Source organism: Ursus arctos, unplaced genomic scaffold (genome assembly GCF_023065955.2).
Source record: "Ursus arctos isolate Adak ecotype North America unplaced genomic scaffold, UrsArc2.0 scaffold_9, whole genome shotgun sequence".
Lineage (NCBI taxonomy): Eukaryota > Metazoa > Chordata > Mammalia > Carnivora > Ursidae > Ursus > Ursus arctos.
Genome location: NW_026623111.1, coordinates 19,269,228 through 19,340,786, shown reverse-complemented (window position 1 = coordinate 19,340,786; position 71,559 = coordinate 19,269,228). Strand labels below are relative to the sequence as shown.

General features: G+C 47.4%; 1 protein-coding gene across 1 annotated transcript; it reads left to right on the top strand.

The window, feature by feature from the left end:
• Positions 1-29,425: 29,425 nt before the first annotated feature.
• LGI2 (leucine rich repeat LGI family member 2) lies at positions 29,426-60,643 on the top strand. Its single transcript, XM_026514531.4, has 8 exons — positions 29,426-29,622; positions 31,513-31,584; positions 33,362-33,433; positions 35,443-35,514; positions 40,871-40,942; positions 41,667-41,836; positions 47,981-48,145; positions 55,240-60,643. Exons 1-8 carry the CDS (start codon positions 29,426-29,428, stop codon positions 56,055-56,057), a joined length of 1,638 nt encoding a protein of 545 aa, XP_026370316.2. The 3' UTR covers positions 56,058-60,643.
• The last annotated feature ends 10,916 nt before the right edge of the window (positions 60,644-71,559 follow it).

Below are 71,559 nucleotides of genomic sequence, written 5' to 3'. Positions count from 1 at the left end.
ATATTGGGGAAGTAATGGACGCAAACAATAGAAATTCCAGAAGAATACCTTCACATCTGGTGTCCGCCTTATCCAACGAAAACAAAACCTCTCGTCCTCCCTGGAAGGCTTCTGGGCAGCTCAGTCCACTCCCGAGACCCTGAGTTTGGGGTACCGACCTCATTCTAGACTTTTCCCTTTCAGTTTCCGCCATAGTGACAGTGGGAAAAAATGAAAGTTCATGAAATACCACCTTTGAATCTGCTACAGATTGAGAGAGTGCAGTTGGTGGTCAAACTCAAAATATAGATTTCCTGTGAACATGTACAATAGTCCCTCCCTGAATTTGGACACCGGAAATTGGTTGTGCGAGGCACACATGCGCGCCACTCTACCCTAAGCACCCTGCATCCATTTTTGCCTTCCTTTAATGAGCGGCCATTTGCAAAGCTGATCTGAATGTCCATGAAAACAGTTCCCTATATTACTGTGACATTCTTTATATAATCAGAAGAAAGGAGAGGGTTGGGGGTTGGCTTGTAGGGCGGCAAGCTGTGTCTGGTAATAAGGCCCTCGGTTTATAGGTTAATTTTTCCATCAGCTGAAGAGGCTGCCTTCTCGGGCATGTCGGAGAGGAGAATTTATTACCCAAGGCACTGCTGTCATTGGGAATGCAGGTAAATAACCGCATTGCAAATGTGGTGTGAAGGGGACACACTTCTGCTCAAAGTTGGCAGGCAGAGGGGTGTCAAGGAGAGCTCAAGGCCTAGGAGACAGAGTGGGGGGAAAGACCACTCAGCCTGTGTATTTGGACTCTTGCCATTGGGGGACCCTGTCATGGTCCCCTGGGGAGTCCATATACGCAGCCCTGGTTAAGCCCAGAAAAGAGAGCTGATTGCACATTTTGGAGCCTGTGTCCAAACAGCACTGTCATTATTACCGAGGGCTTTAAATAAGCGGTAGCCTGGTGACAAAGGGATTTAAAATGCCAAGAGTGTGATTGTTTAGTAAAAGCTGGCAATTAACCTCCATGACCCCTATTATCCACTGGTTTTCTCAGAATTAGGTGCCAAGCCCAGATGAAGTTTCGACCCTACATTATAGGCTCACGGTCTATAGTGACAATTCACATTCTAGGCCCAAGTCCCCCGGGGGGCAAAGCTTGAAAAGTGTCTTTTTCTAACTTGTGCTCCACTGTCCTCCCCTAAATACCCATGTTTGGGGGACCTCTCACTACAGCTTCATCTTGTGGGCTCCCCATAATTGTTTAGGGTAAAGCCAAACTCTTGCAACGATACAGAGCCTCACAAATTTACTTCTGTCTCACGTAACACTTCAGTTGAGGAAGACGGTCCAGGTTGGGTGGACAGCTATGGTCTGTTGAGACCTGGTCTTTGGGACCTAGTCATCTCTTTAAGATCAGGAGTCAGGAAATATTTTCTGTAAAGGGCCAGACAATAAATATTTCCAGCTTGTTGTCCACATGGCCTGTGTTGTGACTTGTCAGCTCTGCCATCGTCGCACTGAAGCAGCTAGAGACTATATTCAAACAAACGGACCTGGTTGAGTGCCAATAAAACTGTTTACAAAAACAGGTGGTGGGTGGGATTGGGCCTGTGGGCCATACACGGTTTTGCTCACTCTGAGCTCGACCAGTGGTGTCCAATGGAAAAACAAAGGGAGCCACATGTGTAATTTTTAATTTAGTAGCGACATTTTAAAAAGTACAATGAAACAGGTGAAATTAATTTTAATATTACATTGAATTTAACTCATGCTCGGAAGTTTATCAACATGTGACCAAAATAAATAAGTATTAATGAGATATTTTACATTCGCTTTTTGGCATGAAGTCTTTGGTATCCAGCGTATCTTACGAACTTACAGAGATCTCAGTTTGGAGGAGCCACATTTCAAGAGCTTGGCAGCCCATGTGGCTAGTGGTTCTCATATCAGTGAAGCCCTAGAGGGTTGTTCTTGTCTGCCTGGTTGAAGCTGGCTCACTGGCACCATTTTTGCATTCCAGCTCGTGGGAAGATGCAAGGGGAACCCACGCCTGGTTGTAGAGTCAAAACTCCAAATTGCATGTCACTTTCTTTGACCTAATATTGGTAAGAATCCAGTCATGTGGACACATCGTGCTGGAAAGAAGTGTGGGAAATGTAGTCTGTCGCTGGGTGGCCATGTAGCCAGCTAACTCTTGACAGGGGCAGTTCTATCACTAAGACGAAGAAGGGGAGACAAGGTATTGGTAGACAGCAAGGTTTGCCGTACCATCTAAGTTGTATTTAATTGTTCAACAGTCTTCTCTCTCATTCTGAAATCATACTCTGCTCTAGGTTGGTCCTGAAAGTCAATCTGTTGGGATGGGAGGGAGAGGGGGTTCCTGTTTGAGATCCCCACCCATCCCTCTGTCTTTCTTCTGAGCCCTTCTCCATCTCCTACACCAACACTCCCCCCGTATTTCTCCACCGGCTTCCTTAACAAACTACCACAAACATGGTGGCTTAAACAACACAAGGTTGTTCTCTCACAGCTTTTGAAGCCAGAAATCTAAAAGCAAGATGCTGGCAGGGCCACCCTCCCTCCAAAGTCCTGGGTGGGGGAGAATCCTTCTTGCCTATTCTAGCTTCTGGCCGACCTCCTGGCCTTCCTTGGCTTGTAGACCCATCTCTCCACTCTCTGCCTCTGTCTTGACACCACCCTCCCCTCTGTATCTCTCCGTTTCTCTCCTTTTCTTATAAAGACACCATTCATTGGTTTTAGGTCCCACCCCAAATCCAGGACACTTTTTAAATGATGCCTGCAAAGACCCCATTAACAAATAAAGTCATATTCTGACATTCCAGGTGGACGCAATTTTGAGGAGACTTTTCAAGCCACTACCCCACTTTGCTAGAACTCTGAATCATGCCAGAGCTTTCCAAGTACCTTCCTCCACCATGGCCCTGAATTTCTGCTGCTCAAAGCCCCTTGCATGGACAAAGGTCAGTGCTGGAGAAGAGCCCAGGGAGCTTTTTGAGGACCTTGCAAATGGCAGGAGGATCCAGCAAAGACTGAAGAAGGATGTGCAGAGTAGAAGGCCCCTTGGCCCTGGAGGCAGCAGGAGGAAGTGGGGAAGGGAAGGCAGAAGAAAAACTGCCTCTCTGCGCGCCTCGCTAGGAACACGTAAGTGTACCCGTCATGCCCCAGGGGTGGAGAAAGCATAAAACCCTGTATCCTGAGATAAAATAACAACAACAAAACAAAACAAAAGAACGGGATCATGCTGCCTAGTTCTAGTACCTAAAATAAATGAATCCTTGAGCATTTCCTGGCCGTTGTTGATTACCCAGAAAATGTCTTTCTCCCGGACTTGTGCAATGCTGATTTCCACAGATGCGAAGATGGTAGCCCTGTCTGAAAACCGCTCTAATTCCACCACGAATGGATGAGTGCAAAGTTGGCAACCTTGGTAGTTTTGCAGGTTTTTTCTTTTAAATACCTGTTGTGTTTTTTGTTTTCTGGTTTTTTTCAAAAAATTCTTTCTTGTTCTTGCCTTGAGTCTTGCATCCTGAGGTTCTGAGCTGTCGAGTGGTGAACGTGGTGATGCTGCCCAGGATGAGCCCTTCCTCTTGCTCAGCACATCCTGTTGACTTTGCCTCTCGTGTCTTCATTTTGTCTACTTCTCTCCACCTCCACTCTACCGTCCTTGCTCAAGTATCACCTGGACTGTTGCAACAATGCTAAGTGGCCAACCTGAAGCTTCTCGCCTCCCTATAATCACATATATATGATCATATATTTGTATAATCATATATATATCACTGAACATACACCAAACACTGTTCTGAAAAGTTTTATATACACCAATATTAATTAATGTAATCCTCTTGTTAATATCCTCATATTTCACATGAGCAAACAGAGAGATTAAGTAACACAGCTAATAATTGGTAAAGTAAGGACTTGAACACAAGGAGTTGGGCTCCAGAGGCCACGCTCTTACCTACTGCTCTGGACAATGGCCTAGTGGCATTTGAAATCCTCCACAATGTGCCTACCACCTCACCAGCCTCCTCACGCCTTGTACTCCAGTGGTACTGGCCAGCTTCCACTTCCTGTACCCCTTCTGCTGTCACCACAGGGCCTTTGCACACACTCTGAGCATGCTCTTCCTTCCCCTTTAAGCGGAGGTAACTCCTCACTTCCTGGACCTCGGTTGAGGAATGCCATGCATGATCTCCTCCAGTAGATCAAATCCCCTCAGAGAGGCTTCCAGAGCACTGAGAGCCTCCCCTGCACAGCACATACCCCACTTGTGCCTCTCACCGGTTTGGGTGATTACTTGCTAATGCCCCTGCCAACATCTTCCCACTTCTCCAACCCACATGGAAGCTCCATTGGACAGAGTTCTGCTCTCCATTGTCCCTCCAGGGCCCGGCATGGGCTCTGGCTCACAATATTAGAAAAAAACTAACAAGAGACACAGAGGACTGAAAATGTGGTTTTGTTGTACAGCGTGGTGCTGGTTATGGCTCTTGGTCATTGGCCCTGATGCATACAGCAGAGAGCCATCAGGTGGTCGTGGAGGGAGCCTGGGTCTTGGGTCCAGAGAGGCCGTGATTCGAAGCCCTTCCTCGGGGCTGATATTCTGCCACATTTCTGTGGATTTCAAATGCTCTTTTTTTCCTTCTAATTTTAATGTTTTTGAAAGCACAATTGATCTTACAACTGAGCTGTACACTTAATGAAGTGTATTTTTTGTTGGTCCCCGTGAAGCAGTTATGAAATCAATGGTGAGTCCCACAGTCAATGGCATTTTAGAATTGAGGTAATTCCATTTGTGGCCTTGGGTGAAGTCTTTGCTTTTCTGAGACCTAATTTCCTTATCTATAAAAGGGCAGAGTTGTCGTAAATATTGGAGATGTATATAATGGCCTCTGCACAGTGACTTGTGGCTTTAATTCATCAATAGAAAGTCTATTATGAGTTTCATAAAATACATGTCAGATGAGTGTTTTGCGAGAATAATCCATATCCTTGTATGGTCAGTGACACATTTGGCTACTCTCAATTTTAAAAAGGAAAGAGAAGATTTTAGGGGCGCTTTCTTCTTTACATTTTAATTAATGCTGCACAAAACCTTTTTCTAGTGTCTTTATATTGTGAGACAAGCCTTCACCAGTACTGCCACGGGGAGAGAGGCGCTGTCGAACCGGTCACTAGGGTGCACTCTTAAAGCTGCTTGCTTCTTTGCTTTCTGAAGACTCTACAAGTAGTCTGCATAGGACTTCACTTCACCCTTACATTAAAAATCATATGGAATTGGACTCATCTACAAAGCACATTGCTCTCTCTCTCTCTTGCTCTCTCTCTCTCTTTTTTTTAAACTCAGGGCAATTACTTGTTCTATTTCTACATCTAATGCTCTTTTCCAGTTTATTCTTGGTGGGCATTAGTCAGTGCCGCTATATTTTTGGAAAGGATTCTATTTGCTCTGAACCGGAAACTGGAGTATAATCTCAGTTAGTCATCTAAAGTCTTCATCTACGTCACTGTTTGTTGTTCATCGACATGAACCAGGACGCGGACGATGCCATAAAGGAAGCCTTCAGATGATCCCATGAAAAATTATGCCTTTAGGAAGGACCTCCCTGTACCCTAAAAAATAATCACCAGACCAATAGCTGTCTTCACCATATTTAACTTGGCCGATGAATGAGGACTAAGAATAAATGAGGAAACGTATATTGGAATTAAAAACAGAAAAAGCAACTGCTGATTGAGGGCAGAGAAGGCGTATAAAGTGGACTAAGCACATTTTTCAAGAAAAGAGACTCAAATCTGTTTGCTGCTGATTGGCGGGGTCAACCATAGAGGAAGACAGACTTCAATGCATGCCTTCTCCATTGACCAGCTTTTGGGATGTCGGCAAATCATTTTTTGTCTCTATGCTGCTATGATAAGGTTTTCCATTATTTGTCATTCCATTATTCCTCAACTCTTTTAAGAGTTGATTTAATGTTTGGAAACAGCAAAAAACATTGAGAGCTAAGTTGGGTGAATAAAGTTGGTGATAAAGTAGAGTAATGAGTGTGTGTGAGTGTGTGTGCACGTACGTGTGTATGTGTGTGTACGAGATCTTCCAAACTGACCATAAAGCAATGAAACTGGTCGTTAGTGTGTTAAACAGTGCCCCCTCCCCCACAGAAAAAGTCCATGTCTGTGTCCTATTCTGAGGAATCTGTAGGTGTGAGTTTATTTAGGAAAACGGTCTTTGTAGAGGAAATTGAGGACCTTGAGATGAGATCATCTTTTATTATTTGGGTGGGCTTTGAATCTAATGCCAGGTGTCCTCTAAGAAAGAGACAGGGGAGACAAGAGACAGCCAAGAGAATGGTACGGGAAGACAGAGGCAGAGATGGGAGTGAAGCAGCCATGAGTCCAGGAACATGGAGCCAGCAGGAACTGGGGCAGACAACAAAGGTTTCTCTGGGAGCCTTCAGAGAGAGTACAGCCGTGCCGACACCTTGACTGCAGGTTTCTGCTCTATAGAACTAAGAGAATAAACTTATTTTGTTTTAAGCTGCCATGTTTGTGGTAATTTGTTATGGCTGCTCCAGAAAGTTAATACACTGGTTTATTTTTTTGGCTTGAAAATGTGGCTTTGAGACAATTCTCAAAGAGAAAGGAATTTCAGAACTAATCTGAGAAGTGATATTATCATTAGAATAAGTATCTATTTTCCTCTAAAGTCTACTTAAAATAATTTCTCCCCATCTCTATCAGTCAGGGTCCAAATAGAAACCACGGTGGGTATTTATAGAGAGTGAATTTCATGCAGGAATTTGTTATTCCACTGATGAGAGAAGCCGTAAGGAGACAGAGAGGTAACCGAGATTCGCAGCAGTGGGAAGCCATGACTGCCCCTAGGGAGGAGGTGCTGGTCGGAGGTCAGGGTCACCCACAAGAAGCGGGAACCATGGTGGGCTTATGGAGTGGGAGATGCTACCTGAGGTGGGGGGGGGGATGCCTCAGCTTCTCCCTTCCCGTCCCCTACCATTCTCCTCAGTCCCTCCCATCAGCTGAGCTCAGCCAGCAGCTCCCTCACAGGCAAACCTAAGAAACCACCTCCAGGGGACGGAGAGGGGAAGCACAAGGAATGGATGGAGAACTTGGCTGCCCAGGACCTGGAGCCTGTCATGGGGACACATTATAGGCAAAATGCTCTAGAAGGTCAGATGGCATTCTACTTTTTCTTAGAAGATTGAGAATCATTCCCCTGTGTGTGTGTGTATATGTATTTTTATTTATATATAAAATATTTATTTATTTATATATTTTATTTATATATAAATATATGTAAAATATATATTTTATTTATACATAAATATATATAAGAATCTAATTTATATATAAATATATATAAAATACATACATTATATTTATATGTAAGTGTATATAATGTACTTTTTATTTACATATAAATATATATGATATTTTTATTTATATATAAATATATATAATATACTTTTATTTATATATATAATATGCTTTTTATAAAGTATATATAAACATATATATGCTTTTTATAAAGTATATATATATATGCTTTTTATAAAGTATATATATATGCTTTTTATAAAGTATATATATATATGCTTTTTATAAAGTATATATATATGCTTTTTATAAAGTATATATATATGCTTTTTATAAAGTATATATATATGCTTTTTATAAAGTATATATATATGCTTTTTATAAAGTATATATATATGCTTTTTATAAAGTATATATAAACATATATTTTATTCTTCCCTCTGTGACAGACAGGATAACGGTCGCCCAGAGATGTCCACATGCTAATTTCTGGAAACTGTGAATATATTACCTTATTTGACAAATGTGACTTTCTAGACATGGTTAAGTTATCCTGGATTATTCAGCGTAATCATAGGGGGCCTTCTAAGCGGGAGGGAGGAGGGTCAGAGATCGGAAGGAGATGTGATGGGGAAGGCAGAGGCTGGAGCTGTGGCTTTGCAGATGGAGGAAGTGGCCATGAGCCACGGAATGCTGGCAGCTTCTAGAAGCTGGAAAAGGGAGGGGAAGGATCCTCCCCAAAAGCTTCCAGCAGGGAATGGGGCCCTGCCAGCACCTCGACCTTGACTGATTGTAACATACTCCAACATTGTAACATACTCAGTTTATGTTGTTGGAAGCCACTAAGTTTGTGGTTATTTCTTACCGAAGCAATAAAAAACTTATTAGTTTTTTACCTTCTACTGCAAATCGCAAAATAAAACATCCAACATGATTATATCTCCAACTGACACAATGTGCAAACAGCACAAATGGGAAACTGTGCTCTTTCCTTCCCACTCATTTCTCAGTACACCTCTTTGCCATGGAAGCTCCGGGAAAGTCGGAGGCCAAGCAAATAATGGCGGTGACTTCGTGCGATCCTAAGCATTACAAGCCACACTGTTTGCAGTGGATGATGTAACAGCTATCTCATGTTAGAGTTTGGTTTGCATCTACAAATAGTATGCAGTCGAATGCCGCTAGTCAACAGGCAATCCCATTGCACGCTGACAGATGCCCCTTGTCGACCCTTTGGCATAATCGCTTTACTTTGGTGGGTAGTTAACATTACTTTTTTGGTGGTATTTATTAAAGCTATAAAAATGTTTTATGCTATTACTGGAGTGTCTTCATTAAATGAAACAGGCTTGATTCAGATAGATTAAGTGGGAAAGCATATTTAATAAAATAATAGCTCATGTGTTTGCAAGGGCTTTTAAATCTAATTAATGGCAGGGCTCGTGGCATCGACATTCCTTTCTTCTTTCTCTATGCAAGGCGGGGGAAAGAAGAGAAAAACAAAGGCCAAAAATAAAGAGACAGATTCTTTTGAAAGTAAGGGATAGCACTACGACCCAGCAATTGCCCTACTAGGTATTTACCCAAACGAAGTGATCTGAAGGGACACCTGCACCCCAATGTTTACAGCAGCAATGTCCACGATAGCCAAACTATGGAAAGAGCCCAGATGTCCATCGACAGATGAATGGATAAAGAAGATGTGGTTCATATATATAATGGAATATTACTCAGCCATCAAAAAATGAAATCCTACCATTTGCAGACATGGATGGAACTAGAGGGTATTATGCTAAGTGAAATAAGTAAATCAAAGAAGCCAATTTATCATATAATTTCACTCATGTGGAACTTACGACACAAAACAGGAACATAGGGGAAGGAAGAGACAAATAAAATAAGATGAAATCAGAGAGGGAGATAAACCATAAGAGACTCTTAACTCTAGGAAACAAACTGAGGGTTGCTGGAGAGGAGGGGCGGGGAATGGGGTAACTGGGTGATGGACACTAAGGAGGGCACGTGATGTAATGAGCACTGGGTGTTGTACACAACTGATGAATCACTGACCTCTACCTCTGAAACTAATAATACACCTTACGTTAATTAACTGAATTTAAATAAAATTTAATTTAATTTAAAAAAGAAAATGAGGGATAGCAGACTACTAATAACCGTAGCAATAGGAATAATGCTATACGACTTAACTCTCTAGAATCTATGCTACGAGGAGGACTGTACATACCCTTTTCTTTTGGTTCTCATGACCTCATGAAAGAAGTATGATTAACCACATTTTGCAGCTGAAACAGCTGAGTCTCGGTAGATCAAGTTCATCCAGGTGGTTAGCATCTGAACTGGAACTCTGGATCAAATTTTTTCAGTGCTATATTCGGATTTTGGGGGAGTTTTTTTCCTTTTTTTTTTTTGCTGCTTTTCAGCTTGGCTTCCTGTCATTTGGAAAAGGGAGAACACCTTCACTCAACAAAAATTTATACATGGCATGCATTTGTTAAGTATTTATCACATTCATGTATGAATAAATGAATGAAAATTTCCACCCAGCTACTGCACACCTCCAGCAAGTTACCCGCTAATTCTACGCCTGAGCGATGTGATGCAAAGAGGCAGAACCGCTTCTGGTTTGGAAAAGAGTGAATGACTTGAGTTCATTCATTTGTTCATTCACTCATTTCCTCATTGCACAGACATCGCTGAGGATTTACCATGAGCCAGGTACTGCTGGCCCACGGGAGTTTAGGGTAAGAAAGACACAGTTCCAGGGCACCTGGGTGGCTCAGTCGGTTGAACGTCCGACTCTTGATGTGGGTTCAGGTCATGATCTCAGAGTCGTGACAGGGAGCCCCATGTCGGTCTCCGCGCTCCGATGAGAGCATGTTTGAGAGTGTCTCCCCCTTCTCTGCCCCTCCCCCTGCTCACATGCACACACTCTCTCCATAGAGCCAGGAACTTCAACCCACCCTGATGACTGGGACAACCCATAGACTCACAAAGCCTAGACCTGAACAGGACCCCGGAGAGCATCACCCAGTGAAAGAGCATTCAGCTGACCAGCTGGGCTGTAGTTAAGGGTCAGATGGGCTTGGGTTTGATCCTGGGTCTGCTGCTTACTAGCTAGACCTCACTTGCTGCCCTTGCTTACTTGGGGAGATTAGTATATACCCAAGAGCGTTGACATGAAGTTCAGAAATGACATAAGATGCTTGGACATAAGATGACATAGGGTGCTTGGCTGAGGATCTGTCCATAGGAAGCCCTCGGTCAAGGTTGAAATGTATGTCACTCTCTCTACCAAGCTTTGGACTCACTTGGACTGCCTCCTGCCATTCGTGAATGTTTCTGTTTGTGTGTCATTTCTACTCGTCTATATTGCACGTGCTTTCAAGATTGGTGAGACAAGCTGTGAATGTAAAATGTTAGGACTGCATATTTTTCATAACTCTTCAAAGGACAGGTTCAAATAAATAAATAAATAAATAAATAAATAAATAAATAAATAAAAGTACAGCTTCCAGATCGCAAAACTCCTGGTACCATGACTTGTCGGAGTCCCCGTCACATCTTCCAGAGACCCTTCTCCAGGCTGCTCCCCTTCTTGCTTGCTGTGTACAGTCTATTCTTTACATGCCAGATCTTGTCATCCCCCTGCCTTCCAGAGCCTTCCCATTGCACTTAAAATGAACCTGAGCTTCCTACCATAACTCGGGAGGCCTCCGCTGGCTTTCCTGCCCTCGAACCTGCCCCTTTCCACATTGATCTGCCCGTGCTAGCCTCTTCAACCTTCTTCCTGCTCCTTGAACACAGGAAGGCCTTTTGCCTTCTCTCCCTTCCACATACATAGTAGGACCTTCCCAGCTTCCCTCAACCCGCCCTGCCTTATTAGATGCCACCTCCTTGAAGGCAGTACTCTGTCCCTACTGTCCAAGCCTTTGCCCGCTTGCATTCCCTTCATGATACCGACCACCGGGCGTTTACTTCTTTATCATCTGTCTCCCACACTTAGAGAAGTTCTAAGAACATGGACTGCTTCACTCACTTCTGCATTCCCACGGCCTAGGACAGAGCCTGCCCCATATCAGGTGTTCCATATCCTTCACGACAGTGTGGGCATTTTTTTCGATTCAAGGAAACCCACTTCTATACTTCAATAACAAATTATGAATATCTCATTTTTTATTGTGCATGCTTGAATGATAACTGTTTAACAACGACACCAAAAAACCATTAGATACTTACTATTCTCCCATCCCATAGACCTGTGGACTGCACTGGACAGCGTAGCCAGAAGACAGGTGTTTATGTCCTACACCCCCAAAACACCAGTGAGGAAAACCTCCTTAAGCCCCGTGATTGCCTGTGAAAAGCCCAGACAGACCAAAGGAGGAAGAACGCCAGTGCCAAGGAAATTAAATCTGCAGCCAGAAAGTGTAGGCTCTGTAACTCTGCAAAGAGGTGCGGTACGTGTGACGTACAACTCACACAAGGATGTGGTTAGAGGTCTTCAATCTGCCCCCGTGTTCTCCGGCACTTAAAGAAAGAGATTTGAAAGTAGAGTAGCCTGGGCGGCAAGTCTTAACACTGATGGGTTGTTTTGGAAACAGATGCATTGGAACTTTGATCCAGTGGCTGATACAGAAGGATGGCATGAGGCAGTGCAGATCTCAGTGTGCAAACTGTTCTTGGGTGACGGAAACATCTTATTTTTATGTATAAAGCACAGATATGCAGACAGATTTCACAGGGAGGGGAGGCAGGAAGAAAAATAAACGTTATCTACATGCAATTCACCAAACCACCACTGTGAGGTTGGGACTCTGACCACTTAATAGGCAAGGAAAGGGATTCTCACATGGAGTGAGGGGAGCACTCAAGCTCACCCAACTGTAAGTGGGGAGCAGGGACTGGAAGTTCCAAAGTGCCATGTTGTTCCAGAAACACATATTTCTCATGAACCCCTAGAAGGTGCTTAGGTTCACTCAGTGCTGCTGGAACTCTCTGTTAACAGAGCAGTAAATAAAATTGGGAGCTGGATGTCCTTCCAAGTTGCTGCCAGGAAGCTTGCTGACGTCTCAAGGGTTCCAGAGCTCCTGCATTGGACACATGTTTGTCAACACATCTGAGACCTCCCAAATATGTCGTTAGTGTCCCGTGTCTCCTTATGACAACACACGGTGGTGGGGCCTGGAGGAATTACACAGACATTAACAAAGCACTAGGGGAGAGCTAAAGGAAAACAAGAAAGAAATGCAAAATGAAAAACCGTCAGGCTCTCTAAATGTAGATCTTTGGGCCCATAAAGGACAGTGCAGCAAACCTCTGTTCCCTATGGGCTGCATGACCTGGACAAGTTGCTTAACCTTTCTGAGCCTTGGTTTCCCCATCCGGGAGAAGGGTGTGAGGGTTAATGAGACATCCTATGACAATGGATCTCTCAGGCTCTGCGAGGGAAGGGGCTCGTGTCTCCGTGCCTGGCCTGCTATACTCTAAGATGAATGGGTTCCTTTCCCTGCGCGTCCTTCCACTTCCTCCCAATGTTCGGTATGTCCTAAACGATTCATCAAGCGGGCAGAACGAAGCTCGCTGAGGCCCAGTGTAGGTTTTCAAATGGATCCATTTTCTGTGTAATCCTAAGGAGCCATCAGCAACCACAAAACTACAAGCTGGGCAAAGAGCAAATCCAGGCAGAATGGTAAAATCATGTAAAACCTCAAATTATTTTCAATACTCCTGAATGCTTTAAAAGCCTCTATTTATACGCAATTGACATAATAATTCCTAATTACTTTTCCCCACTCATTAAAGCACATCTCTTAAGAGCCTTTACTCAGCCTCCCTATTTTAAGGCTAGTTCTTTTCATTCCATGTACATGAATGTAGTTAATTTCCGTTTTTCTGATGCACAGGAAGTAAACCTCCCCTCCCCTCCGCCCCACGTTACACTTTGCGCTTTGATGTCCTCATTCTGCAGCCAGATTTGCCATTTTGTTCCTTTCCTCCTTTGTCTGGTGGGTATGTGTCTGCACTTAGGAGACAGTGGGGACTGTTAGAAATGCCACCCCCGTTGGAGAAAAGAAAGGGGTGAATCCTAGCGCTGCGTCTTCCTGGCTGGGTGAACTTGGGAATGTTGCTCGAGTTCTCTAAGCCTGTCTCCTTATCTGTGGAATAAACTGGTGACCCCTGAGTGTGAATTCATGAGATCTAGTTGGCTGTGAGAGTTAGCATTCTTCAGAGCAGGTGGCAGAAAACTCAACTCAAATTGGCAAAAACAAAATTATATAATTTATTGGCTCATAGAACAATGAGAAAAAAAAATCCAGAAGTAATGAATGTCAGAGATTCAGCCGGCAATGTCAGTAAGGACATCCCCCACGTCCGCAGGGCGATAGAAAGGAGGCCATGACCACTGATCACACCTGCCTTCAGGACTGAAGACCCACTGTGTGCCTGTACTCTGCAAATACCAAAGGAAAATGATGCTTTTGGTACTTAATTCAGTTATTGCAAAGCTTGTAAGTGTGCTTTATAAAATATGGATACGTGCATCTACTTTCCACTGGAAACCTTACGAATTCTAAATACAGATAAAATATTTCTGATGAAAATTTAGTGCTATAAGGATAAACTATTTGAAGTATAAAATACACACACACACACACACACACACACACACATATATGTAAAGTTCATCATTGAATTCCAAAGTCTGAGAATGAAGAAAAATGAAAATATCTCAATAATTTTTATTTTGATTACATGATGCAATGATAATATGTTAATATGTTAACATATCTTGATGTTATGAATTGAACTGTGTCCCCCAAAATTCATACATCAAAGTCCTAGTCCTCAGTCCTCAGAATGTGACTTTATTCGGAAATCAAGTCACTGCAAATGTAATTAGTTACAATGAGGTCATAGCGAAGTAGGGTGACCTTGTTGGGTGTCCTTATATAAGGAACAGCATGTGAAGAGAAAGAGACATACGAAGGGAAGACGATGTGAAGACCTAAGAAGAATGTCAAGAAGTGCCAAAGACTGACAGCAAACCACCAGAAGCAAGGAGAGTAGCATGGACCAGACCCTTCCTTCCTAGACCCCAGAAGGAACCAAACCCTGTGGATACCAAGCGTTCAGACTTCTCCCCTCCACAACTATGAGACAAAACATTTCTGCTGTCTAAGAACCCAGTTTGTGGGGCTTGGTATTGGCAGCCCTGAGGACCTAATACACTCGAATTGAATAAAATATATTATTAGGGTTCATTTCACCAGTTTTATTCTTACTTTTAAAATATATAGTTTGGGGCGCCTGGGTGGCACAGCGGTTAAGCGTCTGCCTTCGGTTCAGGGCGTGATCCCGGCGTTCTGGGATCGAGCCCCACATCAGGCTCCTCCGCTATGAGCCTGCTTCTTCCTCTCCCACTCCCCCTGCTTGTGTTCCCTCTTTCGCTGGCTGTCTCTCTCTCTGTCAAATAAATAAATAAAATCTTTAAAAAAAAAAACACAAAGACAGACCTCTTGGCCTACTTAAGGGAGCTCAGGAAAAGCTTCCCTGAAGAAATGGTGTTTAGACTGAGGTCTGGACCATCTTTGGGGCTTCATTAAGTGAGGGAATGGTGTGTGGGATGTGGAAGGGCAGAGCGCTCCAAGTACAAGGAATGGTTTGTGCAAACACTCAGGCAGAAAAAAGCACGGCTCTCGCCTGAGCCCTCCCCAGTAACGACATGCCCCCAGTTGCCAAAACACTGCTTTGGTGCATTCGGCTCCCGTGGGGGTAAATTCCTCCCTGTAATCCCACCCTGGGCTGCTGAGAGGCACCGTAGGGCAACACCATGGACGTGGAATAGTAAAGAAGAACGAAAAGAGAGTCAACAGTTGATGGGGAACATTGTGTGGAAGTGAAAGTATGAGTAAATAATTCCAATAAACAGAGACGAAAATAAACAATTCAGGCACATGTGAAAGATGAGATGAGCCTGTTACTAAGTTTAATGGTTTCACGTTACTAAAACATTCCCCCATCATCACTCAAACGCAACAACTCCAGTGTACCCCCGTGAGCCAGTGGCGGCTGTGACTTCTAGGTGTCTTTTTCATGACAGCCAATGGGACGTGTTTTTATTGGGTAATTGGAGATAACAATCCCAACCACCCCACAAGGATTTTATTGACAGGGATTTTCTAGCTAAGCAAGACCCACCCGATCTAATCTCTGTGCCCAGAAGAGGAACCCATCCTCCATCCAGAGGATGTGAACCCCACACTCTGAGCTGACAATATGGATGAGCTAGGAACTTTACTCAAGAAAGTAACAGAATGAAAGGATGAGGAGAGAGAAGAAGAGCATATATTGACTTCCAAGCTCAGTCTTGTGCCTTTAAATATATCTGATTTCTTGTGAAAGCATTTCCTCTATATTTTGAAAAATGAAAGTGCAGATGGGTAGTACCAGGAGAACATCTTTGAGTCAATCAAATCCTCCTCTACGTTCATGCTCTGTTGAAAGGGTGAACTACTGAAAGTTCCTACAGCATCATTCATTCATTCATTCATTCATTTATTCATTCATTCATTCAAACAACCATTTATGGAGCCCAGAGAGGTTCAGGGATTAAGGTCACAGAGCCAGTTGGTGACAGAGTCTCTCCTTTCTGGCTGCAGCATCACTCCCCATGATGATAGCACAGCAGCTTTCACACTGTGTGACAGGGGCCTCCTCGTCCTAGACCAGAGATCCAAGCGACTCCAGGAGTCTAGAGAGTTTTTGGTCCTCTCTGACTTCTCTTTGAGGTTTTTCCTCTTCATTAGGGCCCATCCCAACTGCTTCAATCCCAACGTTGTCCAGGACACTTCCTCAGTCACATGACGGGGATGCAGGCATGGATGTCGGTCCTTCCTTCCTTCTTTCATGTATTCATTCAAGAAATATGTGAGAGTCTATGATGTGTCAGAGAATGTGTGAGGCACTAGGACCAGAACAGTAAACCAAACATGATGGTCTCTGCCCTTGGGCCCCAGAAACCTACTGTCTCAATGCCGTCCACTCATCTGCTCAATCTTCAGTATTTACTGACTAATCAGTGTTAGGAGCTTTTACAGGCCTTCGGGAGACAGCAGAGAACAAGACAGGCAAGGTCTCCGCCTGTGTGGAGGGGACATTCTAATGAGAAAAACAATATTAAACAAACAAACCAGCCAATGAATATCTACTACGGTGAGTAGTGGGACGTGCTTATGAAGGAGAAACTGCGTGAACCGCTGGGAGGTCATGGAGATTCCATTTTAGATGAGTGGAGGTGGGGAAGGCTTGGCGAAGACAGGACATGGGAGAAAAGATGAGAATGAAGTGTGGGGTAAGCCTCTGTTGAATGAAGGTGAGTGATGGGCTATTACTCCTCCCAAGGGCAGTCGTGACAGAGAAGGAGTCCTGTGTTGTCTTGGTCCCTGGGGTGCCTGAGCGGGGAAGGGCTTCTCAGAGAGGAGGGGGGTCTTCCCAACGTCCCTCCCTCTGCCCCCCCCACCCCCAGCTGATGAAGTTGGGTGTGAAGTTGCCCAGTGTCCTCCTTGGCTGGAGACAGGGCAGCCCAGGGACTGCGGAGAGCCAGCTGGAAGAGTCAAAGTCAGAGTAACAGAAGGGAGACTGACCGCCCCTCGAGCTCACCTTCCTCCTGCCTCCCGGAAGCCCTTCATCCGTTTAGCAGAGGGGAGCATCATTTCCCAGAGCTGCTGGACCAGAACCTAATTATCCCTGGAGCCACGAGTTTGAGCAGCGGGGTTCCTGTCACCTGGCATGGGGAAATGGATCAGCAGCCAGGACAGAATGTGCCGCCCTGCCATGTGGGCAGCCTCACCAGGCACGCACAGTGGGGCCCCAACCCCGGTACACAGACACTCTCCCAACTGGACACACCTTGTTAAAAAGGCAATCGTGGACGCTTGATCACCTAGGCTAGAGAACGGCCATCTGGACCTACTACTTCTCTCCCAGGAGGCGTCACCCTCCACCACACCCAGGGGGCAGCTCTTAGCCTGTGACCTTCTCCGTCTCAGCCCTGGACGCTGCCTCCTCTAACTCCCTTTGTCTGGCCAGCACATGCAGCTCTTTGCACGGCTCCTATCTTCCTGTTGGATCTTCCCGAAAGCCCATGGAGTCATAAAGTGAACAGCAGCTCTGGGGGCCGGGGGGCTGGGGGGCTGGGGCTTCCATTTGGAGACATAAGACCCAGAGGCGTTCTGCTGATTTCCGATGCCCAGCAGTTGGTTTAAGGCAGAGCTAGGCCACAGGCTCTTCCCTCTGCTCAAGGTCCCCTCCCTCCTCTCTCTAGTTTGCCCTTTGCTGTCTCCTTCACTGGACTTAGTTTCTGTTACGTCTCCTTAAGGGTGACTACAGCTCCACCCTCAGCCAGCTGTTGGTCAGCCAGGGCGTCCCCGTTCCACGGAGCATTGGGTACATTTGACTTGGATCTCCAGCCTGGGAAAGGCCAGGGCTTTTATGTTTTGCCCATAACTGCTGCAAGTTACCAGGGCTTGGGTTGTCAAGGTCCCACCGTGGAACCCTCCTCTGAGCACAGAGTCTCTGTGTCACCTGGTGTGGGTGACAGGAAGTCTTCTGTTGGCTCTCACCAAAAACCAAAAACAAAAAACAAAAAAACCACTCATCCTGAAGCTTGTGTGTTTTGGGTAGTTATTCCAAAGATCAGGGAGTCATGAGGAAGGGGTCCTAGATAGCAGGACCATCCTCATCTCTCTGTCTCCATCCTTCCTTTTCTCCCCTGATTTCTCTAGTCCGCTTTAACCCCCAACAAAACATATTCAGCTCCTCTCCTCCCACAAGGTGTTTAACCAATCTTTGGAGTCTCACACTCATTCTATTCTTCCAAGCAGACCCATCGTTCTCCATGGCAAACTCCCAGGTGTCCCCCTCTTATCACAGCAGCGATCCCTTCCACACCTCTCCCAAACCCCTCCCTGACCCGACTGTCTTCTCTGCACTTCAGATGCAAATTTCCACCTGGCCCCTGGGCACGGCCACGCAGATCTTCCAGTGCTAGACCCTCTGTTCTTCTCCCCCAGACCCTTCTCCTTCTTCCTCCTCACTCTGTAGGTGCCTTCCATGGCCAGCAGTGTCTCACATTCAGCCACGCCAGGGACAGCATGGAATTGGGGATGGGCTTTCAAGCCAGATGACCCAACTCTGAGTCCTGAATTTGCCACTGCCTCTGCAACGTTAGGCAAATTACTCAAGCTCTCTGAGCCTCCGACTCTCCCCCTGCATGTTGGGGATCCTAACACCTCCTTAGTGGAGATGTTTCGAGTCTTAAGTAAGACGGACTTATATAAAGTGCCTGGTGCAAACAGGCATCAGCAAAGCGCTAACTGTTATTCTTGCTGTTGTTCTTTACATGGCTTTGCTCATTCTAGTCCCTCCAGGCAGGACATCTCTCTCTTTGTATCTGTCTGTTCAGATCCTACCCATTCGTCATGTCAGGCGCAGCTCTAGCGATCGCGTTCCCGGGAAGCCGGTCCTGGGAAGCCTTGCAAGCTAGAAGAAAGCTAAAAAATGCACTCCCTCTTTTGTGCATTTATGGCTTTCTGTGTTATGAACTCCTGTTAAGCGGTGAATGTATAAGAAGAAATCACCGCTAATAATCTCTTGGGTCCAGAAAGACCTGAAGATCTTCTATAGCAATTTTTATGGAATTCCTTTCAGTTTTTGTTAACTGATCAAGCCCAAATGTCATTCCTTTCAATAGCAATTGTCATGATTTCTTCCATTCCTCCCATTATTTATCGGTTGCTTAAGTGCCAGCTCTTTTTTTTTTTAAGACTTTATTTATTTATTTATTTATTTGAGAGAGAGAGCTGAGGGGAGGAGCAGAGGGGGAGGGAGAGAGACAAGCAGATTCAGTGCTGAGCGCAGAGCCCAACACGGGGCTCGATCTCATGACCCCCAAGATCATGACCTGAGCAGAAATCAAAGGCTGCCGCTGAACTGATTGACCCACCCAGGTGCCCCTAAATGCCAGCTCTGTGAGGGCAGGGCTTAGGTGGCAGCAAACTTTATAGCCTTAGTCCTTCACCCAGACTTTGCCATATTCAAGCAGCTCAAGAGATATATATTGAAAGTGCCCCATAGATGTTTATTGAATCAACCGATGACGTATGAAAGAACGGAATCTAATCACCAACAGATATCAGCTCCTGCTAGGCAGTAAATTTCTAGGAAGCAATCACTGCTAATATTCTCTTGGGTCCAGAAAGGCCTAGAGATCGTCTGTAACAGCTCTGTACAACATTCCCCTTAGTTCATGTCTGCCCCAATGTCTGTTTTACTATTTTTCGCACATCCTGAGAATGCCAGCTCAGGTCTCTCCTTGTGAAAGGCCAGGAGTGTGCTTAGCTGACATTCTCCAGCTGTTAGGTCCTTTGGCAACCTCCTTGGCTTGCAAGCCAGGTCACTCTTCTCTCTGGAAACTTCTGGATTGGACTGAGCAGGGCGGTGGTACAAGGGCTGGCCGTTTGTGCCTCTGGGAGACTCCTGGAACAGGCTGGCTCTGTTTCAGAGCCCCCTGCCAGGGCTGGCCGAAATCTGTGGGGTCTGAATCATGACTCTCCTGCCCCAGCCTGTTCCCCATCTTTTCTTTTATAGGCATGACCCCCCTCCCCCCGCAACAAAAGCCTTTACACTTTCTTTCTATTCTAGCTCAGCTTCAGCTTTGCAAAGATTCCAACTAGCACGCCACTGCAGACCAGTGTCCCAAGAGAGCTTAGAAGGAGCCAGAAGGGAGACTGACCTCATTTTCCAGGAGCCATGAGCATCTGCAGCACGTGAGGAAACACAGAATCCTGAGCTGAGCCGACAACACCAATTTCAGCCTTTGGAAGCCTTGCCCCGTGGCCCACGCATACACCAGCAGGGACAGTAGCAGCACTTTGGTTTTGATGGGGGAGATCCAGCTGTAATTACATTGTCCAGAATATTATAGTAAAATCGATCGGAAAGCATGCTATTCTTGTGGAAAATCTTCTGATTTCCCAAATGAGCCCAAAAACAAGACATTATTGATGAATCCTATTATTCCTCTCAGAGGAGATATAGATAAAAATAAATAGTGCTGTCTTGAAGTGTCCACCCCAGGGAGCTGCGGGATGGGGAAGGGTGCGGAGGCTGGCTGAGTTTTTCCAGCTGGCCGTGTTGTGGTCTGGAGGCTCCATGATTCGCCCTGCTCTCCAAGGGTGACTATGTCTGTTCCTCCCTCTGCCCTGTTGCCCTTCAGCAACTCTCTCGTGGCTCCTGGGGATTCTTGGCATAAGCCAGTCCTCCTTGGCAGCAAGGGGACTTTTGTAGGGGGCCCTCATTCTGCCCGCCGCTCTTTTGCACTCAGCTAGTGCTTCCGGGGATATTTGCAGAGGTTCAACTTATAGGTCACGTGTATCATCTAGAAACCATCTAGACCCGCCTCTTGAAGGCTTGAAGAATGGTCCTATTCAACATGGCTTTTGGACAATAGTCCAACATGAGAGAGAAACTTTCATCGACGGACACTGCGGTGGTTTCCATATCTTGGCCATGGTGACTAATATGACAATGAACATGGGTGTGCGGATATCTCTTTGAGGTTCTGATTTCTCTTCCTTTGGCTATGCACCACTAGTGGGACGGCTGGATCGTATGGTACTTCTATTTTTAAGTGTTTGAGGAACCTCCGTACTGTTTTCCATAATAGCTGTACCAATTTATATTCCCAGTAACAGTGGAAAAGGGGGAAAAAAAAAGACATCTTCAAATAACTTGGGCAAGATAGAGGAAGGAATACCACGGCTTCTGCTTTCTAGACTCTTGCGGAAAGCATTGATACATTTATTTCCAACTCATTCCTAACCCTGGCCCCAACTCCCCACCACCCCCCCCCCGCCCAAACAGGATAGTGATGGAGTAGGACAATTCTGTCCAATGCAGTCTTTGACACATGGACACTGGCTGCCTGATCTTGGGTAGGCCATTGAACCTGTCCAGGCCTCAGTTTCTCCCTCTGAAAACATCTTCTGTTGCAGGGTTATCAGGAGGCTGCAGCTGAGATCATGGGCCTGAAAAGGCCTTGTTAACCGTGAAACCACCGGGTGAACGCCAGACCTCATCATAGCACCCTTCAGAGCTGCTTCAGTTCTCTTGCCAGGGAAAGAAAATGTCCCAACAGGGATGCGTGAGATAGAAACCCTCCCTGGACTTGGTTTTGGGGCAAGCCTCTGTCTGACATGAACCAAGACGGCCTGCTGAAGAGAAACAGGATTGACCACTGCCCTCCTCCTGAAATAACCGCTCTTGAGTGTCAGCGTTCGGGCCAGTGGACACACCCCCTTTCCCTTCCTTAAATGATGGCTCACCCGCTCTTCTACTGAATTAGCAGTCCTTAGGAGCCACGTAAATTCTAAGCTGTTCTGATCAAGAACAAGGGGGCCTGAGGTTTGTGTAAGGGAAGGATGTTTGTCCCAGGGCAGGGCTGGATCTCGTTTTGCCCTGGTGTAAGGGGAGTACGATGGGAGGGGACAGCGCTGGAGTTGTCACCTCTCACCCCCTGGCGAGCCTCCCGAGATTCTGCCCAATTACCTGGGTGCTGCTAGTCCAAGGGCACAGGGCATCTACCCGGATTTGCTGTGTGCGCAGGGCAGGCCCGTGGGAGCAGGAATCCACAGCCAGACCACACTTTCCGTGTCCATCATTGTATTCCCAGAGTCTAGCACAGTGCCTGGCCCATGGGGGCCACAGAGGAGATATGCCCTGAACAATTAACCCGATCTTTCCAGCTTTCAGATAAATGCCTGGCTTCTGTTTCTATGGAAAGAAAGTGTTGGGGAAGAACCGAGACACTTCTGAGGTATTAGTAGGCTTTTTTGACACAGAAACATCTTGGTCCTTTGGGTACATTTTAAGCTTCTTAAGGAGAATCTACCTATTTGCATAACCCTATCTGTAGTTACGGTGATTTGTGGTCCTCGGTGAACAGGGAGAGACTGATTAGCTAAGTGCTTAATTCCCTGACTTGTGCTACTTAGAAGAATTTTCACATTCGTCAACCGATTTCGTGATTCAAGCAACCCGGGGTGTTGTGCCTTGTCCTCTCCCTTTTGCAGACAGGAAGTCAAGGCTCCTCGAAGATGACCTGACAAGGTCTCTTTGGTAATAAAATAGTGAATCTGGGATTCAGATCAGGCCCTCCAACAACACATTCCATGATGCCTGCCACTACCTCAGAGCTCCGGCATGGGGAGGGCTCGGAAGGCAAGTTCCACACACCTTTCTTCAGAACGACTCTTCCTGGAAGACATGCGTGCGGTGAAGAGGAGGCCCATAGCTAGGCTGGTAGGTAGCAGGGGAAGCCTTAGTTCGTTTTCTGATTTCAGGGACTCTGTCTGAAATTTCCCCCTGGGTGTTTAGCCTATGCCTGAGATCTATGCTCAAACACGAAGGTCCCTGGGATTGACAGTCCGATGAATAAACAGCCATTGGGATTAAGTGGGGGTACATTTCAGATACTTCCTTGGAACACATTTTGACGGGGGCTGGGGTCAGGTGAGCAGAGAAGCATGAGACCACAGAATTACTCAGACGCTAGAGGATGGAAAAATTATAAGCCTCAAATATCTTTAATTTAGTCTTGATTAAAATTAAGTTGAGATCAGAGGCCACCGACTTCAGTAGCAAGACTCTGGAAAGGAGATATATCCTCTGAGAGTACAAAGCATCGAATTAACCATTGTTTACGGATAACAGAAGAGCTTAGAGGATATTTAGAGACCCATTATTAAACATTTTAGTTAAATCTGTACTCATTTGGTAACTCGTCCTCTTCAAGTAGAATTTCTAAGTCTGTTTGTTAAGAAGAGAAAAGAGATTTCCCATAAAATTATTATACTGACTTACAAATTTGAGACTGTGGAAGTTTGTTACACAGAAAACTGTCCTTGTCTTAGGGGATAGACTTCATTTACAGACCCACCGTCTGTGACTCCCAGATGTACTTCTAATCAACTCAACCCAACTCAAAGATGGGCACACGCTCCTGGAACCAGAAACAGAGCTTAAGGCAGTCTGTCTTGTAAATATAAATAAAGTGGCGCATTAGTCAGCATTCTCCAGAGAAACAGAACCAATAAGCTATGTATGAGAAGATGTATTATAGAAATCGGCTGACACTGTTCTGGAGGCTGAGAAGTCCCCTGATCTGCGGTCTGTAAGCCGGAGACCCAGGAAAACTGTAATTCAGCTTTGGCTGAAGGCCCAAGAATTGGGGATCGGGGATGGGGAGAAGGAGAGGGACACGGGCACACTGGTGTAAGTCCCAGTTTGAGTCCACAAGCCTGAGAATTCACCCTTCCCGAATTCGCCCTTCCTCCACCTTTTTGTTTTATTCAGGCCTCACTGGATTGGAGGAAGCCCACCTGCGCTGGTGAAGGTGATCTTTACTCATTCAACCAATTCACATGCTCAGCTCTTCCTGAAACACCTTCGGGTAGGCATACCCAGCAATAATATTGTACCCCTTATCTGGACATCTCATGGCCCAGTCAAGTGAGCACATAAAGTTAGCCTTACGCGTGACTCTTATAAAACAGAGTGACTTGTAAAATAAGGTTACTCTAACTGATTAACTTTTTTATTTTTTAAAAAAGCGCAACATTTCAGAAGTAGCAGAAGAAAACAAGTGATGAAGATGAGAGCATATAGTAATGAGGAAGGAAACAAAGACGGAGCAGAGAGAATGCACACAGGCGTACCTTGATTCCTGGAGAAAACTAGTAAAATAGACAAAACCCTGGCAGTATTGATCAAGAAGAAAAATGACCCCCCAAAATGCAAAAATTAAAAATTTTCCTTGAAAAGGGAAAGAAAAAGGACATCACGAAGTTGGGGAATGAGGACAAAGATCACTGAGGGGCAGAGCTGGGGACATGGAGTTTTACCTGCTTTGTAGTTTCATCTTAGAGGGGCTGCATGTTGCCTGACGTCTGAACGGACTGTTAAGATTCATTAGGTTGCAACAGAGTGAAACCCATACTTTGACTAATGAAGCAACTAAGGGAATTTATGGTCCTACATCACTGCAGAGTTGAAGGGGATGGTTTGATCGGAGGTCCAAACAATGCCATCGAGATCTCCCCCTCAAGTGGATGCCTTTCTCAATATATGCAGGTTCTCAGGCTCATGCGACCACCACTCGTAGGCCAGTGGGAAAGCGAGACTGCTTCTTGATATTTCAAGCAAAAGCCCTAACAAGGGATTTTGTTAGTCCTGATTGCTCCAGCTGGGGAATGTGTTCTTCGCCAAGCCAGTCACTGAAGCTGGAAGAATGGAATGTTCTGGAAAGCTCTAGTCTTGACATGTGCAACAGGAGATGGAAGTATTCAACAAATAAGTCACATGGATTGAATGTCGAGAAGGAGTCATTCCCTCCAAAGCAAAATTGTAACCTACTGTCATGAGAGGGAGCAGCTGATGTTGGGTGAGAAATATCCCACACGGGTGTTGGAAAGGAGGTGGCAGGGGTCACCAGAGACCACGGGCAGGGTCCTGAGGGCCTTTCTGCTGATTTAGGAAACTGCATGTGATATCCATAGGCAGCCCTTCGAGAACATGACTGAACTCAAGAGGCCAGTCCGGGGCAAATTTGGAATGAATTCCAGAGTTGTAACACTCACTGAGTTTATGAAGGGAGGAAATGGCGGAAAGCAGAAATGGCATCCACATTTGACCAGCAGCCAACCACAAGAGTGGCATATTGGGGTGATGTGGTCAAAGAGGGATTGGCACATGCTTTGATAAAAAAAAAAAAATGGTGGATGAGACTTTTTAAAATTTTTACTCCAGGGAGTCCGATTTGTAGCCATTCAAACCAAGTGCTTTTGAGGTTTGGATGAATAATTTTTCTTCCGTTGTTACAGCAAGCCTCAGAGCCAGAAGGGTTCGACATTAGGGAAGCCTTTCCAAAGCTTACAGTTCTAGGGAGAAAACCAGCTAGGGATGGGGGTGGAGTTTGGTTGGAAATAGGGGAGGGGGATTAGAAGCATGATGAGGTCTCTGAGATTCTTACAAGATTTACAGTTTGGCTTAGGATTTGAAGATTATTTTTGGTCTAAAAATAGATCCCCAAACTGCGATATTCTTAGATTCACACTCTTCTGTAAGATTTCTAGTGCTCCTTGCTGATTGCACCTGAGAGATAATTTTCTCTTTAATGTCTGTATGTCCAAAATGTCATTCATTCACTCATTCATTCATTCAATTAACCAACATTACTTTGAGGACTTATTAAGGTGGAATCAATGTTTCATCCAGGGGATGAAGATTTCCCATCCACCCCTCTATCATTTCCTTGCTATCCCCACGGATCCTTCAGCTGCCAACTGAGCCACACGTGGGTGTCTCGTGGACGTTTCAGAGTCAACATCTCCAATACTAAACTGCTGATATCACCCTCCCAGCCAAAACCTCTCTTCTCGGCTTGCTCAACTCAAGAAATGGGGCCCCATCTATCACTGGCTCAAGCTAAAACCTGGGAGGCATTCTTGACATTTCTTCAACTTGATGCCTAAATCCAACCCCGCACCTAGGGGGCTCTTGATCAATATTGACCAAAGGAACGGACAGGTGGTTGAATGAGAAGGGGAGTGAGTGAACAATGCTTTGAGCTGCCTACACCTGCCATTCCAGCCCCTGCAGGAGTGCCTGCTCGTGTCACGGAGACACAGCTGGAGTAAGTGTACATCTGAACAACGAGTTTTACATTTAAAACTCTTGCTATTTCCTGGAAACAGATTGTGTCTCTCTGTCTATTAAGTTTTTTTTTTTTTTTTAACTGCTGAAGATCTTGGAACCAAACCAAAGTAATCTGCATTTCCATTTTTATATCTTAATTTATAAACTGCACCTTATAATTTACGAGCTTTCACTTGGTGTCTCTAACAGAGCCGAAACAAATTTCAACCCTGCCAGCTCGGCTACCCTACCCGAGTCTTCTCTCTGCACTCTGCCTATCAGGAACTTTCTAGTTTTCCAGGTCAGGGAGAGTAAGGACAATAATAATAATAATGATATGTCACATTCACTTAGGAAAGAGAGAGGAAGGTCTGATTACCGCCCCCCCATTTTGCAGATGAAAAGATAGAGGTTGGAGATGGGACCGATATGACCAAAGGCTTGTTTACGAATAGTGAAGTCAGGCCTAGAATCTGAATTTCTGGAATTCCTCATGCCAAGGGTCTTTCCAGGACATTAGGCGAGGGTCTCTCCACCTGGGTACCAGGAACATTTTGGTCTGGATCATTCTTTGCTGTGCATTGCAAGATGTTTAATAGTATCTCTGGCCTCTAAGCATTAGCTGCCGGTAACACCCACCCCACTGTGACAACCCAAAATGTCTGCAGACATTGCCAAGTGCCACCGCTGATTGAGAACCACGGTGCTAGACTGTGTCCTTGTCCTTAATTAAAATGGAGGCACAAAATCAGGAAAATTCATTTCCTTTTAGAGCCCCTCTTGGCCTCCATCTCTGCCCTCCAGTCCCAGGGTTTTGCTGAGAATTGTCCTGCCCGCAAGATCTCATAGACCCCTGGAGAAATACCAGTATCTCCTGTGTGGTATTGGGTGCTGTACATTCTTGGTCACCATTAACTCCCAAAGGTGGGTACAACCAGCTCCCATTTTACAGGTGAGGAAATCGAGGCTTAGAGAGGTTATCACTTGCCCACAGTTACAGCTGGTGAGTGGCAGGCTGGGATACTAATCCAAACCTGTCTAGCTCTAGGGACGGAGGGTTTACCTTCTCTACCCTTCCTCCTCACTCCCTCCACAGGGCTGAGAACCAAAGTTTCTTCTCCTGGGGCCACAGGAAGACAACGAACTGGAAAAGCCCTACCCTTCCTCTCCATAAAGCTAAGTAGCCCAGCCCTCTGAAGGTTGGTGTCTTTCAGATGTGCAGGACACACATCTGTGGTTGTGATCGTGGCTCCATGTGCCTGTTGCCCTCCCAAGAGTCTCTGTCCTCAGCCCCTAACACTGGGCCCTGCTGAGTAAAGCCTCTGTGGAAGGCCTGCCACCACAGCAGTGAGGGCCTGGCCCAGCAGCCAGCTCTGGAGTGGGATCCTCCTGGCTGTGTCCTGTGTGACCTTGGGCAAGAGAAGAACGTCTCTGAGCTCAATTTTCCCATCTATAAAATGGAAGACCCCCCCCCCTTCTGGGAGTAGATGTGGCAATTAAATAGTGATGAATGTAAACTGATGGATATGGATACTGGTGCTGGAAAAACTGTGCCCTGCAATGAATGTCCAACTCCCTCTGTGAAGTTGCCTATAACAAACCTGCTCTCAGCCCCCCAGCTTCTTTTGGTCAGCCTGGAACCCCCATGCACCATGTGGAGTGACTTCTTTAGAGCTCTCTGGCCAGCTAGACTTCAAGCTCCCCGAAGATCCCTATGGCCTGTCCCCTTGTCCCCTCCCACAGTGGCCAGCCCAGTTTGTGCTCAGAATGTTTGTGAGGGAGCGATAGTTGACGATTCCAGTAGTAATAACCTTTTCCATCAGGTACTGCCTTTTCTGGGTATCTCTCTCTCTCTCTAAGATTTTATTTATCTATTTTATTTTAGAGAGTGGGGAGGAGTACAGGGCGAGGGAGAGAGAGAGAACCTTAAGCAGGCTCCGTGCCCAGCACTGAGCTGGACGCAGGGCTCAATCTCACCACCTGAGTCAAAACCAAGTGTCCCACGCTCAACCCACTGAGCCACCCAGGCGCCCCTCCCGTTATATCTTAACATACAAGATGATTTTCCTTGGTTAGTAGCCCGGATGGTGCCCTTGATTCTCTACCCTGAGCAGTTTGGGCTCTTCGCCATTATTTTGGTTCTGCTTTGGCCGTTTGCTTTGCTTTGCCCAGTTCACACCACCTTGTGGTAAGATTCAAGCTCAGTGTATCAAACGTGCCGAGTGGAAGAGGGGCTCCGTAGGGCCTGGGTCCCAGTCCCCATCCCGCTCTGATCCCCATCTCTGCCCAGCCACTTACTCCTCCACCTCCAGCCGGCGACTGTGCCTCGGTTTCCTCACCAGTGAACTGGGAGGTGAACGGGACCTGCCTCAGAAAGTTAGCAGGAGGTGACACGCACCGCGCCTTGGAGATACCGGGCCCTGCATCTCTGCTGATGTCTGTCCCTTCCCTGGGGGGTGGGGCACTGCCCCTGAGCCCGCTGAGCGAGGGAAAACTTCTGGAGGCCGGCCCCAGAGCAGCAGGCAGGGGCGGGAACGGCTGTAGCCGCTTTTCCGTCCTGCGCTCCTTCCCCCGGGAAAGGCTGCGGGAACGGGCGCCAGACCCCGCCGAACTCAATGGCAAAATTCACTTCATTTCCTCTCTTGAAAATTAAGAGAGGCTGCTCAAAATTCTGTACTCTTCAAAGCACCCAGCAATCAAGGCAGTTCCCCCGGTTCCTACTTTTTTTGGGGGGGGGCTCACACTTTGTCCCAGCAGAAGGGAGCCCGGTGCCTCCCCCAAATCCCTTGGAGCCCTAGGAGGGACTGCGGGGATCTGAGCCCCCCGCCGCTCAGCCGGGCCCCCGGGGAGACGGGGCGGGGAGGGTGTCTCGGTCCAGGGCGGCCCCTCCCCCAAGGTCACCCAACTTTTCACCAGGCCCGCGGCTTGCGGGAGGGTCGGGAAGGTCCGGGCGGGGCGCGGCGGGGGCGGGCACCCGCCCCGCATTATTCATTGGCCAGAGCGGGCTGCGGGCGCGAGTGCTGATGTCAGGCGGGCGCGAGTGCGGCGGGCGCAGCGGCGGCGGCCGCCCAGCAGCCCCGGGCTCGGGTGGGGGGGCGCGAGTGGGGGTGGCGGCCAGCATGCTGCTCGGCTGCGGCTCGGCCTCCCACACCCGCGGCGCCCTCGTCCTCGCCAGCAGCGGCGGCGGCGGCGGAGCAGCGAGCGGCGCTCGGGTCTGCAGCGGCGCCGGGTCCGAGCGCGCGGCGCGGCGGCGGCGACGGCGGCGGCGGTGGGCGCCCGGGCGGGGAGAGGGCGGCGGGGACCCGGCATGGCGCTGCGGCGGGGCGGCGGCGGGGCGCTGGGGCGGCTGCTGCTGCTGCTCGGCGCCGCGTGCCTGATCCCGCCGGGCGCGCAGGTGAGGCGGCATGCGCGCTGCCCCGCCACTTGCAGCTGCACCAAGGAGTCCATCATCTGCGTGGGCTCCTCCTGGGTGCCCAGGATCGTGCCGGGCGACATCAGCTCCCTGTGAGTGAGTGGGACCCCTCCAGTCCCCGCCCCACCCTGCGCCCGCCGCTGCCGGGGAGTTGCCTCTGGCGCTGGGACCGCGCGACCCTGACCCCACTTCCCAGCCTCTTTTTGGCGTTTGGGTGGGGGCGCGCTAGGGGACGTAGGTGGAGTCTCGGGCCCTGGGGAGGGTGGAGGGAACCCGAGCCCCAGAGCCTGGGAAGCCAGACAAATCCCCGTGGCAGTGTTTCTTAAAGTGTGGCCCGCGGGCCACCTGCACCAGACTCACCTGGAGGAGCTTGTGCCAATGCAGATTCCCGGGCCCGCGCTGAATGAAGCGGGGTCTCAGGAGTGGAGCCTTGAAGTCTGCATTTGGCGTCCCAGGTGATTCTGGGGGCGCATTAAAGTTTGAGAGGGGTGTGTGGGGAGGGGTGGTTGGGTAGGGGCATGAATGTGCAGCCCAGCGTGACTGGAGTGAGAGTAAACAGGGGAGGGATGAGGCCTCACCGTCCCATCTCCTGTCTGGGGCGGTGGTTTACACCGTGGCCTTCTCCCGACCCGTCCACACTGCAGGTTGGGAAGAACCCGAGCGAAGGCATGCAGCCTCTGGAAGTGGGGGGCCAGCTCCTGAGGCCTGGAAGAGGGGAGCACAGGGCTTGGCAGAGCTTTGGGACATGTGGGGCACCCAGGCCAGTGGCCAAGAGCTGGAAGGCCGCCTGCCTTCTCGCCCGGAGCTCACAAGCTTCTTGCCCCTCTCCCCAGCACACGTTATGCTAGCTGCTTTTTCAGCGCTGGAGGAATTGACAGGAAGGGTTCCCCCTTATTTCTTCACCTGCTAAGAGATGCTTTCAACCTGGCCTCACACAGCCACTCTCCCCCACAACCGTGTCTCCTAATGGCGGTGGAAGGGGCTACAGGGCCGTATCTTTGCTGGGCAATGTTTCCCACTGAAAAAACTTCCTCCTTCCAGGCCAGGGTGCTGGGGTGATGCCCACTCAGTCACAGAGGCAGGGAATCCCAGGGGCGGAAGTTGCTCAGGTCCCTGGTACTACACTCCCCTGCTTCCCACCCGAGGCAAGGTCCAGGGCTGAAGGGGTTCCCATTTGCATTATAGAAACTCAGGATGACCTGGCTGGCAGCAACAGAGGGACTTTTTGATTCCTAATGTTGCTAAGTCGTGTGACATGGAGGATTCCAGAAATTGGAATTCCCCTTGTTAAATCCTTTAGAACAGTAGCTGCTTAATTGATCTGCATGTTAACTGAAATAATTTTGAACTAAAGTGTGGAGGTCCTGCTGTGGCCAGAAAGGATAGGGGACCTGGTCGCAGAAATAGACAAGCTGCTTGCCCCGGCATTGACCATTATATCTGGCAGATGGCATTGCCTCCCACCGCACATTCAAGTTCAGGTGTCTCTTGAGTTTTTCCCCAAGGCTTTCACAGTGCATTTAATCAGAAACGCTCCGAGTGTCTTTCAGAGATGCGCTCCCAAGGGGAATGCTTAATCCTACCCCAGAGTTTCCCCTGCCGACATTAATGCTGTGTCTACACAAACAGAACCATGGGCAAAGGTGAAGCAATTATCCATTTTCAGCCAGGGCCTCCTGTAGTTAAGAAAAGGAAGTGAGGAGATTGATTTAAACTTGCTGAGATAATGTCTGTGGAAGGAGCTAGACTGATGGTAAAGGTTTCTATTATTCAGACTAGTTTTCATATTGATCCAGTTCATTGGAAAATGGCTTAACTCCTCTTGTTTCTACCCCCGAGAAGCCTCTGGTTGACGATTTTAAGCCTCACTCCTGAGTGGAGGAGTTTGAAATACAGATGGAAGATAAGACTGGTTGCCCAGCCTGCAATCACTTCTAAAAAAAAAAACCCTGGGCCTTGTTTTGCTTCCCTTTTGCCTATAGGAGCCTGGTAAATGGAACGTTTTCGGAAATCAAGGACCGAATGTTTTCCCATCTGCCTTCCCTGCAGCTGCTGTGAGTATGGGAAGTTCTCTCTGAAAATGGGGGTCCCAAAGGTGCAGTCCTAGGAGGGGCCGTCTCTACCTTTTAGGAGCCAGTCCTTCCTTAAATACCCCAATAAACTCTTGGTGTTAACTTGCCCTGTGGTGTCCCCACCCAGCTGAGTCTCAGGCTCTTTGCTCAGTGTCGCCTCCTTCTTCTGACACATGTTTTCTTCAAGGACTTTATCATAGATCCCAACACCTGTATTTGGCAACTGGGGGGCATGATTATACTGAATCATGACCTGAATTTCACCTAAATGAAGTGTTTCCCAGACGCCTCACTTTGAAAGAAAACCTACATTTTAAACTTTTTATGTGTCTCTGGAAATAGAAGCATTTTTTAGCTGACCGAGTATGTAAACGATTGGGCAGCATACTGTATGTTTATATGGAAAATTTTATTTAATCATCCCTACAAGGAGAGTTTATTTCCCCCTTTGACAGATAAGAAAATTAAGGCTCAGAGGAGTTAAGGAACTTGTCCAAACTCCCAGGCAGGATTCTTTCTTTCTTTATTTTTTTTAAGATGTATTTATCTTTTTGAGAGAGAGAGAGTGCCCACACATGAGTTGGGGGAGGGGTAGAGGGAGAGGGAAAGAGAATCTCAAGAAGACTCCCCACTTGGCGCGGAGCCCCTCCCAGGGCTCCATGTCAGGACCCTGAGATCATGACCTGAGCCAAACATCAAGGAAATCAAGAGTCAGACGCTCAACCGCTCAACCAGCTGAGCCACCCAGCACCCCTCCCCCCCAGCCAGAATTCTAACCCACACTCATAACTGCTCTGCGTGCAGCCACTCTTGGCGAGTACTCCTGTCATGCCCCGTATCCCAGTTCAGTTATTGTTTGCTGATGAAAAGAAATGTCCAAAAAGCAGTTTTCAAAAGCAAGTCAGTGAGAGGCAAAGTCATGAGTACATAAGTCATTCTGTTTGTTCTGTTTCTTAAATCTGAGATGACATTGAAAATAAGCGTGTAGTACGGAAAACTAGGAGGAAATAGCCTTTAGGAGGTCACGTCTCATCCTAAATCAACTTAATGTTGGTATTTTTTGTTCTTGAAATGTTACGGACCTACTTACGACATTGTACTTGACGTTTTAAAATCTGTGATTTCTTGGAAATTGTAGTTCTATTAAAATACGCTTTCCATAGGCTAGAAATACAATTTTAGGTATTTCACCAAATAGACTGAAGTGGTGACTAACAGAAACCTATGTGCTGATAAAGTGGCTTCTGAAGATTTCTAGAACTCTTTTATTATTTCTCATGGGAATGTATAATATGGAAGAAAGGATTTTTTTATTTTTATTTTTTTCGGTCACTGCTGTGTGACTTTGGTCAAGTCACTTAACTTCTCTGGACACAAATTTCCCCCCAAATAGACTCAGATTAGGTCCTTTTAGATTTCTGATTCCATGACTGCTTGTGCATGAGAAAGCATTCACTGGCTGTTTAGTTGTGCTGAGTGGTAGAATGTTTTGAGATAACAGCTATCAGGTCTTATTTCCAGAGACCCACAGGGGAGAAAGGGTGGAGCCGTGAGGATGACCAGTAAATCCAGCCAAAAGGAATCCACTTGCCACTGTCCATCAGCATCGTGAGTCAGGTTGTGCACCTAACGTGCCAGTCTTAGGCTGAGAAGAGCCCATGTTTGCCATGGATCAGAACTTAGCGAAAGAAACAAAGAGGGTTTTGCTGTGTTACTGAAGGTGCCCACCTCTGCCCTGAAATCTGTCCTCTACTTTCAGATTGCTGAATTCTAACTCATTTACCGTCATCCGGGATGATGCTTTTGCTGGACTTTTCCATCTTGAATACCTGTAAGTTCTGAGCTTGGTCTCTGCTGAGCATTTGGTATGTCTGTAGAATCGCTGTATTGCTTTCCAAGCAGAACAGCATCTCTCCGAGAGCTTAGGGGTGGAGAAAATGGAGAAAACCCCATTCTCTTTTCAGCGCTGACCTTTTATAGTGTACTTGTGTATAAACATGCTGGGACAGGAGGAGGTTGGAGACAAAGCGGGTGAAAGCAAACAAAGAAGGAAAGATACTCATTCATTCTCTGCTGACATTTAATTTGGCATGTAGTAAGCACAATTGGAAATTGCACTGGATATTTTTACCTCTCATAGCTAGGCATGGATTTGCTGATCAGCCAGAAATAAAGCTGAAGGGTTCTGAGAATTCCTTATTTTGACGTAAAGTCTCCCCGTATGGGGTTACACTTTCATGTTTTTAATTTGGCCCTCCTATATCCTGTTTGCAGTATCTCCTGTGAGCTGCTTCTGAGAGTCTAATTTGATTTTTTCTTTTTTAAAACAAGAGGGTTTTTTTTTTTTTTCCTTTTCAGGTGTGCAGTTTTCTTCCCCTAAATGAGCTCTGCCCGTGTTCTGATTTCATTTCCTGATTTCTTTTCTGATTTGCTCCTCCCCACCCCCTTCATGTCCGTTTCCCCCTTAAATGCTTTCATCCTTGTCTTTTGTAACTTTGTAATAATATTAATCTCGCTATCAGATGGGATTTCCTTACTTAGCATTCAGAGGGATTTTTAAAGCCTCATCTCTGCTTTCTTATCTGAGGTTAACAGGTAGATATTTGAATTCTAAACACATCCTGGGTCTGAGAAAGCTCTGCTGATTTTATGTCCTTAGGAAAGAGGTCTCTGAAGGAATTCTTCCCCCAGAGTACGCATAATATGTGTATTTTCATAACAGCCCGATAGTATATGTAATATGGAAAGCGGGGTATGACCGAAGTTCTAAGCCTCACCAGGTTCTCCCAAAGCACACAAACAGCTCATGGCCGTAGCAAATGTAAAGCTATCCGTTTCCTTCCGTGAGCAGTTCATCTTACTGCCAAGGTTATTGAGGGGAAGTTCACTTATCATTCTCTACTGAATTCTATTACCGAATAGACCCCTGATTAAAAAAAGAAACCCACGGACACCAAAAAGATGTCAGTACAAGAATCAAGAACTATTTCACTAACAAAAGGCGTTGTGTTGCAAAGCCTCTCCCTTGGACTATCTCATCAAAGACCCTCTTACATTGGATGTCATGGGATGCCGTAAACGAAAATTTACTTCCCTGCAGTCCTGGGGAGTAGTTGGCGTGCATTCTCTTTGTGTCTTTCCCATAAAGACTTTAAAGCATGGTCCGAGTTATTACTGCAAGGTCCTGTGTGCAAGCCCTAAGCCATTTTAGCACAGAGCGAGAAGTTTGGCCCATGCTCAACTTCATTATATTTCCTATTTTCTAGTGGCTTAGAGATCTTGAGAGAATCCCTGCCTTTTTACCCATTTGTTCAGAGATTAGACTGCGTAGGACACGCTGAAGTCAAGTTTGCCAGAAGCTGAGCTTAATGGAATTCTCCCTCTGCAAAAACTTGAAGACAGAGATGTAAAACAATGGGCTCCCCTCAAGAGACAATGATATTAATGAAAGTATTAATAGCCAGGCACCGTGAAATGTAAGAAGGTTGGAGTGGGGAAGATGTCTGGAAGCATTCCAGTCTTGCAGGGATTTAAGAATTTCTTACCTTTGTATAGGGCTTTCTTTTTTTTCCCTTTTCCCCCAAGATGTTTTTACCCATGTTGCCAGGTCTGAATGTGAAGCCTTCCGTGCTGCTTCTGAAAGGAGCGCAGAACGTACGCTTGCGTGCACGCGTGCTTGCACACTAACCCACCTCCCACTTGGCAGCCGGGGCAGCTGACCTAACCCTCAGAGACGAATGTTTTAAATTCATGCATGCTTTTCGATTTTGTTTTGAATATCATTTTTTAGAGATACTAAGTCGAGAAACTTCAGTTGAACGCTACTGCTCTTCTCTTTAGGTTCATTGAAGGGAACAAAATAGACACCATTTCAAGAAATGCCTTTCGTGGCCTCCGTGACCTGACTCACCTGTAAGTCCTGTGAAAACTGTTGTGGGGGCTTTAATGGGTGGAATAAGATCCACTTTCTGGTGCCTTGTGCTCTCTTGACTCCACCGTCCATAGTGTTGACATGCTGTCAAGGAAACGAATTTCCTGGTTGTCCCAAAGTTTTCTGTGCTGTTGATCGGACAGCAGCCCAGTGTCTTTACTCATGCACTTGGCTTTATGATCTTTTCCATCATCCTGATTGGCTATTGTGGACCATGTGACTTCATGTGACCTACAGAGCCCTCTGAACCGTGAGGGGCCTGCGGCCAGTTATGGAGGAGGGGGGGAGGAAACCGCACACTTAGACCTGCTGTGTGCGGGGCACATGCTTGCATGCTTCGGGAGACTTCTTTTCTTTATCTTTCATGATACTCAGTGACTCTCCATTTTACAGATTTGGGAACTGAGGCTTCCATGACTCATTGAAGAATGTTGAATGTGGGATCAAAATTAGGATGAAGTAGAATAGAGACGTTTTTGTGGTTGCTGTAATTTGAATGCAAATAGCTTTTTCTTTTATGTTGGATTAATCCGCAGCTTAAGCTAAGCTCTCTGGCTTCTTTAATAGCTTTCTGGAGGAAAAAAAAATTAAACAAATTGATTTGAATTGGCATATCGGAATGAAGCAAGTACACACACTTGGCAAACTTAGGAAACCAGAAAAAATTGTGGTTGTGTTTATGAAAATGTAAAAATAGTCATTGGCTTGGTAGGAGCAATTTATTACTGGGAGCCAGGGCCCATGTGCATGATAGATATTTTGTGATCGAGTAAGATATCATGTCTCATCTTGGTGATAAAAAGAAAATTGGGAGAATAGGGGGTTGCTGAGTGGGGGGTTTGGGCAGGGGTGGACCTTCAGCGGGTGCAGCCTTGACTGATACACATCTAAAGAGATAATCGTTCACATCAAGTCCCGATACAGGCAAAGGTGTCTGTCAACAGGCTCAGGGAGCACTTGACTCTGGAATCCTACCAAGCAGAAGCCCTGTCTGAGTTAAATAAAGCTCATAGAGTAAGGAGATGAGGGAGGAGCGTGGGAGGTCCAACCATTGATGCCGGAGAGTGTCGGCCTCTTATCGTCATTATTGCTCCAGGTTTTCTTTCTTCTGTAGAAAAGTCTTGTTTTGTTGTTGTTGCTTTGTTTTGTTTTGTTTCAGACTGAACCCAGATACCAAATCCCCATATTCCTGTAAAGGTTAAGATAATGGATTTGGAGTCATGTAGACTGAGGTTCAAATCTCAAGGCTGTCATTTATTAACATTGCTTAGCTTTTCTGAGCCCGTTTCCTTATCCTGAAGATGGGGGTGAATATAGCGACCCCACAGGATTGTTGCACGGGGTGGGTTAATGCTTGCTTGCAAAGCATCCAGCCCATTACCCTTGGTAAACGCTCAAGGGCTCCAGGTATGGTTGGCGTTGTTACCACCATCATCAACAGAACATCGTGGCCTCCCCCACTTGTTGAGAAGTCTCCGTTTTCTCCAAGGACTGCTGAGGACCCCTGGCAGTGTGAGCGGCCAGACAGGGTCTGCTAAGAAGACAGCTGTGGGTGTCTGGAGAGGAACAGCTGTGGCCAGAGAGATCTGGTTCCCAGAAGTCAGGAATGAGGGGCTTTGTTTTTGAGCAAAAGCTCTGGCAGATCATGAACCCCAGCAAAGCCCACGTGACTGGCTGAGTTAGCCCAGATATCAGTTTTCATTTAACCAATTGGCTGTGGGTCCTTGGTCTAAACACAGGTGTGACCACGCAGGTGTTGTGCATGCACAGCTGCAGATCCTCGCACGTGTTTGCTCAGGGATGCATGGGCTGGTATACATGGGTAGATACGTGTATATACTGGGTGTGCGCACAACTGCGCGCATGTGTGTTATTTGTGCACACAACCATGTGTGTATATAATGCGTGCATATGTGTTAAGAGGCACCTCCTATTCTGAGTGACATGTAGAAAGCAAGAGTCCTTTGGGTACTTTTTTTTTTTTTTTTTAGTAAGAGAGAGCAATAGAGAACGTGTGGTGGGGGGAGGGGTGGAATGGGGGAGAGGTAGAGAGGAGTCAAGCAGGCTCCATGCCCAGCGCAGAGCTCGACACTGGGCTCGATCTCACGACCCTGAGATCATGACCTGAGCTGAAATCAAGAGTCAGAGGCTTAACCGACTGAGCCACCCAGGCGCCCCAGGTCCAGAGTACTCCCGATGCAATGCTACACCCGTCCCAGTGTGCATTGCCATCCTACAGTCAAGCCTACGGAACCCGCCTCTCCCCACCTCTCCAGCCGCATTTCCTGAGATGTCTGCAGAACACTGATCTCTCAGTGGACCCCTGTGCACACCCAAATCATCCTGTTACTGGGCTTTTCCTCACATCCTTCCTTTGCCCTGGATGTTGTTTCTTCTACCTTCCATCTACTGTAACCTGCTTTTCCTTTGAAATCCAGATTAAGGGGCGCCTGGGTGGCTCAGTCGTTAAGGGTCTGCCTTCGGCTCAGGGCATGATCCTGGCGTTCTGGGATTGAGCCCCGCATCAGGCTCCTCCTCTGGGAGGCTGCTTCTTCCTCTCCCACTCCCCCTGCCTGTGTTCCTCTCTCACTGGCTGTCTCTCTCTCTGTCAAATAAATAAATAAAATCTTAAAAAAAAAAAAAAAAAAAGAAATCCAGATTAAGTTCTGTCTCCCTCCTGGAGCCATTCTTGATCTCCTCTCTGCCCTTCCCATAGTCCTTGCTCTGACTCAGCACCCGCAACACTTGACCGTGGCATACTGGATGGTACTGTTTCATGATGTCAGTTTTATCTCCCCTCCCCCACCCTGCATTGAAGGCTCCCTGAGGGCAGGACCCAGGCGGATGGTTCATTAGCTCTGCCCCCCCACCTCCCACCCCAGCGTCTAGCTCAGGGCTGAAAGCCAGCGCTGCACTCTACTTCTAGGCAAGTCAAGTGACTTTTAAAATTGACTCCTTAGGTTGGAGATGCAGGTGGTAATGAAAGCTTTTAATACATTGTTTAAAGAAAGAACCAGTCTTCCCCACTTCGTCCCAGTTTTTGTAAACTCCTAAGCAAAGAGAGCAAGGATTTGCTTGTTTAAGTCTCTGGTTTTTATCTTTTATGACTTTTTCCAACACCTACAGGCTCACATTCTTGTTCTCAAGAAATATAGATCAGGTTTCAAAGCATTGAAGAAGCAGTCCCGATCGGTAACTAAAATCTAGGACATTTGTTTTCCAGCAGGTCCTATAAAGCCCAAGGGACAGGTTGCCGTTAGGTAGTTTTAGAAATAAGTAAGTGCCATAAATGTGTAGACAAAATGAAGTGGAAAGTGCAATGTTATGCACTTAGCGTGAGTGGGTGGAAGTCCATTGAAACAATTTGGCTTTCTGAAATCTAAATTGAACACTTGGAAAGGTTGCTAAACATACTGCTTCTTTTGGCTTTGACCATTCCATCTCTTCTTGTCACTTCAGTACAGTACGTTTCAATTAACTAAAAATGTTTAGCTAAATAATTAACCTTTAATTAGCTACAAAAAAGTTGTTTGGACTTTCCAGAAACGGTGACCACCAACCACTAAAAAAGTAAAACAAACATTTTTTTTTTTTAAGTTCAGAAAGCTTCCTCTAAGGCATGTTCAGTCTGATTCCATATTCAGCCTATTTTCCAACATCTTTAAAAACAAGTAATAAATCATTTAGGAAAAAAAGGTGAAATAATAGATGAAATTGCATTTTAAGCCATTTGTGGTTACCTAGGCAGGAAGGCACATAATTCTGGAATGATTAGGTCTCCGCATAGTCTCTTGGTATCTTGCAGAAGCATGTTTGGGTTAAAATGGGCTCAAAGCTTTCTCTGCGAGCTGATGCTAAGGAGGGAGGAATGCCCATTTCTTTAATTCCTTTCTGCAGTGGATCCCAATGAGGCTAAGAAAGGCTAATTTCATACATATATTTTAAAGAGGTTGGTGCTGACTTGCCTGCGTGTTTATGATTTATGTGTCTTGCTGTTTGTACTCACCCGTATAAAAGAAAACAAGAGTAGGCATCAGTTTCCTGGCTGACTCCCGTTAGAGCATGAGGCCCAGGGGGGAAGCACAGACCTGATGGGCCTCTTTCAACACCCAGCATCTTTCTACGTCAAGAGCCCAGCACCGCGGACATTCATCTTCGGCAGGATGATGACAGGGCACTGCGTGATCCTGAATCATCAGAAAAAGGGTTGAGGATATTCGTTCTTCCTGGAGAGGGAGAGCAGACTAGGACGTGTTGGAAAGCTCTGCAACACTAAGAGCAAAAAAGGCAAAATGGTTTCTGGTCAACCTTCGTTCGTGAGAAGATGAAATGGATCATAATCCGTTGTTCTCTAAACATAGTCGTTCATTGCGATTTTATATTATCGTGGGGTCAGAGCTGAGCATCTTAATGTGAAAGAGTATTTACTGAATCCTTTCTTTGAGTCCCAAGTCAGAGACCTCACTTAGATGGACCGCTGAGGGAACTTCTTGGACAAGACTGTACACCTTCTCTCTTATCTTCCTCACTTAAGTGCTTCCTTCATTCACTCAGCAAAGACCTAATGAGCTCCTGCCGTGTGCCAGGCACTGTGCGGATGCTGGGGATACAGATGCGGACAAACCCCCAAATCTCTGTCCCCGTGTTGCTTATGTATAGGGAGAGTACCCAGCCAATAAACGAATAGGTAATTAAAATGGGTAGTATGCCAAGGGACAGTCGTGCAGTGAAGATCAACAGAACAGGGAAGGGAGACGGTAGAGGTCAGGGAAGAGGTGATCGTTGAAGAGAGACCTAAAGGAGAGTGAGCTGTGTGTTGGAGTGAGCTGTGTGGGTAGCTGGAGGAAGAACATTCAGGCAGATGAATCAGAAGTTCGGGGGCCTTGGGGTGGGAGCGTGCCTTGCCCGTTTGAGCAGTAGCAAGGGGGCCAGTGTGGGCGTTCTGAGTAGACAGAGATCCAGTCCATCGGTAAGTGGGGATGGGGGTAACTTGACAACGGAGATTTTGTACGCCATCAAAGGGATTTGACTTTTATTCTGAGAGACGTAAGACGCCATCCAAAGTTTAAGAAATGTGTATAAATAAAGAGCTTAATAAATGCTTCTTTAAAACACAAAGCAAAAAACTTACATTGTCCTCCCACATCTATAACGCTGTCTTTGTACAACAAAACTCATTTCTTTATCTCAGTATCGATGCGCAAAGCCAGAAATTGAACCACGTTGTACTGAAGAGGGTTAGAACTCTGTTTTAAATCATTAGCTTTGTTTCAGGGACTTTGGAGTGACAGGGCCTGAGGATAAAAACCACATTAAAATATGACTTTCTTGTTCTAGTTCTTTGGCCAATAACCACATAAAAGCCCTCCCAAGGGACGTCTTCAGTGATTTAGACTCTCTGATTGAACTGTAAGTAAGGAAAATTAAGTTTATGTGTGCTTGTCATTGTGCCCCAGTTAATCATGTCTTTAAGCCCCCCTCTCCCCATTACTGCATTTCTTTTATGCTGTAGTTAGAAATCGGTGGCAAAGAGTGCATGGTGGGAAAGAGCATACAGTTTATATAGTGTTAGTTAGGTCTTGCCATGTTGGAATACACTTAGTAGCGTTAGGCCAATGGTAAGGTAGGCTTGCTGGTGTGAGGGTTCCTTTCTCAAGATAGTGGGTTCCTCTGATTTATCTTCTAGCATTTGTCGCTTCTCACTGGACAGTGTGTAATAAGATCTTAAAGTTTCGGTCGTGTCCGTGAAGGCTATATCCCCAGAATGTCCTGATTTTGTTTGTGAGGACCTGCATCTTGAGGGGTGGTGTTCTTCTGTCAACCCTGTCCCCCTCCACCATCTCCAGTATGGCGTGGTGACAGTTTCAGGACAGTTTGGAGACATGGTGGTAGGTTAGCTCTAAGAGCTCTCTGCAGGCTCTGGTTAAAATCATGAGCACCAAAGACCATTAAATCAAGTCAGATAAGTACAAGAAATAGGATGCATTAAATACACATTTTTTTAAGTTTCATTTTTGGGGGGTATTCAGTATATGAGGATGTTAAATCATGCCGGAGTTTCATACGACTGCTGAAACATTTCAGGCCCATCCGTTTCTCCGTCTATGTGTTTGTGTTTCGTTTTGTTTTTTAGCGATTTAAGGGGCAATAAATTTGAATGTGACTGCAAAGCCAAGTGGTTGTATCTGTGGTTGAAGATGACCAATTCCACGGTCTCCGACGTCCTCTGCATCGGTCCACCGGAGTATCAGGAGAAGAAGCTAAATGACGTGCCCAGCTTTGACTACGAATGTACCACTACAGGTATTCGGAACCACTAGCACTGAAGGCTGTTACGGAGGATAACCCCTTTGTTCTTCTTGTAGGTCATCCACAGGGAATGGAGAAAAGTGGGTGTAAAGGTGTTCTGTCCAAATTATTTTCGGTGACGTTTAAGCATTCTAAAAGAAATGAATTGATCGGTCAGAAAAATATCTCAGCAGTTTGGAAGGATTTCTGTTAACTGCCCTTTGCCTTAATTTTGATACTTTACAAAATTCTAATTTCTCTGAAGGGTTTTTTTGTGTTTTTTTTTAAGGGCCAAAGTATAAGCTGGGGAGTTGGGTATTTACAAGTCAGCTTTCGTGGAAAGTCAGTGCAGAGAGGCCCGCCTTCCGGCCCTCTGGATCCACTGTGCTCACTCCTCTCCTGATTGAATAATATGAAGTTTACTGAACATTCAGCTAATAAATAGCAGCCTTTAACATCCATAAATTGCTTTTGTAGTTCTGCGTACAAAGAGGTAACTTGACGAATTATAACCAATGGCAAAATAGAAATATGAGGAAACAACTAGCTCTCTAAGGAGAGAAAACTCCCATTGAGGAAAAATGTAAAGACACTTTGATTTTGCCTTTTTCCACGGCCTGCCTCAAGGTTTCCATTTATACATTTTACAGGTTATAAGACAACATTAAAATACTAACTGCCTCCCCTCTCGCCTCTCATGGAGAGCAGGGGAGTGTCTCCGTCTGAAAGGCCTAGGCGAAGTTTCTCCAGCTTCGAAAGCCAGCTTTTAAAGGAAAGCAGATCAATCCCCAGTATGAAACCTGCTTACCAAACTTATAAAAATAAACATTTCAGTTGAGAGCTGATACCTACAAAGCCTCAAGGCATGTCAGTGGGAACAGCAGGCATGAGAACTCAGAAACAGTGACAGAAACTCAAAAGGAAAAAAAAAAAACCCTCCAAGAACAAACTGTGACATTTAGGCCAGTCCTACTGCCACCCTCCAAACAAATAAATAAGCAAGAACTCACAAAGTAAAAACTGTTTCTAGGTATCTTCGTAAATAAGGGAGTTGATGAGTTCTCTCTTTGCTGGGAGAAAGCCTGCAGACTCGTGGGCTGCCCTTGTCTTCTAGCATCGAAAAGGGCCTTATTCACCTGTGTAATTGGCAGGTACCCTTTGGCCAGTGGAGGCCACAGGCAGGTTATTTATTGTATTGCAGAGCAGTGCAATAAATCGGAGGTCGTAGTCAATGACATTTGCACCAAAAGGTGGCATTCAAGGCCGTTTGGTGTGAAATGCCAAACCACAGCTCACTGGGGCTCCTTTCTGTCTCTGCTCTGGTTTTTCTGGAGAAGTTCTCTAAATATCCAGGTGAAGTGAGCTGCTTTTTCATTGTTCTCTTCACGCCTGGCCAGAGTGGCTGAAAACTTTGCCAGTCTCTGGGAGACATGACATGGGCTATCCAGGGCCTGGGAACAGGGAATAATTTATACGAGAAAACATGATTTCTGACCTCTGCACTCTGGGGACGGTTATGAAAATGATCTGGACTGTCAGAATTGTCCCAGGAGTCAAAGGGGGCTTGGAACCAAGGTAGCCAGCTCTGGAAACCTGTCCTAAGCCCAGAACCCATGGGGCAGCATGAGTCCCCTAACATTTTTAGGTCATCTTCCCTCTGTTATATATATTTGTCCTTGCTAGAAACATTCCTACTAAAATTTAGACAGTCAGCACTACTCCCTGGTAACAGGCAGGTGATGATTTTATCTTTGCTACTGCTTTCTCCCTTTAAGACTCATGGTTACCTCCATCAGGAATAAATAGTGTGCCCAAACCGTGCCCACCCCTAGACATAGTCCCTGCCTTGTAAGAACGAAGTCAATAAATTCTGAGGGTTTTTTTTTTTTGGTTCCTGTCTTCTGCTCATATCAAGCCTCATTCTTTGGTGCTTTATTAAAGGCTAGGAGGGAAACGCATCGGGATGGATGGCAGATAGAGAGCCCGATCTAAGAGCCTGGGGACTACTGAGGATGGCATCCTCGCTACATTTTTGGGAAGAAGTACATTCTCCGAGGGCATCCTTGTTCTCTTAGCTCAGATTTTCAGGAAAGGCGTAAATTCCTCAGGTAGAGGAAGGAGAAGGAAGATCCTGTTCTTCCCAGAGAGAGGAGGATTCTCTTGCCGTTGTGTTCTGGCGCCCGGGTGTAATTAACACGGCAGAACCGCCACCGGACTGTTTCAGCTTCTAGATTAATCACAGTCCTTCCATAACCCTCCGCTTTCACGTCTATTTTTAACCACCACCGAAATCCCTGTTACCTACTCACGATTCCCCGTGTTAGGTGGATAATTCGCTAAATTCCTTAGAGGGAGTGAATTTTGCATCCTAATTGTCCTGTTAGCTTCCCTATTGCTGGGCTGATGAAATGCAAAGAGAAATAATGCATTAACGTGCAGTTTCTCTCCCAATAGGATCGGCGTCATGTATAATTTATTTTCTGCAAGGGCTATAAATAGCTGTGGAAAAATCTGTTGATTCCAGTGCGAGCAAGGCCTAAATTGTAAGCGTCCCACTGACATCATGAACTTAATCCAACGTGAATGGAAGCAGCAGCACTTTGCGCAGAGAAAGCCATTAATACTTTAGCACTGGTAAATTGATGTCATGTCAATATGTGTATTGTTGGAGATCTCTGCTCGATGAACGTGCTTTTGCCAGTCTGAAAAATGAACTAAAATGGGGATGGGAGAGGATCTTTAAATTCCTCCAGCCCCTCCAGCCCCCACCCAATACATAGCAATCAGTCATTTTCTTTTAGATATTTCTTCCTTTTTCTCCCTCCTCCTCCTCCTCCTCCTCCTCCTTTTTGGGGGTGGGGGTGGGGGCCGGGGAAAAGGACTCTCCTATTAAGAATTAGATGTATAATTCAAATGATTTAACAGTCTGTGTTGTGCCAGGTAGTCGGCATATAGAAAATATTATGAAACCGATGTTTTGGGAAAACAAATGAAAATAGAACCATTAAAAGCTAGATTTGTAAAATGCTCTCTAATTTTGGCAGCTCTCTCTCTTTCTGGGAATTTTTTGTAATAAAAACTGAAACTTTTTGGTCTGCCCTTTAAACAGCCTGCAGTTTTCAGCGAATGCTCATGTCTCTGAGACGTCGGCGTGCAGGCGGGAGATGCGGGTTAGAGACAAGGCCGGAGTGTTCGGAACCTGCGGTGCTTGCATTAGCAGAAGGTAGAGGGGCCTGTGGCTGTCTCAGAATTAAAAGAATGCAGCCTTTTCTGTCTCCAGAAAAGGAAGCAGACCATGATGGCTACCATTTCCGTTTTTCCGTGTATCTCCAGGTTGAGTTTTGTCCGTGTTTGCTCCTTGATGGAGTAGCAGCTGGTATTTGTGGGGTTTGGCAAAAGGGCAGGGCTGGGAGCCATTGTGATGCTTCCTAAGTGTTCACGCAGCAGCTGCACACAGTCACTGTTCTAGAGCATACGAAGCTGGTACGTAAAGCTATGGTATCCAGCTGCCCCTACACAAGGCTCCGATGCTAACACTTACACTCTCTTACTTAGTCTCTACAGCAACCTCACGAAAGAGGTGTCACCCTGATTTTACTGATGTGGACCCTGAGGCTCTAGTTTCTTGCTCAAGGTCACAGAGCTGCCAATACAAGCGGGAACCGAAAGCCCAGCCTGTCTTTCCTAAAGCCTCAGCTCTTGTGGATGCTCTGCTCCCAGCTCTGGGGGTGAGGAGAGCACTTGTCCCCACTCTCCCTCGGCTGCTTCTTGCTTCTTTGCTTCTCCCTCTTCTCCCTGCCCCTGCGTGCATGCATCATTCATTCATCCCCAACCTCCTCCCCACGCAGTCTTCAGAGTGGACCGCGGGGTGGGCAAGGCCAGCCCTCCCACACTCCTCTGCCAGCAAGCATTTATTAAGCACCTACTGTATACTCAGAATAGGGATAGGGACACCTCCAAAAGTGAACATGTTTTGAGCCCTCACTGTGTGCTATGCACAACTCGAAGTGAGTAAGAACTAAAATATCCAGTGAGGACACTGAGCCAGACAGAGGTAAAATAACTTCCCCAAGGTCACTCAGCAAGACATTGGAGTCACAGCTCTGCCGTGTTATCTTAGATGCCGTTCGAATGGATAGTTCAAGAGACAGCCCAGGGATGGCTGGGACAGAGGAGGCACACTGTCCTTTCTCAGACCTCAACTCCATATTTCTGAAGCACCTACTACGTGCCACGCCCTGAGATGGGCATTTCCACCACCATTACCAGTGCGTCCCTGCCATCAAGCTTGGCAGGTAAGAATCCTCCCCCCATATGGCACGGAAGTAAACTGAGGCCATGTCAGGGAGTCAAGCACCGGGAGCAGTTTCAAGGGGTCTGAATCCAGGCACAGAGCTCTTTCCTGGGCCTCATGCTGCCCTCTCTCCCTCGGCCCTGCTTCCTTCTCCCGCCCCCGACCATACCTGGTCTTCTCATCCGCTCTCTACTCTTCCCACCACAGCATGACCTCAGCGGCTCTCAGTCTCCCCCGTCCGTTCCTGCGTCTGCCCCATCTGCATTACCCGGCCTTTGCTCCCCACCGAGTGGCCCACCCCTTTACTGTCTCTCTCATTTCACCGCATTTATGAGGCTTCGGATCTAAGTTATTTCTTGAGTGCTCACCATGGGCTTATGCCCTGGGAGGCTCTCAGGAGAGTGGGATCCAGCCCTGGCCTCAGGCAGCCCTTGGTTCAGGAGCACAAGACGATGGCTGTGCGGCCATGGCCGGGCGCACGCCCTCTCTGAGCGGCAGCCTCTGGCTGCGAAACGGCTCAAGGCTCTAAGATCTTTCCCATTTCTCCAAGCCGACTCTGAAGTCTCTCTGCTGGAGATTCGTGAAGAGTAAGATTTGAACAGCCGTGCCTAGTTATGAATTCAGTGAGTGAGGACAGAGTCCTGTGCTTGGATCTGGGGCGGCTTTGCAGGAGACATGTGGCCTGAGCAGGCAGGGCTAGGGATGGGAGGGCAGGGGAGGGGCAGAGCCAGGGTTTTCTCAGAGCACCGACTTCCCTCAGCCAGACGTCCACCATCATTTGACCCTGGGTGCGGTTAGCCTGCCGAGAAGCGGGGTGCACATTGAAGGAGCTCTAGCCGGAGAAACAACTTACCTTGCACTTCCTCAGTGGTTTGTGTGTTTGTCTTAATTCTTTCTTCACTGGTTCTCTAGCTCCCACACACACCGACTCCCCTCGCCTCCGTCCCGGGGCACGCGCACCCGGTTCCTTGGGGAAATCGTACCTCCTTACCAAGGTCATAGCACAGTGAGTCCGTGGTCGCTAGGGGCCTTCGGGTGAGGAGTGTTGACTTCACGTTAAGGGTAGGAGTAGAGCATGTGCTCAGAGAGGACGGTTCCACGTGGCTTGCAAATCCAGCAGAGCCGGAACTGTTCGTGGCACCGCGGGACACTGTGCAGATCGCGGGCAGAGCCGTGGCTTACCCCTGAGCGCACCAACCAATAAACGTACTTCGGTTACCTTCCCTGCTCCGCGGGCTTCATAAATCTCTGAGTCTGTGTCAGACGGCGTGGTTCGGTTCCCCAAAGGGCAGCGTGCCCTTGGGGAGTTTACATTTTTGGTTTAGAACCTGGAGTGGGGGCGTGTGGGAGTCTCACAGCCGCTGAAGCAATCGCCTTGGCAGGTGAGCGTGAGAAGTGCCCCAGCAAACAAATGAGACAGGTGTTTAGCTTCCGGGGCCATCCTGAGACGGCTAGAAACACAGCATTTCCCAAACCCCTGTGACCACCGCAGCCGTCTTCCCAGAGTGATTTTCATGATCGTTTCTGGAATGGTGTTCCGTGGCGTCGTTTCACTGGTGTTTTTGAAAGCCAGGTCTCACCAAATTTGTTTAAAACTTTGCGATCCGGTAGCCAAGCTGTGAGCTGTTTGTCTCAAAGAAGCTGATTACAAACTGTGCATTCATCATCCTCTCCAAGGCAGAACCCTTCTAGAATCTTCCAGAGTAAAACTCGCTGTGACATGTGTGTTGCTTCTCTCTGGTCCCCCCTCCCTCCTTCCCGGTCCCTCCTCAGAACCGGTGCTACGAAGGGTAGAAGGGTAATGGCGGTTGATAATTCCCACCAGGGATCTCACGGAGACTCTTTTTTTAAATACCCGTTCCCAGATTTTGTTGTTCATCAGACTTTGCCCTACCAGTCGGTTTCGGTGGATACGTTCAACTCCAAGAATGACGTGTACGTGGCCATCGCTCAGCCCAGCATGGAAAACTGCATGGTGCTGGAGTGGGACCACATCGAAATGAATTTCCGGAGCTATGACAACATTACAGGTGTGTTGTGACTTCGATCAGATGTATTGACCTCATCTCATTGTGGCCTCAAGCAGGTGAGAGAAGAAGCATTCTGGCATCCCAAGGAGGGAAGGCCTGGCTCTCTGACTTGGCTAGAGTCGGAGAACACGTGCCAGCCCACCCTCTTCTCTCTGATTCTTTCTCAACGTGGTCAGTTGTTGGCGAGAACAGAAACTGGGGATGGTGATCTTATTTATCATTTGTAATCCTTTGAAAAGGGAGAGAGGATGGGTTGCATGTGGTGGGAGGCAGTTTCCAGTCGTGGTGAGAAGTCACCTGAGAATCCCTTAATCCGGAGCTCTTCGGGCAGCCTAAGACTGCAACAGCTTTTTAGTAGATAAATGATAGACTTTACACTTTTGCTATGCTGATTGTTAACTAATATGTTGATACACACATGCACACGTGCACACACAGGTACACATCCACGCACACTCAGACACACTCTATGACTTATTCCTGCTGCCATCTTGCCAGGTCCTGGTGATCACTGCTGCCTTTAAATAAATACAAACAAAATAAGAATAAATGGCTCTCTAAATTCATGCCTTTGGGCTGAGAACTAGTTAATGCTTCTTTCAACACTGTCAGGAGCCCAGTGTCTCAGCGCTACTAAAAATGGGCCATCTACTTGCTTTTTAGCTTTAATTTATTTTTTTACTTGCTTTTTAAATAAGTAGGTAAAGCCAATAATCTTTTGAAGACTTCTCATTTATCAAGTGCAATCTGATAATCATATTGACGTCATAGTGCCGCGGTAACCCAGTTGTGACCCCGTGGGAGGATTTCCTTCAGTGGTTCCCCATCTGGAGTTAGAGCAGCACCGTGCTTTGCAGCCCGGCAGGTAGACGGTCTAGATCAGAAGGCTCCTAGGAAGCTCTCAGGCGCAAAGTGGTTTTGCAGCAGTTGCAGGGGTGGAGGGAGGCAGGGAGTGGTTTCACCCCTCCCAGAGCAGAGATGCTAACGAGCCTCATCCCAGCAGCCCTGAGAGGTCTGTGAGGCACACAGGCGCTCCCGAAGCCCCAAAGATGCCACGTCAGACGCGCCTCTGCTGTGTGGACACCTGGCCTCCCAGTGCTGAGCTCCCGCTCCCGAGAGTGGCCGTGCTCCCACCAGGTGCATGGTCAGCACAGAGCACCGCAGGTGAACCTGTCGAGGAAGCCCAGGCCCTGGGACCCTAAACCCGGTCCATGTTAAAGGAAAAAAGGAAGGGGAGGCCCGCTATCCACTTGCTCTTTGCTTGCCTCTTTGTCCAGACTTGGGAGACGGGTGAGGGATGCAGGGGCTGGTCCCTTGGCCTCCCCTCCTCCCACCCCACGCTAGGAGGTGGGAGCGAAGTGAGGCTTTGCTTTGGCCTGGGGGTTTTCACAGTAGTGCCGCTTGCCAACCCTGCTTGCAGGCCCATAAGGTGCCGGGCGCCGGTTTGTCTCCTTGGAAACTTACAACGGCCCCTTGCGGTCTTGGCATGGGGTGCCAGCCCACAGGTGGGGGACAGAAGCTCGGCTCAGGAGAAAGGGGGCATAGAGATGATAAAGAGCTCGGGTTTTAAAAACTGATGAACGTGGATTGGACTCCGGACTCTGCCAGGCACTGAGATGTAATATGGGCTGTGGCCTTTGGGGCTCGGTTTCCTCATCTGTAGAAGGCGCAGCACATGTACTTTACGTGGCTGTTGTGAGGAGTCAGTGCGTGCCGGGCACCCAGCGAGCTGTTCTTAATGAATGTCGGCTTCCTTCTCACACCTTTACGGAGGGAGAGACCAAGGCTCAGGCATGCTGAACCACTCTGGGGGCAGAGCCCAAGGCCTGTCCCTGCTGCATCTCACCCCTTCCTCTCTCAGGTTGACCTTGGTAGGAAGGGACAGCTTTCCCTCTACTTGCCCTTCCGGCAGTCTGCAGCTGGTCGCATCCCTACGTTCATCAAGTCATTCATTCATTCATTCATTCACAAGGATTTCTTGAGCCCTTACTCAGAGCTAGACAGAGTCTAGGTGCTGGGGCCACAGCTGTGCCCAGGCCAGATGAAAACCTCCACTGTCCACGGGTTTGCATTATAATAGGAGCAAGAGACAATAAAAAAGACAATTATACATCAGATAGCAACGCACTAAGGAGGGAAAGGAAGGCGGGGATGGGAGTTTTGAAGAGCCGGCCGTGGGAGTGTTGACATTTTAGATTGTGCCTGCTGAAGCGCTTGTGAGGAAGGCTGTTTGGAGAAGAAGAATGGGACATGTGGCGTTGATCCATGGGGACAGTGTGGGGAGGAAGCATTCCAGACAGAAGCGACAGCAAGTGCAAAGGTCCAGCGGCGGGAGGCTTTCCTGTTTGGGTCCTCCAGGGGGCCATTTGAGCTTGAACAAAATGCTCCAGAGGGAAAGCTGCAGGAGACAAAGTCAGCAAGGTAAGGAGGGCCGATCTCGGGGGCCTTGCAGGTCCTGGGAAGGAAGTGGGTTTTTAATCTGCGTGCTGTGCAGAACCCCAGTGGGCTTTGCGCCGAGGTCCGCAGGGCTGCCCAGGACGAGGCAGGGGCCTGGCGTAGGGTGCTGGGCTGTGAGTAGCCTGTGTTGGGGACAGGGGACAAAGGCGGAAACAGAGCGATTAGCCAAGAAGCTGATGAGGGAATGCGAGCATGTGCTGATGGCCAGGGCCCTGAGTAGGCCGCAGCCTTGGTGTGTAGGAAGCTGGCGGGAGCGCGCACCGAGTGTGGCCAGGGCCCGAGCCACGGCTGCGCCTTGCTAGTTTCTGGGGGCTCCTCGGCCCCTCATTCTCAATCTTCTGAGTGGTGGGCAGCCCCCCATGACGCCCACCTAGGTCCTCTTCACGGCCAAGCCTGAGAAACAAGTTACAACAGCAGGCTAATTCAGCCCGTGAGCTCCAGCAACATCAGGCTCATTTTTGATAAAACTGGCTCCAGATCTTTCTAGCTGGTGACCTCGGCCAAGTTAGTTACTTTCCACGAGCCCCTTTCATCTGTAAAATGGTAGTACTATGAATTCTCATTTCATCTGTAAAATGGGATCATCACCATATTGGACCCATGAGAATTTAATGGGGATCATGTGTGTAACACTTGGCGCAAAGCCGCCCGGCTTTGTATAGTAAATCCTCAGCAAATGTCAGTTTTATCCCCTGGGGATAAAAAAAGGAGCAGTCCTCCTTCTCCCCCCGTCCCAGACCCTAAATCTTTCACTTCAGGTAAACTTCTCCCTAACTCTCATCAACGTAGGAAAGGAGGGGCGAGCATGGAACGCCCCAAGGGAGCAGGGGAAGCGGGTGGTTACAGCAGCCCCATGGATCCGTCAGCGCAGGAGGGAGTGTGGCGAGCTGGGATTGAGCCTGGTGTGAAGGAGAGCCCGAGGCACACATGTGCCAGGCAGATGACAAATGGACAAGCAAGGGCACAGCCCTGAAACCACTTGCCTTGAACAAGATCAAGGTAAACACGGACCCAGTCTCCGCTCACGGGCCATGAATGTCTCATTTGTCATCTTGCTTGATCACAGAGTGATCCTAGAGTCTGCAAGGGCTGGCAGGGTTTTCTCAATCCGTGCCCGGCAAGACTGGGGCTCTGAGCAATGGGAGGGGCACATGCGTGCGTCTTCCTTTGCCATCCTGGCGGGCATGGTGTCAAAGGGTCAGTTCCAGCCCTGCATCCACTTTTGGGAAGAGAGAGAAAGCCACGATCAGGGTCACCCCAAGGGTTTACACTTCATATTTTCTCCTTTTTTCCTTCTACATCTCTTCTCAGCTTTCCTGTTTTTGGTTTATTTTGTTTGCCTTTGATTTCTCCATGCCAGGTATGTTCCAGCCTACATTAAAACACACACACACGATGATCTCTGCTGCTATTGACGGTTCTATAGACTAAAAGTGTTTAGCTGGACAGAGGTGTTCTGGAACATCTCCAAGGAAGGAATTCTTTCAGCTGAGACAGGCAGGCCTGCAGGACACTCCTGGGTGGCAGGGACCTCCCTAGCTAGGGAGGGGGTCCCCCCACTCAGAAGGGGGACAAGGAATATGCGCTCGCAGTTAGTGTTACGGCGGGGGGGGGGGGGGGGCGGGGAGTCAATGCAGCTTCCAGAGAACAGTTTGGTAGTTTAAATCCAGAAGCCTTCAAAGCGTGCACAACGTTTACCCCGGCAATGCCTACATTTAAGAACACTGCCAGATGGTTTTCAAAAAGGATTTCTCTACACGGAAACATGTTACTCAAAATAATGAAAAGCTAGAAATAACTGCAGTGTCCAACAATAGGGGATTTGTTAAAAATAGGATACACCCATACAATGGAATATCTTACAGTATTTAAAACTCAAGTCGTAGAAGGTGCAGTAACGGGAAATGTTTCCAATATAGTGGTCAAATGAAAAAAGAGTAGGTTGTAAAAAGCTCATGTATCCTATAAACCCAAATTTATTAATTTATTTATTTTTAAAGATTTTATTTCTTTTTTTGAGAGAGCACATCAGCAGGGGAGGGGGAGCGGTGGTCATAGGGAAAGGGACAAGCACAGCAGGGAGCCCCCCCCTGCCGCGGGGCTCGATCCCAAGACCCCGGGACCATGACCTGAGCCAAAGACAGATGCTTAACCGACTGAGCCACCCAGGTGCCCCCCAAATTAATTTTTATAAAGCACATTCGAGTATGTAACGATTAAGGAAATATATCAAGATGTCAAGTGTTATTTCAGCTTTGCAGTACAAGTAATTTTGATTTTCCTCTTGGTGCTTTTTGGCACGTTGGCAGTTGAGTGTAGACTGAAGCCGGACTACCCAGATTTAGATCCCAGGCTCCCACACATACTAGCTGTGTGGCCTTGTATAAGTTACTTTACTTCTCTGTGCCTCAGTTTTACCCTTTATGAAATGAGGATGATTATAATGCTGATGACGATGATAGTACTGGTCTCATCAATCCTTGTAAGGATTAAATGAGTGAATACACGTAAAGTGCTTATTATAGTGCCCGGTCATAGTTCACACTATAAATGCTGCCTATTACTTTCAAAATTTGCTTTGGGGGGGGGCGCCTGGGTGGCACAGCGGTTAAGCGTCTGCCTTCAGCTCAGAGCGTGATCCCGGCGTTACGGGATCGAGCCCCACATCAGGCTCTTCTGCTACGAGCCTGCTTCTTCTTCTCCCACTCCCCCTGCTTGTGTTCCCTCTCTCGCTGGCTGTCTCTCTCTCTGTCGAATAAATAAATAAAATATTTTAAAAAAATTTACTTTGGGGAACATTGAAAACTTTTATACTCAGGGGAAAAAAAGGAATAATTGGTTTTAAGCAAAAGAAAGGAACCAGGTTCTTGCAAGAAGGCCAAAACAGTGAAAGAGAAAAGTAAGTATCACTCTAAAAACTCGCCACTAGCTGCCCCCAAAGTAATACTGGAGACAGGAATTCGATAATTATCCTTGTAATTTACAGACCAAATTCACATTGCTCCAAATTGCCTAGAAATTCAGGGGAAAGAAATAACTTTCAATCCAGTGATCTAGATGTGGGGTCAGTCCTCTTTTGATATAGGTGGTCCTATTGCTTGCTGGTTGGAAGAGGAGGTTGGGGAAGGCCTGGGGGTCCCGGTGCAGCATGGGAGAAGATGGCAGGAAGTGGTGCGGACAGGAGAGTTCCCCTTTTCCAGCAGAGTCCCGGTTCTGGCCTCCTGAGCCAGATCATTCAGGTCACTGACCATTCTACAGGTGTTTACGCAGTGCCGGCTATGGGAGATTTTAAAGGGCCGAGGTCTTTTCATTATCAAGACAGTTCTTTTAATTATCCAGTAATGAGAGCTACTAATTGTTGACCACTTCCTGTTTGTGGGTGCTCTGTTCTAAAAACAGCGTGAATTTTCTCACTTAGTCTTCACTAACCCTGGAAGGTCAATGCGAATAGCACCCTCGTTCTACAGACAGGGAGCCTGAGACAGAGTTAACCGGCACTGGGTCAGAAAGCTTGTGAGCTACGAGCTGCCTTTCAACCCCTGGGCGACCTGGTCTAGAGTCACAAGGCTTAACACTCCCCTGTTCCGCCTCCATTCCTTCCTTTGGCTCCAGAAATCAGAAGGGACCAAATGTCTTCACAAGCCCCTCATTACATTCTTTTCCTTCTGTCTCTGAGACCTGACTCCTACCTTTTTACCCTCCCTTACCCCCACGCCCCGAACAGAAGAGCATTTGTTTCCTTCCACTGTCTGGAGTTGGAAAGTTCTGTTTGACTAGCATGAAGACAGCTCCTTGGGTGTTGGTGCATTTCCTGAATTGTACTCCTGCTTCTAAAGACACCAGAGGCCAGGAGGCCAGCACTTAATGGAGGCACATTTTTTCAAGGTTTTTAAAAATGTTTTAATTGTGGGAAAATATACAGAACATAAAACTTACCGTCTTAACCATCTCTAAGTGTACCGTTCAGTAGTGTGAAGTGCCTTCACGGTGTCATGCAAACCATCTCTGGAACTCTTTTCATCTTGAAAAACTCAAACTCTGTATCCATTAAACGCTAACTCCCCATTCTCCCCTCTTCCCCAGCCCCCGGTCCCCATCATTCTGTTTTCTGTCTCTAGGGATCTGACTACTTTAGGGACCTCATATAAGTGGAATCATATATTATTATCTTTTTGTGACTGTCTTTATTTCACTTAGGATAATGCCCTCACCGTTTGTCTGTATTGTCATGTGTCCCATGTCAGGGTTTCCTTCCTTTTGAAGGCCGAGCAACGTTCCACTGTGTGTATACACCATGTTTTGTTTATCCATTCATCCATCGGTGGACCCTGGGGTTGCTTCCACTTTTTGGCTGTTGTGAATAATGCTGCTATAAACATGGGTGTGCAAATCTCTTAGAGACCCTGCGTTCAGTACTTTTGGGTATGGACCCAGTCGTGCAATTGCCGGGTCATATGGTATTTCTATGTTCAATTCGTCGAGAAGCTGCCATGCTGTTTTCCGCATCAGCTGCCCCATTTCTCATATTTCTTTACATCTGTCCCCATTTTCCGGTTCACAAGGGTTCCAGTTTCACTACGGAGGAGCATTTCTCCCTGCAATGCCCTAATCCCCTCTTGTTTCTCTTGGGGCCACAGGTCAGTCCATCGTGGGCTGTAAGGCCATCCTCATCGACGACCAGGTTTTCGTGGTGGTGGCCCAGCTCTTCGGCGGCTCTCACATCTACAGATACGATGAGAGCTGGACCAAGTTTGTCAAATTCCAAGACATCGAAGTCTCTCGCATTTCCAAGCCCAACGACATCGAGCTGTTTCAGATCGAGGACGAGACCTTCTTCATCATCGCGGACAGCTCCAAAGCCGGTCTGTCCACGGTGTATAAATGGAACAGCAAAGGGTTCTACTCCTACCAATCTCTGCACGAGTGGTTCAGGGACACGGATGCGGAGTTCGTCGATATAGACGGGAAGTCGCATCTGATTCTGTCCAGCCGCTCCCAGGTCCCCATCATCCTCCAGTGGAATAAAAGCTCTAAGAAGTTTGTCCCCCACAGTGACATCCCCAACATGGAGGACGTGCTGGCCGTGAAGAGTTTTAGGATGCAGAATGCCCTCTACCTTTCCCTCACCCGCTTCATCGGGGACTCCAGGGTCATGAGGTGGAATAGTAAGCAGTTTGTGGAGATCCAGGCTCTCCCATCCCGGGGGGCCATGACCCTGCAGCCCTTTTCCTTTAAAGATAATCACTACCTGGCCCTGGGGAGTGACTATACGTTCTCCCAGATCTACCAGTGGGATAAAGAAAAGCAGCTATTCAAAAAGTTCAAGGAGATCTATGTGCAGGCACCTCGTTCCTTCACAGCTGTCTCCACTGACAGGAGAGATTTCTTTTTTGCATCCAGTTTCAAAGGGAAAACAAAGATTTTTGAACATATAGTCGTTGACTTAAGTTTGTGAAGGTGTGATTGGTGCGTTTAAAAACACGTAGCCCTAGCTTTCACGAGAGAGGACCGAGAAGCAAATACAAAGCCAAGTTCAGAGCTCCGCAATTAAAAACGCCCTGGGGAACTAGTTAGAAGTTTTCAACATTTTAGAACTCACATTTCAATCAGGGATTGCATTTATTGGCTAACTGCATGACATGTCCATTCTCCCATTTAAAAAGACATCGTAGAGCCTGTTATCTCTGAGCAAAGAGTACAGCATTAACTCTCACCACCTAGGAAAGTAATGTGCTTTTTGCTTTTTCTTCTTCTTCTTCTTTTTTTTATAAAGAAGGAAGAAATCGGATAAGATGGGACAGCTCTTACAATGAAAAAAAAAAAAAAAAAAACCAACAGAAAAAGACCAAACAAACTATGGGCCCTTCTCGTTTCATTTTAGCAATCTTTTCTGGTAAGAACTCTTCAAGCCAAAGTCAGCTGAAAAGATATGCTGATGATTCGTTTAAAAATCTGATAACACTCAGCAATGCTATTTTGAGTCATTTCAGTTTCCTGAAGCCCCCTTCATAGCAGAACGTTGGCTAGTTCATTGGCTCGTGTGGATGCTTGTCATGAGGACGTTAACAAAACAATGTTGGCCATCGCTTCCTTTGCCAGAGAGAATACTCTGCAGACACGCATCCAGGCCCTGCACGGCCGTTGGCCCGTGAGTGAGACAAAGGCTTCCTCCCCTCTTCCTTGTGGTTCAGAGCCGACCCCGTGGCAGTCAGAGCAACATTGCTTGTGAGACGCCCTCCATGACTCGGCTGCTCCCCTGAACCCGTTCTTTGAGTGTGTGGGTAACCAGCAGACAGGCCAAAGACTGAACGGTGCTTTTCATCCCGTCCTTTAAAGCAATAGAGCAGGTCTTTCCATCTGATGAGCATTTGGTAGAATTTTTGAAGCAGGATTTTGTGGGATCAAAGGGGACTTGACACAAGCCCCACTGTACTTTGAAACCTAGAGGTGGCCCTTTGATTTGTGCATGTCTGTGCCCTCTGGGCAGCTTCCTATTTCAAGTCATTGAATACCAACCTACCTTCCTGCCCACCCGCCTTCCTCCCTACTCCTGCGTCGGTCCTGCTTGGTCGGGGTGCTCTTGCTGCTGCCGCCAGGGCAGCCCTTCTGGAGGGGCTGAAGCATCAGATGGCAGAAGCCGGGGTGCTCCTGACACCAGTGCGCCCTTTCTTTCCCAGTAGTTTAGCAAAGGAAAGTCCCCTGGGGCTCACGGCCTGACGCGGCACCACGTACGGGCAGGGGGCTCATCCTGAATAGGCTGGGGGGCTCAGCCGATCATCGGGGACCAGCTTTAGCGTTAGACCCGCTGCATCCCACAGACCAGGTCTGTGCTCAGAGGGCCGGAGGGTCTGTTTCAGACTGGGCTTGTCTGGTGTGGGTTATGGGGACGCCCACGGGGTCTGATTTTGCGGAAACGTCCCAGGGGATGTTCTCTGCCTGATTGGCTGGTTCTCTCCCGAGGCTATGAAGTAGATTTTAGGAGCAGCTCGGAAAGAGCCGCCCACCAGCGTCTCTTGTAGCCCCCAAACCAACACAGTCATGTTCTACTGGAGTGTTATTTTTTCATGATCGTTTGCCAAGCCGTGAGGAGGTACAAATTTAGTGCGGTGTCGTTTCTGGTTTAAGCAAAGCAGATCAAGGCAATAAATAGCATCGATGTTGCAACGGCGCTCCTGCGTACGTCCTGGGACTGCAGGCAGAGGGCTTCCAGCCTAGGACACTGGGGATTTTAATGAGCTCGGTCCCCACACAGAATAGCGTCGCTGCTTGAAACTTTCCTACTAGGCACCAACCAAACAGGAGGAAAGTGGTTTGTTTTCACTTCTGAAGCACAAAATCACCCTTCCACGTTCCTTTGCCTTCCCGGTTGATTTGAATTGACTGCAAATGCCCAGATCCGCACATCAGCAGCGGAAAGTGGGGCAGAGCTGCTATTCCGCTGGCTGTTAAGATGGGCAAGCAGTTCTCTCTGGCACATGGAATCCCTCAGAGAAGCCTGGGCTGAAAAACAGGCCCTTGGCAAACAAGGTAGGGGACGTTTCGACAGTCCTAGTGCTTGTGCCAGCTCGAAATGATGTTCCCGCACCCAGCTGCTTGTCGAGAAGGCAACTGGGGCATCTTTTCATGGGGCTGCCTCTAGGGAACCAGACACCAGCCCCCCAGCTTCCCCTCTGAGGGGGCAGTGGCTGGAGAAATGGTCTGTACCCACCGTGCTGGTGGGCATCGCCTAGAATCCAGAAATCCAGAAAGCCGGGGGTGCGGTGCTGGGGACAGGGGTGCTTGCCGAGTCCAGGGGAGACATTGGCTGCTGGAAGAAAAATCTAAGGAATTAGGGGCGAGGCACGGGCAAGAGGGCAAGTAGTCCACGTGGCTGCAGTCAGGTTCTCTTTTTCTTCTTAAGAAACTAGACAGGATCAGAGTCTGCAGCCTACAAGAGTCTCCATTCTCAGGGAGGGAATATTTGTTCTGGCTGACTTGCTCAAGGAGCCTAGATGTTCTTGGCACGAGGTGGTGGAAGCTTTGCTTCATTAATCTCACTGCTCCATCTCAAGAATCCCTCCAGGTTTAAACAATTTCTGCAAGAAGATTTTCCCAGTAATAATGTAAGACAAAAAAAGAACCCAAAAAACCCCGACAACAGCAACAGAAACCCAAAGCCGAGAGACTCGCGGGACCATCCCCTGTGGAGAGAGTTCTGGGAAGGGCTGATCTTGTCCATTCCTTCCTATCACCCATCGGTTGCCTTCTCGTCAGCTTGTTTCTTCTTTACAATCTCTGTGGCTAGGCTGAGCCCCTCCACGTAGCCAAGTGGCCACGCCACACAGCCTTAAAGCGTGGGATCAGGAACAGATCTCTCACGAAGACTGAAAACAATCCTTAGGTGGGAAAAGCACGGTGTCCTCGGGCAGTGGGTACTAAGACCCCCAGCATTGCAGTAATGCTTTAGGTTTTTTCAGTGTCCATTCTGTCCATCGCCTTTGTTCATAGTTCTTCAGTTTATTGGCGGGTGGGTATTCTAATTTCAGAGAGAAGGAAATCGGGGTGAAAATCAAAGTCAATTGCCTGCTCCAGATTATCCTGTAGTGAGTGGCAAAGGCAGAGCCTTCCCCCTGCACAGTGGGCTTTGCATTTGCTTTGTGACACCCTGACATGACTTCCGAATAAAGACTTCATCATCATGATTCAGAACATAGCAACACCTTGAGATAAAATAAAAAATGCAACAAAATATGCATCGCCGGAGGGAAAATCGTGCTGAACAGACACCATCTCATCCACTGGTCCCTTTAACAATTAAACACTGCGGGACTGCTATTACACACAAGGCCCCACTCTTGAAAGTCTTCCAGAAGTTTCAGATAATTTTCTGTTCTAAAGAGGATTTCTATCTGGCGTGGTTGCTTCTCCACACACTCCCTGCAATAGCAATGGGGCGATGGTGAGGTCGACACACATCTGGTTCTTGTCACAACGTCCACAAGATAAACAAGAAGAGTTCTATGAGGGAACAACCAAAAACTCGAATGCACGAGTGATGATGAATTGCTCCAGGTCATAATCAGCCCTTGGGGAGCACGCTGGAAATGCCGGTGTTGCATTTTTCCTCCCCATGGAATGAGAGGCTGTGTATTTTTAGGGAAAAAAAAAAAATCAGCGTGGGATGCTAGAGGTTTGGCTGCCAGAAATACCCGGGATGGAAATTTCTCTGACCGGGGGTATAATGAAAGAGAGATGAAGGTCTGCAGGAGGGGGCTCTATTTGCATGCCCCCTAAAGAAAATCTCTTCAGCCAGCTTCCTGATTCTTCTGCAGAAGTATCAGCCCCTCCATTCGCAGATTTGGAAGAGGGTTCCTTAATTAGGCAGTGGCCAAAGATTCTGTGGAGCGGGGACTCTGGAGTGGAATGCGGTAATCTAGTCGTTGACACAGTGAGTAAGGTGGTCCAGACTTAAGACGGTCTAACGGGAATGGGCAGAAAAGCAGGGCAGATGGATGGGGAGGAACATCTTTGGGGAAAGTAGAAATAAACTGGAAAAAAAAAAGGTCATCATGATTTCCTTTGCCTCAGCCAGGCAAGTAGAGGGTGGAACAACTAGGCAAATTAACAGCCAATTATTAACGAAGAGAGCCCATTGTAATGCTAATAAGAATTGTGTGGTAAAGCTGCTGAGATCTAAACCAAGGGAGGCACTCTTATCCTTACCATCATTCCATTACTTGTATCAGAATCTACCTTTCTCCTAGTAGGAAACTATGCATTCCCTACCAATCCCTTTGACTATCAGGAATGTATAAGAACTGTGATAAAATAAGCCAATATGCCATTTGGTACCATTTTTATGTATCTTAGATGCATAACTTAGGTAAAATAAGAATAGTTTATATGTATATGAAAGCAAATTTTGCAGTATGGATCCATTTTAAGGCTGAATATATATTTAGCTCTTTTTTGGTAAATACGGTTAACAAACAACATGCCTCTTAATTCGATATATTCTGCAAGTCTATGAATAAAAAGTAGCTCATGCCTAATGTGGCTTTGATCTCTGGTCTGCTTGAATATGGATATGCCCACTCCGGTCACAGAGTTGAGGGCCTGATGGGCTATTGTGGAAGGGCGGAGTATGCCCATTTATCTTCGTGGCTTAGTCCCTGTTTAAATGGAAAATGGGCACCACGGGGGACTTCTGCTTCTACTTGCAAACTAAAAAGTCACTAAAAAGTCACAGAGGGACTTTGCAGTTACACCCTCTACGTGAGCTGCAGAATCATAATCTTGACAGATTGGCGAAGAACTCTAGGGATCTTTGGGCATCCTCTGACTCTGCGTGGTGAGAAGATGAGGTTACGAGATCCCACTGATTGGGTTGAACCATGAACAAATTGAGGGCAAGACTTTTGTCTTGTTCTCTGCATGTGGGGGCTCTAACCTGGTACATAGCAGGTGTGCAGTGAAAGTTTGCCTCGTGTCTCTATGTCTTTAGACCCATTTGGTTTCGTTGGACAAATGAAGGGTCAAAAATTCAAATCACATATGACTGTGTACCGATGTCAGTTACTTTGATATGCTGTGGAGCTTTTTAAGAAGTATGAGAGCAGAGGGGCACCTGGGTGGCTCCGTCGGTGAAGCATCTGTCTTCGGCTCATGTCATGATCCCAGGGGAGCCTGCTTCTCCCGCTCCCTCTGCCCCTCCCCCTGCTCATGAGCTTGCACGCTCTCTCTCTCAAATAAATAAATAAAATCTTTTAAAAAGTACAAAAGCAGAGTTCTTGCCCTCAGGAGACTTAAAGCTAGTTAAGAGGAAAAGTCATACTTGCAGGAAGCTGTAGTTACAACCCTAGGTGTAGTGTTTCTGCATCACAAAGCGGCCTGTGGCTAATTGTGCAATGAAACAGCTCATGGTGATAACTAGTTATGTAACCACTGGTTTGCCATATGTGTTGAATTAGTTTTCTACTGCTGTGTAACAAATGACCATGAATGTAGTGGCTTAAAACAAAACATGGTCATTAGCTCGCATGCCCCCGTGGGTCAGGAGTCCTGGCACAGCTGGGCTGGGTCCTCTGCTCAGGGTCTCATGGGGCTGCAGTCAAGGCATCAGCCAGGCCGTGTTCTCATTTGGTGGCTCAACTAGGGAAAGATCTTCTTTCAGGGTCATTCAGGTTGTTGGCAGAATTCATTTCCTTGTGATGATGGGACTCCGGGCCCTGTATTTTTTCCACCTCTTGACTGGGGGGCCCCTTTCAGCACCGGGGGGGTGGGGGCACACAGCTCCACACCAGTGGCCTTCCCCATAGATCCTCTCATGACATAACTGTTAGCTTCTGCAAGGTCATCAGGAGTCATAGATGTGAGATCCCATCACCTTTGCCCCACCTTTGTTAGTTTGTTAGTTTGAAGCAGGTCCTAGGTCCTGCAGTCACTCAAAGGGAGGGGATTGTGCAGGACTCATGGGGTCAGGGGTCATCTTAGGGTGTGTCCATCATGGGCACCAACCAAAGAGAACGGATGCCCAGCTGATCAGGTTAATACTAACCATAAACAACCATTGACCTCGGCCCAGTGCAGTCCAGTGAAACATGGACTGTGAATACAGAAAATAAATTCATAGGAGGAAGGGTCATTTCAGGCCAGAACACGTTCTTTTGACCAGGATAGAGGGGAGAATGGCCTGGTTCCTTTTCATGATCATTCTACCACTAAATCATTGTTTTGTATTGGTGAAAATGTACAGAAAAGAACCGAATTTTTCCAGACCCGCAAGTCAGAAACTCATTAATCCCAATATTTCAGCACATTTCATCTTGGAGCGAAAATGCTGTGTAAACTGCTCAGTCCTGACCATGTGGTCATTAGCAAGGCAAGTACACTTATTTTCTCTATTTCTCAGAGAGCTAATTGAGGACTAACTGTCTAAGAAGAATTGGAGGCATGAGTAATGTGTCACTTTCATTGATCACCTGTTCTTACATTTGGCTCCTCTACCCGCCTCCCAGACTGGACAACTCTTTACTAACCAGAGCCTAACTGGCACGAATGACTTTTCCCAGTAAATTGGTAACAGAGCTGAGACGGCAGGCCTTGGGTGAACCCCACCTCTTGGCCTCTGCTCCAGGAGGCCTCTTGTTAAGCCTCAACTTCTGCCTTCAGCCAGGCAGCCAACCAAGGCAACACAGGAAGAGGCCTACAGGATTTTAAGTGCTACCCCGAAATTCCCAGTGCTTTCTGAAATCTGTATGTGAGCCCTGAAGAACATTCTCCTCCATATGTCTCCAGGTGTCTACTCTGGGAAGTCTGCTAGAAACCAAGAAAAAAAAAAATACAGCTAAGTTCTTTCATCTTGCAAGAAACAACTGTTAGGGCAGAGGGAAACCTGTCCAGCTCCCCATGCCCCACCGCAGCCCGTGCATCAGCCCCAGACCTGACCCCGAGCCCTGATTGGCCTCTCCAAAAGTAGGGCTGAGAGATCTCCGCTTGTGTCACCACACCCACTTAGTTTCGTCATCCCCCTGTTTGCTTTCAAGGGTTGTGCGGGCTGAAGAACATGTGAAAATAAGGTTGGGGCCACAGAGAAAATAGTAGTTTTGACACTTGTCCTGGCCCCCAGGCTCCACTCTATTGATTCCCCGTGTGATTGACCCTGAATCTCCTGCACTTGTTTCTTCCAACCCATCTAGGCATTCTGAACACATGGCAACCCCAAAATATTTTTATTTTAAGTTTACATAGTTCCTCTGTCCCTTTGGATCATAACATCTTCTTGGCTCATAAATCATGTGAAAATCCAAATTAACTTTTTCGCTTGATTCTTTCCAGTACCCCCTGTGTGAACGGTGCTGTGCTAGGTCCTGAGAATACAAATGTCTTAAAGAAGATACAAAAGCATTTGAGAAGCTTTAAAAACAGAGCTTCCTCGCTCTTTTACATTTGTGGTGGACATTCTCAGGGAATGTGAATGTAGCCTGAGTAAAGAATAAGACCCAGGCGATCCAGTCTCACCACAGTGTAGATGTAATGAAACAACCCCCAAACTGGGGACTAATTACAAGTAGTTCTGGTCTCTCCTTGTGTCTCTGAAAGAAGAGGAAAGCTTGGTCATAACCCCACACATGCTGCTGCTGCTGCTTTTTTTTTTTTTTTAAGATTTTATTTATTTTGAGAGAAAGAGAGCACAAGTGGGGTTGGGGGGCAGAGGGAGAGGGAGAAGCATGCCAGGTTTGATCCCAGGACCCTGAGATATGGCTTGAGCCAAAGGCAGATGCTTCACTGACTAAGCCACTCAGGCGCCTCCTGACACGCTGCTTCTTAAAGCCAGTCCCTCCCAAGCTTCCTGCCCTCTAACATCTCACAGTCTGCGGCAGCCCCTCTTGATCCTCCAGTATTCAAAAACCCCTCCCATCTGCCCCCACTCCATCCATGGCCTGGCCTCTGTCCCATCTCTCCACATCAGTTTTCCTGGGAAGATAGTGGAGGGGAAAAGGCCTGAATCCTCAAATGTCACTCTATTTTATTCTTGCCATAGTACGGTCAGTACATTTTAAGATTCTTCTGCCTTTGTTTCTCTTTTTCTGCACCGTGTTACTCATGGTGGTTTTAAAATATGTTCACAAATTCTTTGGTCCCCCACCTTCGGGAGATGGGGGCTGATTTCCCTCCCATGAATGCAGGCTGTACTCACTGACTTGGTTCCAAGGAATAGAATGTGGCAGAAGCCTCGGTGGTAACTTCTGAGACTAGGTCTTCAAAGGCAGAGTGCTTCCCCCTGGCTCTCTCTTAGATAGCTCACTGGGGGAGGGCAGCATCATGCTGTGAGGCTGTTCAAGCAGCCTGTGGAGAGGCCCACGCGGAAGGATCTGAGGCCTCTGGCCAACAACCAGCACCACCGTGTGAGTGAACCACCTGGAGGTGGGCCTGTCAGCCCCAGTCGGGCCTTCGGATGACTGCAGCTCCAGCTGGCATCTTGACTACAGACTCATGAGAAACTGGTGCCACTAAGCCACTCATGGGTTCCTGGCCATAGAGGCTGAGATAATAAATGTTTACTGTTGTAAGCTGCTTAGTTTTGGACTAATTTGTTATGCAGTGATGAATGACCCGTACACCATCTTTAATGGCTTGTGGGAATGAGATTGCTGCCAAATGAACCTTTAATTGGAGAAAGTTTAGGAACCAACATATACCACCCCCCACCCTCCACACAAGCCACATCACACACACACACACACGCACACACACACTACACATACATGTGCACACACGCACACACACACACTACACCCCACCCCACACACATCCACTGCAACCCCCACCACACAAACACACACACACACACAGCACACTATAATACATACCACACTGCACACCCCCTTCATTCCCCACCACACACAAACCCCACACTATACCACACCCCCACCACACCCCCACTATACACACATTATATCATACACTGCACACCCCTTTCACTCCCCACCACACATACACACCCCACACTACACCACACACCACATACACCCCTACCACACCCCCACTACACACACACACACACACACACACTACACTATACCACACACCACACATACATCCCCTTCACTCCCTACTACACACACACACCACACTACACACACCCCTTACCACACACAGACACACACTCTATACCACACACCACACATACCGCCACGGCCCCCCTCACCACTCACACACATACACATCACAAGCATACATACACACACACCCCACCTTTCTTCCCCCTCCATACGCATTGTTTGAGGTATAGGCACCATTTCCACAGGACTCAGGGGAAGCTGACGGCATTTAAGCTGAGTCTTGACTGGGAATTGAACACGGAAGAGGAACGAAATTGCCTCAGCTTCCTTAACCATTCCCAAGAAGGTTTCTTAATGACAGTGAGGCTTTTGGCCTGTGTTTCGTGGGTCATGGCTGACGTAGAGAAAGATAGTGACGCTCTGAAGGCCATCCACGGCACCTCAGAGACGGCTTTGTCGACTCCTGGGCCTGGAGGTAACTCTGTCACTAGCTGCTATGGACTGAACGTTTCTCTCTCCTAAAATGCGTATGTTGACGCTGAACGCCCAATGTGAGGGGATTTGGAGGTGGAGCCTTTGGGAGGTGATGAGATTATGAGGATGAAGCCCTCATGAACGGGATTAGGCGCCCCTATGGAAAGAGGAGGAGACATAGGATCTCTTTCTCTCTCCGTTCTCTGCCATGGGAGGATATAGGAGAAGGTGGCCAACTGCGAGGTAGGAAGAGTTTCCTCACCAGACACCAAACCTGCCAGCGCCTTGATCTTAGACGACCAGCCTCCAGAACGGCGAGAAATCAACGTTCCAAGCCACCCGGGCTATGGTGTTCTGTGCTATCAGCTCAGTTAGACTAAGACACAAGCTCCTGCTCTCTGTCTGGAGACTGTCCCCACTGAGGAACAGAAGGCGGCCAGAATAGCGCCTTTATTCCTGATGGGGTTTACATCGGAGACTGGGACCCCTTACCTGCAGGCAGGTGGGTTTCCTAACTGAACCCTGAAGCAGACGGCCGTCCTTGGTCACAGACGTACAGCATGGAGGAGCAGGGGACAGCCCTCTTCACAGGCTGAGCAGGAGGAGGGGGAGGGGAGGTTGGCTTCGGCGTGCCCCTTTCTCCGTGCTAACTCGCCAGTCACGTCAGGACGTCCCACCTCGGCTCGGCAGAGACGGAGGCGTGCAGGTGGGCGTGGGAACTATGATGCTTCTGGGGCTCCCTCCGCGTGGAAGGAAGCATCAGGAGTAGGAAAGAAGTCTTTCCCCGCTCGCATCAACAACTCAGGACACGGCAGTGATTCTGTATCCACGAGCGGATCTGGGGAACAAGGGCTCCCTATTTCCTATCTCTGTGTGTAAATTATCCACAGAGACCTGGGGAATATATTTTGTTCCCTCTTCGGAAAGATCTTTCTGGAATGAAATAGACCAGTAGAGAAGGGAAATTGGCCAGGCCTGAGAGAAGATCTTTTCTGCAGGTGATGGAAGTTGGTGGAGTTGAGCAGATCTCTCTTCTCCCCCACAACCCCCTTCTGGGGTGTTATTCGCTACCTCATCAGCCTTTTCGCCCTGAATAGCACCAAATACAGTGAAATGTAATGTCATTCCGGGGTCCTGAAAGAAGCAGGTCAACTTCAAGTGTCTTTCAGTAACATAGGAAGTCAGGAGAATTTTCTGGCATTTCATATTTTCAGCAAAGTGGCATATCTGCTCTACTTACTAAAAATGACACTCTCTCCCCACCGATTCCCTCTGCATTTACGTTCCGTGCGGACTGCTGAGGTCGCTTTTTCCCCTTATGTTTACTGCCAACCCATTTGCATTTTCTGCCACAAGAAATAACCCCGTAAAACCCTCCAATGAGTAGGTTCTAGCCCCGGCTCTCTCTAAGCATGGAATCACAAGACAATGATTTATAGCCGTGATGGCCCAGGGGAACGGAAGAGTGGACATTTGCAAAGGAATAATAAGTGAATTCAAACAAACACTCAGTGGCTGTTAGGAAATTAAAGCCATGCCATTTCGATACCCATTAAAGTCATGGGTGGTTAAAGGAGGCCGTGGAAGGAGGGCTCTACTTGGAGGGCTGGGTCTGCGTCGGTTACCGTTGTTTCCCCAGCACCCAGGGTGTCGCCTACCCAAAAAAGTTTCTCAATTCATATTCACCGAAAGAATGCTGTTTGAATGCTCGTTGGCATCTGTTGAGTGCTGGACAGAGTGTTACACACATTAACTCATTTATTCTCGTGACTGCTTTGTGAGGCAGGAACCCTCATCTCCCCATTTTGCAGATGAGAAAATGAAGGTATAAAGAGGCTGAGGGCTTCCCTGGCTGCACAGCTAAAGGCTGGCAGAGCCAGGAAACCATGCATGGCCCAGAATGATAGGGTAATTTGCTCACGTTTGTACAATGAATAAGACCTGGGATATGAACACAATCAGTTCGCCTCCAGAATCGGGTTTAAAATGCAGGAGGCCCAGTTAAATTTGAATTTCAGATAAACAACAAGTATTTTTTTTTAGTCTACAAATGTCCCAAATATTGCATGGGACATATGCTAAAAAATGTATTCTTTGTTTTTCTAAAATTCAAATTTAACAGAGCATCCCGTGTTTTTATTTGCTAAATCTGGCCACCCTACTCCAGAACCCACTCTTTTAACCGCTGCACCGTCTTCAAGACGCTCAAAGTGCAGTCGGGGAGAATGAGCCCCATTCTCATTTTAGTTTGTAGGTCGGTACCATTTACATCACATATAACGTTTTGGCATCTGATCCTCATAACTGAGGGGCAGGGCCAATATTATTATTTTCTTTTACTGATGAAGAAGCTGAGACTCAGCTCGCATCACTTGCCCAAGGTCACGCTGAAAATCCTAAGCCTATTTCACCCTTCCGTGCATGGTACTTGCCCGGTGCCAGGCGCTTTCTAAGAGCTTTCTACCTGTTTTATTCATTTCATCCTCACCAATTCTGCAAGGTAGGTCCAATCATTCTCCTCCTTTCACAGATGAAGCAACAGAGGCACAGAGAGGTTAAGGAGCTTGCTTGGGTCCAGAGACCTGGTTCGTGTAAGCCTGAAATCCTTCGGAAGCCTCTTGCTCCAACATCTTTGCGTTTTAGGTGGGAAGCTGAGGCCCAGAAATGGCTTATGTATTAGCCATGGTTCTCCAGAGAAGCTGAACCAATTGGAGAGAGAAAGTGAGAGATGATAGATTTATTATAAGAAGTTGGTTCACACCATAAGGAAGCCTGAGAAGTCCCCAGATCTGTCGTCCGAACACCCGAGAACTGCAAGAGCCAGTGGCAGAAGCTTTAGTCTGGGTCTGAAGGCTGAAGAAGACCAGTGTCCCAGCTCCAGGACCGTCAGGCAGAGAACGTGAGTTCTCCCTCGCTCAGTCTTTTGTTCTATTTAGGCTCTCAATGAATGGGATCCCCTCCACATTGTGGAGGGCAGGTGCTTTGCTCAGTCTACTGATTCAAATGCAAATCTTATTCGGAAGCACCCTCACAGACTCAACCAGAGATAACGTCTAACCAAATATCTGGGTACCCTGGGACACATAAAATTAACCAGCACAGCGTGTGTTGCCCCAGGGTCATAGACCCGGCAATTTCCTGCTTCCGCTTTGTCTTTGAAGTAGAAGATTTTGAACATGGCGGCCCCCTGGAATTTGCAGCTTTAACCATCTCGGTTCCAAGTAATTAAGACTGTAAAAGCCTCTGGCTTTGCGATGGACTGAAGCCCAACCAGGAGGCCGGCGACGCTGTGGCCCCTTGAACGAGGGCTGAGCCGGCTGCGCCCATCCTTTTGGCTTCTTTTGGCTCTGTCGCTCTCTCGGTCTCGCGTGGTGGCAGCTCTGAAGTGGAAAGCTGTGTGTCTGCATGGAAGGCCACACAAACACTTGGTTTGTTGGCAGACTCTGTGTTCACTGCTACGCAATGCACTGCCTCGCATGTTTGCATTTTGTTGGGGAAATTGATTCATTTGTTCATTCATTCGTTCCTTCATTCAAAATATTTGTTTAAGAGCCTGCTGTGTGTCCGGCCTTGTGCTAAGCACTGGGGATTCAGAGTCTAACAAAACAGATCTGGCACCTGCTCGCTCGTGTGGACCCATTTGCTATTAGGATGCCCGGAAATTGAGTGGTTCGCTGAGGCCTGTGGTCACATCCCGAATGCGTCAGGCCTACACAGTGATTTGTAATTATGTTCAGGATCACCTTTGGATAAGCTGGATGGAGTCAGGGATCTTCCCAGGGGGAGAAAAAGCACATTTCCATTTAAAAATATGTCCAGAATCTAGCCATCTAACCATTCCTTGTCACCATTGTCTCCTGCCTCAATGACTGGTCCCCTCCTGCCTCGTGACTACCCCCAGTCTGGCTCCCCACATAGTGGCTGAAGGGATCCTGTTCAAATGTAGTTCGAATCAGGTGACTCCAAGAAAAGTTAGGGATGTTATTATTCTCAGAGCAGAAGCCATGTCCCAAGAGCAGCCTATGAAACCCTAAACTACTCTCTCTGTCCCTGTCTGTCTGTCTGTCTCTCTCTCACACACACAACCTCTCTGACTTCCTCTCCTCCCCAATCCGGCTTGCTTGCTCAGCTTCAGCCCCTTCAGCCTAGTCCTTGCTACTCCTGAAATATTCCTTAGGCATGAGGGACAAAGGATGGAAAGAACCTGGATCCCAAAGGGGGCTCATCTCCAGACTGTTAGCAGAGGAGAGACCTAAGCTTTTGTCTTGATAAGACACTGTATTTGGGGGTCTCTTTGTTGTTGTGTAGTCCTACACTCTAACCCAGGCACCAGCGAACTGAGACTCTTGGATCAAATCTGGCTCCAGTTTTTTGTAAATAAAGTTTTATTAGAACACAGCCATTCTCATCCACTTACGGATTGTCTGTGGCCGCTTTTGTGTGTCAGGAGCAGAGTGGAATAGTGGCAAAAGAGATTCTATGACCTGCAAAGTCTACATTATTTATTCTCTGGTCTCTTTTGGAAAATGTTGACTGGTCTCTGGCTCAAACAATATTTACTTGTGATCGTCATTTAACATGTGAAGAAGATGAAGCCCTAGAGGGTTCAGTTGTTCAAAGTCCAATAGCAAATGAATAGCTCAGCTGGAGTTCAGGCCCAGAACTTTCTGACACTCAAGTTCAGACCAAATTGCTCCTTAGATATAAGCCAGGCTAAGAAACAAAGTCAAGTCATGGATTGACTTGCATTCCACTCAAACATGTAAAAAATTAATCTTCTGTAGTTTTCCTCTAATAGACCTACTATTTTTTATGGACCCTCCCCACTGGGTGGGCAATGAGTCAATGGACGCCAATTCGGTAAACTCAGTTTAATTCAACTATTTAAATAGTCTAGTGAGATCATTCAGGCTGTGGCAAGTAAAATGTACAGTGTCTCAGATTTCCCATCTCTTGGCTTCTCCTTCAGGAGAACTTTCAGGGTCCTTGTGGCAGTGGGAGTGAGGTAGAAAGGGTCTGCATACAGAATTTTCTGGATACTCCCTGGCTGGTCTTTGCCTTGCCCTGGTTTGCTCCCTGGCCTTGGGACTACTGAGCTCTGGCTGAGTCTATCTAATTTTGCTGAGGGGCTTCAGACAGGTTTCAGACTTACTGTCCCTCACCCTGTGCCATGTTGGAAGAGGCCACTTGGTAGGCCGCTCCTAGATCCTGACAGTCTCTGCCTGGATGAATGGGGAAGTGTATCATAGCTCTGCAGAGTTCTTGGTCCTCCCCTTGACCTCTGCAGCACACGCCCGCATCCGGGGCCTTGGCCAGTCTCTCTGCTTCCCCCGCCTCTCTTTCCTCTTCCTCCCATCATCTCCCAAAGTAGAAGGAATGGTCTTCTCATTGTTCCTGCCTCAGACCATGGCTTCTGCCTCTTCTGTCTCCAGGTAAAACTCTAGGATCTAGTCAGCCAAACTCTAATATCATAATGGCACTGGAGGAATTTAGAAAATCCTTCTCTTCCGACAGTACCTGGCTGTCAAGGCTATTCTCTTGCTAAAGAGGTCAAGGAAAGCAGCTTAGAGACTTAAGCAGATGAATGGCCTCTTTCTTCTGGATAGAACCTGCCCTTTCCTTCCCTGGGGCAACTGAAAGTTATGATCATCCCCACTGGAGAAGCACTCTGGCAGGCCCACTAGGTGGGGATGTTGTAGAAGGGAACTGAGCCCCAGACGTCTGCTTGGCCTGAATGTCCTCCCAGGCCCTACCTAACTGGAGGCAGAGACAGAAGCCTAGCTAACGGGCAGCCGATTTCCCAGGCCATTTCTCATGGTGCCAAGGCACACACTGCCAGTCGTCTCACTACAATCATGCTTTCCCAGCCTCAACCAATGGATCCAGCCACTAGGAGCAGCAAAGGTGGGATGAAGGATAATCTATAAAAATTAAAAAAAT

What these genes read in the sequence shown, in the direction of transcription:
- LGI2 (XM_026514531.4), top strand. Translation starts at nt 29,426, where the DNA reads ATGGCGCTGCGGCGGGGCGGCGGCGGGGCGCTGGGGCGGCTGCTGCTG. An exon ending in CTTTTCCATCTTGAATACCT is followed by an intron (nt 33,434 to 35,442) that starts GTAAGTTCTGAG and finishes TCTTCTCTTTAG; the next exon opens with GTTCATTGAAGGGAACAAAA. An exon ending in GAGCTATGACAACATTACAG is followed by an intron (nt 48,146 to 55,239) that starts GTGTGTTGTGAC and finishes TTGGGGCCACAG; the next exon opens with GTCAGTCCATCGTGGGCTGT.